General features: G+C 44.6%; 2 protein-coding genes and 2 non-coding genes across 4 annotated transcripts; all 4 read left to right on the top strand.

Annotated features, from left to right (window-relative positions):
- The first annotated feature begins 29,354 nt into the window (after nucleotides 1-29,354).
- LOC123118061 (small nucleolar RNA R71) lies at nucleotides 29,355-29,461 on the top strand. The gene has a single exon (XR_006457687.1). It is a non-coding gene; the product is annotated as a small nucleolar RNA R71 (small nucleolar RNA).
- Nucleotides 29,462-40,218: 10,757 nt separating this feature from the next.
- On the top strand, nucleotides 40,219-40,321 carry LOC123118274 (small nucleolar RNA snoR99). Its single transcript, XR_006457825.1, has one exon. It is a non-coding gene; the product is annotated as a small nucleolar RNA snoR99 (small nucleolar RNA).
- A 1,771-nt stretch (nucleotides 40,322-42,092) lies between these two features.
- On the top strand, nucleotides 42,093-43,527 carry LOC123113212 (transcription termination factor MTEF18, mitochondrial). Its single transcript, XM_044534395.1, has one exon. The coding sequence runs from the start codon at nucleotides 42,198-42,200 to the stop codon at nucleotides 43,371-43,373; it is 1,176 nt and encodes a 391-aa protein (XP_044390330.1). The 5' UTR covers nucleotides 42,093-42,197; the 3' UTR covers nucleotides 43,374-43,527.
- A 284-nt stretch (nucleotides 43,528-43,811) lies between these two features.
- Nucleotides 43,812-56,237, top strand: LOC123113213 (uncharacterized mitochondrial protein AtMg00810). Its single transcript, XM_044534396.1, has 4 exons — nucleotides 43,812-48,339; nucleotides 49,201-51,821; nucleotides 51,917-55,164; nucleotides 55,619-56,237. Exon 2 carries the CDS (start codon nucleotides 50,245-50,247, stop codon nucleotides 51,250-51,252), a length of 1,008 nt encoding a protein of 335 aa, XP_044390331.1. The 5' UTR covers nucleotides 43,812-48,339; nucleotides 49,201-50,244; the 3' UTR covers nucleotides 51,253-51,821; nucleotides 51,917-55,164; nucleotides 55,619-56,237.
- The last annotated feature ends 15,852 nt before the right edge of the window (nucleotides 56,238-72,089 follow it).

Below are 72,089 nucleotides of genomic sequence, written 5' to 3'. Positions count from 1 at the left end.
AGCTTGCCTTCCACGCCAAGGAAAGTCCCATTCGAACACGGGACGAAGTCTTCAATCTTGTATCTTCATAGTCTTGGAGTCTGGCCGACGATGATAGTTCGGCTATCCGGACACCCCCTAGTCCGGGACTCCCTCAGTTGGCTTATCCATCTCCGTGAACTCGAGCTCTAGCGCCCAAGCGCCGCAATCAATGGCGCGGTTGGGTTACCCACGTCCGTATTGATGGGAATCCCGGAATAAGGGGAACACGATCTCTGCTTCGACAAGACGTGCCAAGGAAACTGCCTCGCTAAACGCGCTGAGATGGAACAATAAAAACAATTTGAAGGCTTGGTAGTGGTGTGATGTTACGCCACAAAATACGTCAGCAGATTGAACTTGTGTAATATTATTCTCTCTACGGTTATATGTGGAATTTATTTTGCAGAGCCGTACACTATCCTGGTGTTCACAATCTTCTATAAATTATTCGAAGGAGGAACCCACCTTGCAATGCCGAAGACAATATGTGCGCCGGACTCGTCGTCATTGAAGCCTGGTTCAGGGGCTACTGAGGGAGTCCCGGACTAGGGGGTGTCCGGATAGCCGAACTTGTTGGAAATATGCCCTAGAGGCAATAATAAAAGTATTATTATTATATTTCCTTGTTCATGATAATTGTCTTTTATTCATGCTATAACTGTATTATCCGGAAATCGTAATACACGTGTGAATACATAGACCACAATATGTCCCTAGTGATCCTCTAGTTGACTAGCTCGTTGTGATCAACAGATAGTCATGGTTTCCTGGCTATGGACATTGGATGTCGTTGATAACGGGATCACATCATTAGGAGAATGATGTGATGGACAAGACCCAATCCTAAGACTAGCACAAAAGATCGTGTAGTTCATTTGCTAGAGCTTTGCCAATGTCAAGTATCTCTTCCTTCGACCATGAGAGCATGTAACTCCTGGATACCGTAGGAGTGCTTTGGGTGTATCAAACGTCACAACGTAACTGGGTGACTATAAAGGTGCACTACAGGTATCTCCGAAAGTATCTATTGTTTTATGCGGATCGAGACTGGGATTTGTCACTCCGTGTAAACGGAGAGGTATCTCTGGGCCCACTCGGTAGGACATCATCATATGCGCAATGTGACCAAGGAGTTGATCACGGGATGATGTGTTACGGAACGAGTAAAGTGACTTGCCGGTAACGAGATTGAACAAGGTATTGGATACCGACGATCGAATCTCGGGCAAGTAACATACCGATAGACAAAGGGAATTGAATACGGGATTGATTAAGTCCTTGACATCGTGGTTCATCCGATGAGATCATCGTGGAACATGTGGGAGCCATCATGGGTATCCAGATCCCTCTGTTGGTTATTGACCGGAGAACGTCTCGGTCATGTCTACATGTCTCCCGAACCCGTAGGGTCTACACACTTAAGGTTCGATGACGCTAGGGTTATAAAGGAAGTTTGTATGTGGTTACCGAATGTTGTTCGGAGTCCCGGATGAGATCCCGGACGTCACGAGGAGTTCCGGAATGGTCCGGAGGTAAAGATTTATATATGGGAAGTCCTATTTTGGCCACCGGAAAATGTTCGGGATTTTTCGGTATTGTATCGGGAAGGTTCTAGAAGGTTCCAGAGTGGGGCCCACCTGCATGGGGGGACCCACATGGACGTGGGTAGTGGGGGCAAGGCCCCACACCCCTGGTCAAGGCGCACCAAGATCCCCCCTTAGAAGGAATAAGATCATATCCCGAAGGGATAAGATCAAGATCCCTAAAAAGGGGGGATAACAATCGGTGGGGAAGGAAATAATGAGATTTCTTTCCTCCCACCTTGGCCAACGCCCCAATGGACTTGGGGGGCAAGAAACCAGCCCCTCCACCCCTATATATAGTGGGGAGGCGCATGGGAGCTATACACGAAGTTCTGGCGCAGCCCTCCCCCTCTCACAAGTACTCCTCCTCTCCCGCGGTGCTTGGCGAAGCCCTGCAGGATTGCCACGCTCCTCCACCACCACCACGCCGTTGTGCTGCTGCTGGATGGAGTCTTCCTCAACCTCTCCCTCTCTCCTTGCTGGATCAAGGCTTGGGAGACGTCACCGGGCTGTATGTGTGTTGAACGCGGAGGTGCCGTGCGTTCGGCACTTGATCATCGGTGATTTGAATCACGACGAGTACGACTCCATCAACCCTGTTCACTTAAACGCTTCCGCTTAGCGATCTACAAGGGTATGTAGATGCACTCTCTTTCTACTCGTTGCTGGTCTCTCCATAGATAGATCTTGGTGACACGTAGGAAATTTTTGAATTTCTGCTACGTTCCCCAACAGTGGTATCAGAGCCAGGTTTATTGCGTAGATTCTTTGCACGAGTAGAACACAAAGTAGTTGTGGGCGTTGATGTTGTTCAATATGCTTACCGTTACTAGTCCAATCTTGTTTCGACGGTATTGTGGGATGAAGCGGCCCGGACCGACCTTACACGTACTCTTACGTGAGACAGGTTCCACCGATTGACATGCACTTGGTGCATAAGGTGGCTAGCGGGTGCCAGTCTCTCCCACTTTAGTCGGAACGGATTCGATGAAAAGGGTCCTTATGAAGGGTAAATAGCAATTGGCATATCACGTTGTGGTCTTGCGTAGGTAAGAAACGTTCTTGCTAGAAACCCATAGCAGCCACGTAAAACATGCAACAACAATTAGAGGACGTCTAACTTGTTTTTGCAGGGTATGCTATGTGATGTGATATGGCCAAGAAGAATGTGATGAATGATATGTGATGTATGAGATTGATCATGTTCTTGTAATAGGATTCACGACTTGCATGCCGATGAGTATGACAACCGGCAGGAGCCATAGGAGTTGTCTTTATTTATTGTATGACCTGCGTGTCATTGAAGAACGCCATGTAAACTACTTTACTTTATTGCTAAACGCGTTAGTCATAGAAGTAGAAGTAGTCGTTGGCGTGACAACTTCATGAAGACACGATGATGGAGATCATGATGATGGAGATCATGGTGTCGTGCCGGTGACGATGATGATCATGGAGCCCCGAAGATGAAGATCAAAAGGAGCAAAATGATATTGGCCATATCATGTCACTATTTGATTGCATGTGATGTTTATCATGTTTATGCATCTTGTTTGCTTAGGACGACGGTAGTAAATAAGATGATCCCTTACAAAATTTCAAGAAGTGTTCTCCCCTAACTGTGCACCGTTGCTACAGTTCGTCGCTTCTAAGCACCACGTGATGATCGGGTGTGATGGATTCTTACGTTCACATACAACGGGTGTAAGACAGTTTTACACAGCGAAAACACTTAGGGTTAACTTGACGATCCTAGCATGTGCAGACATGGCCTCGGAACACGGAGACCGAAAGGTCGAGCATGAGTCGTATGGTAGATACGATCAACATGAAGATGTTCACCGATGATGACTAGTCCGTCTCACGTGATGATCGGACACGGCCTAGTTGACTCGGATCATGTGATCACTTAGATGACCAGAGGGATGTCTATCTAAGTGGGAGTTCATAAGATGAACTTAATTATCCTGAACATAGTCAAAAGACCTTTTGCAAATTATGTCGTAAGCTCGCGCTTTAGTTCCACTGTTTAGATATGTTCCTAGAGAAAATATAGTTGAAAGTTGATAGTAGCGATTATGCGATCAGTAGACAGCTTATGTCCTTAATGCACCGCTCAGTGTGCTGAACCCCAACGTCGTTTGTCGATGTTGCGAACATCGGACATACACGTTTTGATAACTACGTGATAGTTCAATTAAATGGTTTAAGTAGAGGCACCAAAGACGTTTTCGAAACGTCGCGGAACATATGAGATGTTTCGAGGGCTGAAATTGGGGTTTCAGGCTCGTGCCCACGTCAAGAGGTATAAGACCTCCGACGATTTTCTTAGCCTGCAAACTAAGGGAGAAAAGCTCAATCGTTGAGCTTGTGCTCAGATTGTCTGAGCACAACAATCACTTGAATTGAGTGGGAGTTGATCCTCCAGATGAGATAGTGATGTTTCCCCAAAGTCATTGCCACCAAGCTGCTAGAGCTTCGTGATTAACTATAACATATCAGGGATAGATATGATGATCCTTGAAATATTCATGATGTTTGACACCGCGAAAGTAGAAATCAAGAAGGAGCATCAATTGTTGATGGTTGGTGAAACCACTAGTTTCAAGAAGGGCAAGGGAACAAAGGGATACTTCATGAAACGGCAATTCAGCTGCTGCTCTAGTGAAGAAACCCAAGGTTGAACCCAAACCCGAGACTAAGTGCTTCTGTAATAAGGGGAACAACCACTGGAGCAGCATTACCCTAGATACTTGGTAGATGAGAAGGCTAGCAAGGTCGATAGAAGTATATTGGATATACATTATGTTAATGTGTACTTTACTAGTACTCCTAGTAGCACCAGGGTATTGGATACCGGTTCGGTTGCTAAGTGTTAGTAACTCGAAATAAAAGCTACGGAATAAACGGAGACTAGCTAAAGGTGAGATGACGATATATGTTGGAAGTGTTTCCAAGGTTGATATGATCAAGCATCGCACGCTCCCTCTACCACCGAGATTGGTGTTTGCGTTGAGCATAGACATGATTGGATTATGTCTATCGCAATACGGTTATTCATTTAAGGAGAATAATGGTTACTCTATTTTTGAATAATACCTTCAATGGTCTTGCACCTAAAGGAATGGTTTATTGAATCTCGGTCGTAGTGATACACATTTTCATGCCAAAAGATATAAGATAGTAATGATAGTACCACTTACTTGTGGCACTGCCATGTAAGTCATAATGGTATAAAACGCATGAAGAAGCTCCATGTTGATGGATCTTTGGACTCACTCGTTTTTGAAAAGTTTGAGACATGCGAACCATGTCTATTGGTGTATATGCATGAAGAAACTCCATGCAAATGGATCGTTCAGACTCACTTGATTTTGAATCACTTGAGATATGCAAATCATACCACATGGCCAAGATGACTGAAAAGCCTCATTTTCAGTAAGATGGAACAAGATAGCAACTTGTTGGAAGTAACACATTTTGATGTGTGCAGTCGAATGAGTGCTGAGGCATGCAGTGAATATCATTATGTTCTTACTTCACAGATGATTCGAGTAAATGTTGAGTATATTTACTTGATGAAACACAAGTCTGAATTATTGAATGGTTCAAGTAATTTCAGAGTGAAGTAGCAGATCATTGTGACAAGAGGATAAAATGTCTATGATATGATCATAGAGATGAATATCTGAGTTACGAGTTTTGGCACACAATTAAGACATTGTGGAAATTGTTTCGCAATTAATACCGCCTGGAACACCATAATGTGATGGTGTGTCCGAACATCATAGTTGCACCCTATTGGATATGGTGCGTACCATGATGTCTCTTATCGAATTACCGCTATCGTTCATGGGTTAGGCATTAGAGACAACCACATTCACTTTAAATAGGGCACCACGTAATTCCGATGAGATGACACCGTATGAATTATGGTTTAGAGAAACCTAAGTTGTCGTTTCTTAAAAGTTTGGGGCTGCAACGCTTATATGAAAAAGTTTCAGGTTGATAAGCTCGAACCCAAAGCGGATAAAATGCATCTTCATAGGAAACCCAAAACAGTTGGGTATACCTCCTAATTCAGATCCGAAAGCAATATGGATTGTTTCTAGAATCGGGTCCTTTCTCGAGGAAAAGTTTCTCTCGAAAGAATTGAGTGGGAGGATGGTGGAGACTTGATGAGGTTATTGAACCGTCTCTTCAACTAGTGTGTGACAGGGCACAGGGAGTTGTTCCTGTGGCACCTACACCAATTGAAGTGGAAGCTTATGATATTGATCATGAAACTTCGGATCAAGTCACTCCCAAACCTCGTAGGATGACAAGGATGCGTACTACTTCAGAGTGGTACATAATCCTGTCTTGAAGGTCATGTTGCTAGACAACAATGAACCTACGAGCTATGGAGAAGCGATGGTGGGCCCGGATTCTGATAAATGGCTTGAGGCCATAAAATCCGAGAGAGGATCCATGTATGAAAACAAAGTGTAGACTTTGGCAGAACGGCTCGATGGTCGTAAGGCTAATGAGTACAGATGGATTTCAAAAGGAAGACGGACAATGATGGTAAATGTCACCATTAAGAAAGCTCGACTTGTCGTTAAGATGTTTTCCGACAAGTTCAAGGAGTTAACTACGATGAGATTTTCTCACTCGTAGCGATGCTAAGAGTCTGTTGGAATTATATTAGCGATTACTGCATTATTTATGAAATCTTGCAGATAGGATGTCAAAACATTGTTTCCTCGACGATTTTAATGAGGAAAGGTTGTATGTGATACAATCGGAAGGTTTTGTCAATCCCGAAAGATGCTAATAAGTATGCAAAGCTCCAGCAATCCTTCTAAGGACTGGAGTGAGCATCTCGGAGTTGGAATGTATGCTTTGATGATGATCAAAAAATTTTGGGTTTGTACAAAGTTTATGAGAAACTTGTATTTCCAAAGAAGTGAGTGGGAGCACTATAGAATTTCTGATGAGTATATGTTGTTGACATATTGTTGATCAGAAATGACGTAGAATTTCTGGAAAGCATATAGGGTTATTTTGAAAGTGTTTTTCAATGGAAAGCCTGGATTAAGCTACTTGAACATTGAGCATCAAGATCTATAAGGATGGATCAAAATGCTTAATAATACTTTCAAATGAGCACATACCTTGACATGATCTTGAAGGTGTTCAAGATGGACCAGTCAAAGAAGGAGTTCTTGCCTGAGTTGTAAGGTACGAAGTTAAGACTTAAAGCTCGACCACGGCAGAATAGAGAGAAAGGACGAAGGTCGTCCCCTATGCTTAAGACGTAGGCTCTTCAGTATGCTATGCTGTGTACCGCACCTAAAGTGTGCCTTGCCATGAGTCAGTCAAGGGGTACAAGAGTGATCCAAGAATGGCTCACAGGACAGCGGTCAAAGTTATCCTTAGTAACTAGTGGACTAAGGAATTTTCTCGATTATGGAGGTGGTAAAAGAGTTCGTCGTAAAGGTTACGACGATGCAAGATTGACACCTATCCGGATAGCTCTGAGTAGAGAGACCGGATACATATAATGGAGCAATAATTTAGAATAGCTCCAAGTAGAACAGTTGTTTGGAATAGCTCCAAATAGAGCGTGGTAGCTGCATCTAGGAGATGACATAGAGATTTGTAAAGCACACACGGATCTGAAAGGTTCAGACCCGTTGACTAAAACCTCTCTCACAAGCAACATGATCAAACATAAAACTCATTGAGTGTTAATCACATAGTGATGTGAACTAGACTACTGACTCTAGTAAACTCTTGGGTATTAGTCACACGGCGATGTGACCTGTGAGTGTTAATCACATGGTGATGTGAACTAGATTATTGACTCTAGTGCAAGTGGGAGACTGTTGGAAATATGCCCTAGAGGCAATAATAAAAGTATTATTATTATATTTCCTTGTTCATGATAATTGTCTTTTATTCATGCTATAACTGTATTATCCGGAAATCGTAATACACGTGTGAATACATAGACCACAATATGTCCCTAGTGAGCCTCTAGTTGACTAGCTCGTTGTGATCAACAGATAGTCATGGTTTCCTGGCTATGGACATTGGATGTCGTTGATAACGGGATCACATCATTAGGAGAATGATGTGATGGACAAGACCCAATCCTAAGACTAGCACAAAAGATCGTGTAGTTCATTTGCTAGAGCTTTGCCAATGTCAAGTATCTCTTCCTTTGACCATGAGATCGTGTAATTCCTGGATACCGTAGGAGTGCTTTGGGTGTATCAAACGTCACAACGTAACTGGGTGACTATAAAGGTGCACTACAGGTATCTCCGAAAGTATCTATTGTTTTATGCGGATCGAGACTGGGATTTGTCACTCCGTGTAAACGGAGAGGTATCTCTGGGCCCACTCGGTAGGACATCATCATATGCGCAATGTGACCAAGGAGTTGATCACGGGATGATGTGTTACGGAACGAGTAAAGTGACTTGCCGGTAACGAGATTGAACAAGGTATTGGATACCGACGATCGAATCTCGGGCAAGTAACATACCGATAGACAAAGGGAATTGAATACGGGATTGATTAAGTCCTTGACATCGTGGTTCATCCGATGAGATCATCGTGGAACATGTGGGAGCCATCATGGGTATCCAGATCCCTCTGTTGGTTATTGACCGGAGAACGTCTCGGTCATGTCTACATGTCTCCCGAACCCGTAGGGTCTACACACTTAAGGTTCGATGACGCTAGGGTTATAAAGGAAGTTTGTATGTGGTTACCGAATGTTGTTCGGAGTCCCGGATGAGATCCCGGACGTCACGAGGAGTTCCGGAATGGTCCGGAGGTAAAGATTTATATATGGGAAGTCCTATTTTGGCCACCGGAAAATGTTCGGGATTTTTCGGTATTGTACCGGGAAGGTTCTAGAAGGTTCCGGAGTGGGGCCCACCTGCATGGGGGGACCCACATGGACGTGGGTAGTGGGGGCAAGGCCCCACACCCCTGGTCAAGGCACACCAAGATCCCCCCTTAGAAGGAATAAGATCATATCCCGAAGGGATAAGATCAAGATCCCTAAAAAGGGAGGATAACAATCGGTGGGGAAGGAAATAATGAGATTTCTTTCCTCCCACCTTGGCCAACGCCCCAATGGACTTGGGGGGCAAGAAACCAGCCCCTCCACCCCTATATATAGTGGGGAGGCGCATGGGAGCTATACACGAAGTTCTGGCGCAGCCCTCCCCCTCTCACAAGTACTCCTCCTCTCCCGCGGTGCTTGGCGAAGCCCTGCAGGATTGCCACGCTCCTCCACCACCACCATGCCGTTGTGCTGCTGCTGGATGGAGTCTTCCTCAACCTCTCCCTCTCTCCTTGCTGGATCAAGGCTTGGGAGACGTCACCGGGCTGTATGTGTGTTGAACGCGGAGGTGCCGTGCGTTCGGCACTTGATCATCGGTGATTTGAATCACGACGAGTACGACTCCATCAACCCCGTTCGCTTGAACGCTTCCGCTTAGCGATCTACAAGGGTATGTAGATGCACTCTCTTTCTACTCGTTGCTGGTCTCTCCATAGATAGATCTTGGTGACACGTAGGAAAATTTTGAATTTCTGCTACGTTCCCCAACAGAACTATCATCATCGGCCGGACTCCAAGACTATGAAGATACAAGATTGAAGACTTCGTCCCGTGTCCGGATGGGACTTTCCTTGGCGTGGAAGGCAAGCTTGGCGATACGGATATGTAGACCTCCTACCATTGTAACCGACTCTGTGTAACCCTAGCCCTCTCCGGTGCCTATATAAACCGGATGGCTTTAGTCCATAGGACGAACAACAATCATACCATAGGCTAGCTTCTAGGGTTTAGCCTCCTTGATCTCGTGGTAGATCTACTCTTGTAACCCACATCATCAATATTAATCAAGCAGGACGTAGGGTTTTACCCCCATCAAGAGGGCCCGAACCTGGGTAAAAACATTGTGTCCCTCGTCTCCTGTTACCATCCGCCTAGACGCACAGTTCGGGACCCCCTACCCAAGATCCGCCGGTTTTGACACCGACAGAGAGAAAGGCCTCAAGGGTGGTCGCGCCCCTTTCCCATGGACTGGTCCAAATTGGACTAGGGAAGGGGGCCGGCCCCTTCCTTCCTTCTCCTTCTCCCTTCCCCTTTTCCTATTCCATGTGGGAGGTGGAATCCTACTAGGACTAAGGAGTCCTAGTAGGACTCCACACTTTGGGCGCACCCTATGAGGGCCGGCCTCCTCCTCCCTTCCTCCTTTATATACGTGGCCAAGGGGCACCCCAATAGCACAACATACAACACAAGTTGATCATTGATCTCTTAGCCGTGTGCGGTGCCCCCCTCCACCATAATCCACCTCGGTCATATCTTCGTAGTGCTTAGGCGAAGCCTTGTGCCGGTAGCTTCATCACCACCGTCATCACGCCGTCGTGCTAACGAAGCTCTCCCTCGACACTCTGCTGGATCGTGAGTTTGTGGAGCGTCACCGAGCCGAACGTGTGCAGATCGCGGAGGTGTCATACGTTCGGTACTAGGATCGGTCGATCGTGAAGACGTATGACTACATCAACCGCGTTGTCATAATGCTTCCGCTTACAGTCTACTAGGGTACGTGGACAACACTCTCCCCTCTCGTTGCTATGCATCACCACGATCTTGTGTATGCGTAGGATTTTTTTTGAAATTACTATGTTCCCCAACAGTGGCATCCGAGCCAGGTCTGTGTAGATGTTATATGCACGAGTAGAACACAAGTGAGTTGTGGGCGGTAATAGTCATACTGCTTACCAGCATGTCATACTTTGATTCCACGGTATTGTTGGATGAAGTAGCCTAGACTGACATTACGTGTACGCATTCTACCGACGTGCTTCGCACACAGGTTGCTGGCGGGTGTCAGTTTCTCCAACTTTAGTTGAATCGAGTGTGGCTACGCCCGGTCCTTGTTGAAGGTTAAAACATCACATACTTGACAAAAAATCATTGTGGTTTTGATGCGTAGGTAAGAACGGTTCTTCCTCAGCCCGTAGCAGCCACGTAAAACTTGCAACAACAAAGTAGAGGATGTCTAACTTGTTTTTGCAGGGCATGTTATGATGTGATATGGTCAAGACGTGATGAGATATAAATTGTTGTATGAGATGATCATGTTTTATTCAAGTTATCGACAACTGACAGGAGCATTATGGTTGTCTCTTTATTGCATAAGATGCAAGCGCCATATGATTGCTTTACTTTATCGCTATGCGATAGCAATAGTTGCAAAAGCAATAGTTGGCGAGACGACCATGTGACGATGCATTGATAAAGATTAAGATGATGGAGATTATGGTGTCATGCCGGTGACAATGGAGATCGTAACGGTACTTTGCAGATGGAGATCAAAGGCACAAGATGATGATGGCCATATCATGTCACATATTTTGATTGCATGTGATGTTTATGTTTTATACATCTTATTTTGCTTAGTTTGGTTGTAGCTTTATAAGATGATCCCTTACTAAAATTTGAAGGTATAAGTGTTCTCCCTGAGTATGCACCATTGCGACAGTTCTTCATGCTGAGGCACCACGTGATGATCGGGTGTGATAAGCTCTACGTTCACATACAACGGGTGCAAGCCAGTTTTGCACACGCAGAATAATCGGGTTAAACTGGACGAGCCTAGCATATGCAGATATGGCCTCAGAACAGTGGAGACCGAAAGGTCGAGCGTGAATCATATAGTATATATGATCTAGTGAAGTTCACCATTGAAAACTACTCCATCTCGCGTGATGATCGGACATGGTTTAGTTGATTTGGATCACGTGATCACTTAGATGATTAGAGGGATGTCTATCTAAGTGGGATTTCTTAAGTAATATTTTTAATTGAACTTTAATTTATCATGAACTTAGTCCTGATAGTATTTTGCAAATTATGTTGTAGATCAATAGCTCGCGTTATAGCTTCCTTATGTTTTTTATATGTTCCTAGAGAAAACTAAGTTGAAAGATGATAGTAGAAATGATGCAGACTTGGTCTGTGATATGAGGTTTATCCTCATTGCTGCACAGAAGAATTATGTCCTTGATGAACCGCTAGGTGACAGACCTATTGCAGGAGCAGATGCAGACGTTATGAACATTTGGCTAGGTCAATATGATGACTAGTTGATAGTTTAGTGCACCATGCTTTATGGCTTAGAACCGGGACTTCAAAAACGTTTTTGAAATGTCACGGAGCATATGAGATGTTCCAAGAGCTGAAATTGGCATTTCAGATTCATGCACGTGTCAAGAGGTATGAGACCTCTGACAAATACTTTGCCTAAAAGATGGAGGAGAATTGCTCAACTAGTGAGCAAGTGCTTAGATTGTCTGGGTACTACAATCGCTTGAATCAAGTGGGAGTTAATCTTCCAGATAAGATAGCGATTGACGGAGTTCTCTAGTCACCATCACCAAGTTACTGGAACTTCGTGATGAACAATAGTATACAAGGGATGAAGAAAACGATTCCCGAGCTCTTCGTGATGCTGAAATCGACGAAGTTAGAAATCAAGAAAGAACATCAAGTGTTGATGATTGACAAGACCACTAATTTCAAGAAAAATGGCAAAGGGAAAGAAAGGGAACTTCAAGTAGAATTCCAAGCAAGTTGTCACTCTCACGAAGAAGCCCAAAGCTAGACCAAAGCCTGAAACTAAGTGTTTCTACTTCAAAAGGAAATGGTCACTAGAAGTGAAACTGCCCCAAATATTTGGCAGATAAGTAGGATGGTAAAGTGAACAAAGGTATATTGGATATACAGATTATTGATGTGTACTTTACTAGTGTTCATAGCAACCCCTGGGTATTTGATACCAGTTCAGTTGCTAAAAATTAGTAACTCGAAACGAGAGTTGCAGAATGAACAAAGTCTAGTTAAGGGTGAAGTGACGATGTGTGTTGGAAGTGGTTCCAAGATTGATATGATCATCATCACACACTCCCTATACTTTCGGGATTAGTGTTGAACCTAAATAAATGTTATTTGGCGTTTGCGTTGAGCATGAATATGATTTGATAATGTTTATTGCAATATGGTTATTCATTTAAAAATCAGAGAATAATTGTTGTTCTGTTTATATGAATAAAACCTTTGATGGTCATACACCCAACGAAAATAGTTTGTTGGATCTCGATCATGGTAATACACATATTCATAATATTGATGCCAAAAGATGCAAAGTTGATAATGATAGTGCAACTTATTTGAGGCACTCTTGTTTGGGTCATATCGGTGTAAAGCGCATGAAGAAAATCCATAAAGATGGACTTTTGGAATCACTTGATTATGAATAATTTGATGCTTGCGAACCATGCCTTATGGGCAAGATGAGTAAAACTCCGTTCTCCAGAACAATGGAACGAGCTAGTGACTTATTGGAAATAATACATACTGATGTATGCGGTCCAATGAGTGTTGATGCTCGTGGCGGGTATTGTTATTTTCTGACCTTCACAAATGATTTGAGCAGATATGGGTATATCTTCTTAATGAAACACAAGTCTGAAACATTTGAAAAGTTCAAAGATATTCAGAGTGAATTGGAGAATCATTGTAACAAGAAAATAAAGTTTCTACGATCTGATTATAGAGGAGAATATTTGAGTTACGAGTTTGGCCTTCATTTAAAACAATGTGGAATAGTTTGACAGCTCACGCCACATGGAACACCACAGTGTAATGGTGTGTCCGAATGTCGTAACCGCACTTTATTGGATATGGTGCGATCTATGATGTATCTTATGGATTTACCACTATTGTTTTGGGGTTATGCATTAGAGACAACTGCATTCATGTTAAATAGGGCACCATCAAAATCCGTTGAGACGACGCCTTATGAACTGTTGTTTGGCAAGAAACCAAAGTTGTCGTTTCTTAAAATTTGGGGCTGCGATGCTTATGTGAAAAAGCTTCAACCTGATAAGCTCGAACCCAAATCAGAGAAGTGCGTCTTCATAGGATACCCAAGGAAACTGTTGGGTACACCTTCTATCACAGATCCAAAGGCAAAATCTTTGTTGCTAAAATGGATCCTTTCTAGAGGAGTTTCTCTCGAAAGAAGTGAGTGGGAGGAAAGTAGAGCTTGATGAGGTAATTGTACCTTCTCCCGAATTGGAAAGAGGTTCATCACAGAAATCAGTTCCAGTGATTCCTACACCAATCAGTGAGGAAGCTAATGATGATGATCATGAAACTTCAGATCAAGTTACTACCAAACCTCGTAGGTTAACCAAAGTACGATCCACGCCAGAGTGGTACGGTAAACATGTTCTGGAAGTCATGTTGCTAGACCATGATGAACCTATGAACTATGAGGAAGCAATGATGAGCCCAAATTCCGTGAAATGGCTTGAGGCCATGAAATCTGAGATGGTATCCATGTATGAGAACAAAGTGTGGACTTTGGTGGAATTGCCCAATGATCGGCAAGCCATAGAATATAAATGGATCTTCAAGAGTAAGACGGACGCTGATAGTAGTGTTACTATCTACAAAGCTCGACTTGTTGCGAAAGGTTTTCGATAAGTTCAAGGAGTTGACTACGATGAGACTTTCTCACCCGTAGCGATGCTTAAGTGTGTCTGAATCATGTTAGCAATTGCTGCATTTTATGATTATAAAATTTGGCTAATGCGTATCAAAACTGCATTCCTGAATTGATTTCTGGAAGAAGAGTTGTATATGATACAACCAGAAGGTTTTGTCGATCCAAAGGGTGCTAACAAAGTGTGCAAGCTCCAGCGATCCATTTATGGACTGGTGCAAGCCTCTCGGAGTTGGAATAAACGTTTTGCTAGTGTGATCAAAACATTATTGTTTTATACAGACTTTTGGAGAAGCCTGTATATACAGACTTCTCTAGCATTTCTAAAATTATATGTGGATGATATATTGTTGATTGGAAATGATATAGAATTTTTGGATAGCATAAAGGGATACTTGAATAAGAGTTTTTCAAAGAAAGACCTCGGTGAAGCTGCTTACATATTGAGCATTAAGATCTATAGAGATAGATCAAGACGCTTGATAAGATTTTTCAATGAGTACATACCTTGACAAGATTTTGAAAGAGTTCAAAATGGATCAGTCAAAGAAGGAGTTCTTGCCTGTATTACAAGGTGTAAAGTTGAGTAAGACTCAAAGCCCGACCACGACAGAATATAGAAAGAGAATGAAAGTCAATCCCTATGCCTCAGTCATAGGTTCTATAAAGTATGCTATGCTGTCTACCAGACCTATTGTGTACCTTGCTAGTTGCCACGGTTTTGGCAAAGAGGTACAATAGTGATCTAGGAGTAGATTAATGGCAAACGGTCAAAACTATCCTTAGTGAGGACTAAGGAAATGTTTATCGATTATGGAGGTGATAAAAGAGCTCCTAGTAAAGAGTTACGTCGATGCAAGCTTTGACACTGATCTGGATGACTCTAAGTCTCGATCTAGATACATATTGAAAGTGGGATCTATTAGCTAGAGTAGCTCCGTGCAGAGCATCGCAGACATAGAAATTTGCAAAATACACATAAGGATCTGAATGTGGCAGACCCGTTGACTGAACTACTCTCACAAGCAAAACATGATCACACCTTAGTACTCTTTGGGTTTTAATCACATGGCGATGTGAACTAGATTACTGACTCTAGTAAAAACTTTGAGTGTTGGTCACATGGCGATGTGAACTACGAGTGTTAATCACATGGTGATGTGAACTATTGGTGTTAAATCACATAGCGATGTGAACTAGATTATTGACTCTAGTGCAAGTGGGAGATTATGCCCTAAAGGCAATAATAAAGTTATTATTTATTCCTTATTTCATGATAAATGTTTATTATTCATGCTAGAATTGTATTAACGGGAAATTTAGTACATGTGTGAATACATAAACAAACAGAGTGTCACTAGTATGCCTCTACTTGACTAGCTCGTTGAATCAAAGATGGTTAAGTTTCCTAGCCATAGACATGAGTTGTCATTTGATTAACGGAATCACATCATTAGATAATAATGTGATTGACTTGATCCATTCTGTTAGCTTAGCACTTGATCGTTTAGTATGTTGCTATTGCTTTCTTCATGACTTATACATGTTCCTATGACTATGAGATTATGCAACTCCCGAATACCGGAGGAACACCTTGTGTGCGACCAAACATCACAACGTAATTGGGTGATTATAAAGGTGCTCTACGGGTGTCTCCGATGGTGTTTGTTGAGTTGGCATAGATTGAGATTAGGATTTGTCACTCTGATTGTCGGAGAGGTATCTCTGGGCCATCTCAGTAACATCACTATAAGCCTTGCAAGCAATGTGATTAATGAGTTAGTTACGGGATGATGCATTACGAAACGAGTAAAGAGACTTGCCGGTAACGAGATTGAACTAGGTATTGAGATACCAACGATCGAATCTCGGGCAAGTAACATACCAATGACAAAGGGAACAACGTATGTTGTTATGAGGTTTGACCGATAAAGATCTTCGTAGAATATTTAGGAGACAGTATGAGCACCGAGGTTTTGCTATTGGTTATTGACCGGAGATGAGTCTCGGTCATGTCTACACAGTTCTCGAACCCATAGGTTCCGCACACTTAACGTTCTGTGACGATTTGTATTACGAGTTATGTGATTTGATGTACCAAAGGTAGTTCGGAGTCCCGAATGAGATCATGGACATGACGAGGAGTCTCGAAATGGCCGAGACGTAAAGATCGATATATTGGAAGGCTATATTCGAACATCGGAAAGGTTCTGAGTGATTCGGGTATTTTTCGGAGTACCAGAGAGTTATAAGAATTCGTATTGGGCCTTAATGGGCCATATGGGGAAGGAGAGAAATGCCTCAAGGGTGGTTGCTCCCCTTCCCCAAGGACTGGTCCGAATTGGACTAGGGAAGGGGGACGACCCCTTCCTTCCTTCTCCTTCTTCCTTCCCCTTTTCCTATTCCATGTGGGAGGTGGAATCCTACTAGGACTACGGAGTCCTAGTAGGACTCCACACTTTGGGCGCGCCGAGCCGGCCTCCTCCTCCCTCCCTCCTTTCTATACGTGGCCAAGGGGCACCCCAATAGCACAATAGACAACACAAGTTGATCATTGATCTCTTAGCCGTGTGCGGTGCCCCCCTCCACCATGATCCACCTCGATCATATCATCGTAGTGCTTAGGCGAAGTCCCGCGCCGGTAGCTTCATCATCACCGTCATCATGCCGTCATGCTGACGAAGCTCTCCATCGACACTCTGCTGGATCGTGAGTTTGTGGGACGTCATCAAGCTGAACATGTGCATATCGCGGAGGTGCCGTACATTCGGTACTAGGATCGGTCGATCGTGAAGATGTACGACTACATCAACCACGTTGTCATAACGCTTCCGCTTACGGTCTACGAGGGAACATGGACAACACTCTCCCCTCTCGTTTCTATGCATCACCATGATCTTGCATGTGGGTAGTTTTTTTTGAAATTACTACGTTCCCCAACAGACTCGCCCCTCCCTTGGTGCGCCCCATGTAGCCGGCCTCCTCCCCTCCTCCTTTATATATGAGGGCAGGGGGCACCCCAAAGCACACCAATTGTTTAGCCGTGTGCGGTGCCCCCCTCCACCGTTTACTCCTTCGGTCATATTGTTGTAGTGCTTAGGCGAAGCCCTGCGCGGATCACTTCACCAACACCGTCATCACACTATTGTGCCGACGGAACTCAATGACTCCTTCATGCCTCTACTAGATCAAGAGTTCGAGGGACGTCATCGAGCTGAACGTGTGCAGAACTCGGAGGTGCCGTACGTTTGGTACTTGGTCGGTTGATTTGAGAAGACGTTCGACTACATCAACCGCGTTAAGTTAACTCTTCCGCTTTTGGTCTACGAGGGTACGTGGACACACTCTTTCCCTCTCGTTGCTATACATCTCCTAGATAGATATTGCGTGAGGCGTAGGAATTTCTTTGAAATTGCATGCTATGTTTCCCGATAGTGATATCAGAGCCAGGTCTGTGCATTGATGATATGCATGAGTAGAACAAAAATAATTGTGGGCGGTGATCGTCATACTGCTTACCACTAACGTCTTATTTTGATTCGGCGGTATTGTTGGATGAAGCGGCCCAGACCAACCTTACATGACCGCGTTCACGAGACCGGTTCCACCGACAGAAATGCAACTAGTTTTGCATAAAGGTGGCTGGCGGGTGTCTATTTCTCCAACTTTAGTTGAATCAAATTTGACTGCGGCTGGTCCTTGTGAAGGTTAAAACAACAAACTTGATAAATCACCGTTGTGGTTTTTGTGCCGTAGGTAAGTACAGTTCATGGTAGAAGCCCGTAGCAGCCACGTAAAACTTGCAACAAACAAAGTAGAGGACATCTAACTTGCTTTTGCAGGGCATGTTGTGATGTGATATGGTCAAGACATGATGTGATATAAAGATTGTTGTAGTATGAGATGATCATGTTTTGTAAAAGTTACCGGCAACTAGCAGGAGCCATATGGTTGTCGCTTTATTGTATGAAATACACGTGTTATGTAATTGCTTTACTTTATCACTAAGCGGTAGCGATAGTCGTAGAAGCAATGGTTGGCGAGAGGACCACGACGCTACGATGGAGATCAAGGTGTCAAGCCGGTGACGATGGAGATCATGACGTTTTGCTTCGGTGATGGAGATCATGAGCACAAGATGATGATGGCCATATCATGTCACATATTTTGATTGCATGTGATGTTTATCTTTTATGCATCTTATTTTGCTTAGTACGGGGGTAGCATTATAAGATGATCCCTACTAAACTTCAAGGTATAAGTGTTCTCCCCGAGTATGCATCGTTGCAAAAGTTCTTCGTGCTGAGACGCCACGTGATGATCGGGTGTGATAAGCTCTACGTTCAAATACAACGGGTGCAAGCTAGATTTGCACACGCGAAATACTCGGGTTAAACTTGACGAGCCTAGCATATATAGATATGGCCTCGGAATAGTGGAGACTGAAAGGTTGAACGTGAATCATATAGTGGATATGATCAACATAGATATGTTCACCATTGATGACTACTCCATCTCACGTGATGATCGGACATAGTTTAGTTGATTTGTATCACGTATCATTTAGATGACTTGAGGGATGTCTATCTAAGTAGGAGTTCTTAAGTAATATGATTAATTGAACTTAATTTATCATGAACTTAGTCCTGATAGTATTTGCAAATTAAGTTGTAGATCAATAGCTCGCATTGTAGCTCCGCTATGTTTTTTGATATTTTTCTAGACAAAACTAAGTCGAAAGAAGATAGTAGCAATGATGTGGACTGGGTCCGTGATCTAAGGTTTATCCTCATTGCCACACAGAAGAATTATGTCCTGGATGCACCGCTAGGTGACAGACCTATTGCAAGAGCAGATGCAGACGTTATGAATGTTTGGCTAGCTCAATATGATGACTACATGATAGTTTAGTGCACCATGCTTTACGACTTAGAACCGGGACTTCAAAACCGTTTTGAACGCCACAGAGCATATGAGATGTTCCAAGAGTTGAAATTGGTATTTCAGACTCATGCCCTTGTCGAGAGGTATGAGACCTCTGACAAGTACTTCACCTAAAAGATGGAGGAGAATAGCTCAGCTAGTGAGCATGTGCTCAGAATGTCTGGGTACTACAATCGCTTGAATCAAGTGGGAGTTAATCTTCCAGATAAGATAGTGATTGACGGAGTTCTCTAGTCACCATCACCAAGTTACTGGAACTCGTGATGAACTATAATATACAAGGGATGACAAAAGCGATTCCCGAGCTCTTCGTGATGCTGAAATCGACGAAGGTAGAAATCAAGAAAAAGCATCAAGTGTTGATGATTAAACAAGACCACCAGTTTTAAGGAAAGGGCAAAAGGGAAAGAAAGGGAACTTCAAGAAGAATGGCAAGCAAGTTGTCACTCCCGTGAAGAATCCCAAAGCTGGACCTAAGCTTGAAACTGAGTGCTTCTACTGCAAAGGAAATGGTCACTTGAAGTGGAACTACCCCAAATGTTTGGCGGATAAGAAGGATGGCAAAGTGAACAAAGGTATATATGATATACATGTTATTGATGTGTACCTTACTAGTGTTCGTAGTAGCCCCTGGGTATTTGATACTTGTTCGGTTGCTAAGATTATTAACTCGAAACAGGAGTTGCAGAATAAATAGAGACTAGTTGAGGATGAAGTGACGATATGTGTTGGAAGTGGTTCCAAGATTGATATGATCATCATCGCACACTCCCTATACTTTCAGGATTAGTGTTGAACCTAAATAAATGGTATTTGGTGTTTGCGCTGAGCATGAATATGATTAGATCATGTTTATTGCAATATAGTTATTCATTTAAGACAAAGAGTAATTGTTATTCTGTTTACATGAATAAAACCTGCTATGGTCATACACCCAATGTTAATGGTTTACTGAATCTCGATTGTAGTGATACACATATTCATAATGTTGATGCCAAAAGATGCAAAGTTGATAATGATAGTGCAACATACTTGTGGCACTGCCGTTTAGGTCATATTGGTATAAAGCGCATGAAGAAACTCCATGCTGATGAGCTTTTGGGATCACTTGATTATAAATCATTTGATACTTGTGAACCATGCCTCATGGTCAAGATGACTAAGACTCCGTTCTCCGGAATAATGGAACGAGCTAATGACTTACTGAAAATAATACATACCGATGTATGTGGTCCGATGAGTGTTGAGGCTCGTGGCAGGTATCATTATTTTCTGACCTTCACAGATGATTTGAGCAGATATGGGTATATCTACTTAATGAAACACAAGTCTTAAACATTTGAAAAGTTCAAAGAATTTCACAGTGAAGTGGAGAATCATCGTAAAAAGAAAAATAAAGTTTCTACGTAATCATGGAGGAGAATATTTGAGTTACGAGTTTGGCCTTCATTTAAAACAATGTGGAATAGTTTCATAGCTCACGTCACCTAGAACACCACAGTGTAATGGTGTGTCTGTACGTCGTAATCGTACTTTATTAGATATGGTGCGATCTATGATGTCTCTTACCAATTTACCACTATCGTTTTGGGGCTATGCATTAGAGACAGCTGCATTCACTTTATACAGGGCACCATCAAAATCCGTTGAGACGACACCGTATGAACTATGGTTTGGCAACAAACCTAAGTTGTTGTTTCTTAAAGTTTGGGGATGCGATGCTTATGTCAAAAGGCCCCAATAAGCTTGAAACCAAATTGTACAAATGTGTCTTCATAGGATACCCTAAGGAAACAATTGGGTACACCTTCTACCACAAGTCCAAAGGCAAGATTTTTGTTGCTAAGAACGGAACCTTTCTAGAGAAGAAGTTTCTCTCGAAAGAAGTGAGTGGAAGGAAAGTAGAACTTGATGAGGTAATTGTACCTACTCTCAATTTGGAAAGTAGCTCATCCGACAAATCTGTTCCCATGATACCTACACCAACTGGAGAGGAAGCTAATGATAAAGATCATGAAACTTCAGATCAAGTTTCTACAGAACCTTGTAGGTCAACCAGAGCACGATCCGCACCAGAGTGGTATGGTAATCCTATTCTGGAAGTCATGTTACTTGACCATGACAACCTATGAACTATGAAGAAGCTATGATGAGCCCAAATTCCGATAAATGGCTTGAGGCCATGAAACCTGAGATAGGATCCATGTATGAGAACAAAGTATGGACTTTGGTGGATTTGCCCGATGATCGGCGAGCCATAGAAAATAAATGGATCTTCAAGAGGAAGACATACATTGATGGTAGTGTTACTATCTACAACTCTCGAATTGTCGCAAAAGGCTTTCGACAAGTTCAAGGTGTTGACTACGATGAGATTTTCTCACTCGTATCGATGCTTAAGTCCGTCCGAATCATGTTAGCAATTGCCATATTTTATGAAATCTGGCAAACGGATGTAAAAAAATGCATTCCTTAATGGATTTATTAAAGAAGTGTTGTATATGATGCAACCAGAAGGTTTTGTCAATCCTAAAGGTGCTAACAAAGTGTGCGAGCTCCAGCGATCCGTCTATGGACTGGTGCAAGCATCTCAGGGTTGGAATATACACTTTGATGAGTTGATCAAAGCATATAGTTTTATACAGACTTCTTCGGTGATCATTTGTAATATAGGAGGGTTTTTACGCCCAAACTACGGATGTCGTGTTCTCCACAGGGATCTAGAACTTCAAAGCACACACTCGAAACATTCAGAATAACCGGACAGATGAATCAAACAGTAGTGACAACAAGCAATTACTAGAGCAAGGTAAAACAAAAATAATATGCAGCAAAGGTAAATGGTTCAGACATCACACACAACTCAAGCAACCAATAAAAGAGACACCAGCTCACATGGGTATAACAACTAACTTAATATCCAGCAAGTGCAACAACAATTCAGCAAGAACAAACACATATGGGATCTCACACATACAGTAGCAGAATACTAACTAACACATGACAAGTACGAACTGAACATATTATCAGTAGCATAGAGTAGATGATGGAACTATCTCAAACATCAAGCAGCAGAACAATATTACAAGTTGAACCACCTAGTTTTCTCACGAACACATCAATAGTTAACTGAGATTCAGATTACAAGCTGTAGAATATTCAGAGCAAAAATTCAGAAAACTACATTAAGAGAAGAGAGATTCATAGTTGTCTCCTGCGCTGTAGATGTTGTGGGCGAAGGAGAGCAGCAGGGACAAAGACGATCAGCGAAGCCAAGTTGGAGAGGATCAGCAAGGGGTCGTTGGAGAGGATCCACAGCTCCGTTTCTTGAGGTTGAAGACGAGGAAGTGCAGCAGGTTGGCATCGTCGTTGGAGAGAGGCGGTGGATCGGGCGCCTCCACCAATCTCCCGGCGCCCTCTTCTCCCTTTCTCTCCTTCGATCTGGTTCTTCTCCTCGTTCCCCTCAATCCCCTGCTTCGATCTGGTGGTGGTTGAGTGGTGGAAGGCAGCGAGGAGTTGGAGAGCAGCAGGTCGGCGATCAGGGGCGGCAGCAAGGTGGAATGGCCTCTGATCTCCTCTTCTTCTTCCTTCCCTCGATCACCCTTTTCTTGCCTGATTCGATCTGGTGGTAGGTGAGTCGTGGAAGGCAGCAAGGAGTTGGGGAGAAAAAGGCAGTCGGTTTGATGATTTTCTTTCCTTCGACCCCCTCAACTCCTCTTCTTTCTCGTGGCCTCACGCGTGGGATCAGATATGCCTCTCGCTGGTCGCGCCAGACCAGCCCCTTCTCACGCGCCCAAGCAGACATCTGCTCTTCTTTGTCTGACTAGGCGCGTAGGTTCTTTTCAGCTCGCCCCTTCTAGTTCTAACTTTTCACACAAGATGATCCCCAGCTTGAAGGTTATAAACACTTTCGATGAAGTTTAGGTGCCTAAACGCACCAGTCCTGCAAGATATGAATAAGTGTTGTAAAAATATCATAATAAGAATATTTCAATAAGAATGAATACTTTATAAGTAAAAATTGTGGTCCAAGGTTTGATTTGTTATGCAAAAAGGCTTGAAATACAATATGAATGAAAGTGCTATCAATTTCGCCCACACCTAGATCTTTGCTTGTCCTCAAGTAAAGAAAAATGATGCTGACACTACCCACACTGCCTAGTAAAGATGCACTTTTGGATAGATAGTAATTCCGACAATACTAGAACTAGGCAACTATACTCTACTCATGCTAAATTGTGATAAGCAATAATTTATAACACACTGTAAATGTTCCATGTCAATGACCTTGAGTGAAAGTGAATCCGAATAATCAAGAGTTGGCTGTGTCTTCAGTCCTAAGATAAGCTGGGACCCCAAAATCAATTTATAAGACAAGTTACTTATGGAATTTAAGGCACAAGTGATGATATTATATCAATCTCACCAAAGGAACATACCACCGATCCCGAGAACATGGTATACACCTGGCTCGACCAAATTATTAGTATTTTTTTATTGTCTCCCCAAAGGAACATACCACCGATCCCGAGAACATGGTATACACCTGGTTCGACAAATTATTAGTATATTTTTTTTGTTATTATCTCCTCAAAGGAACATACCACCAATCCAGAGAACATGGTATACACCTGGTTCGACAATAATAGCATTTTTTTATATAAATTCTTTTTTTACAGTCCAATCTACCAAATTCACAAGCCACCGATCCAGGGAACATGACATGCTACTGTAGGTCGATCGGACTTAAATTATTATAATTATTTTATTTAGTTATATGAAAATTACGTAGCTTAAGTAAAACAGGAATAATTGAAAGAGGAATCCATAGCTAATGGCACTGTTTTTCACAGACTACAGATCCAGAGATCATAGCTACTACTTAAGTGCCACCAGTTACTTAGCTTAACTTGGGACAGTCAGACACATCACATCAATTCATTAGTAGGTTTCACTTAGACTCAAGGCATTCCCATTGAACATTTACATGGAGGTATAAAGTATTCATAATCACAAATTACCATGAGAAGAATACAGCTGCATAGTTTTAGTATTAAGAGAATCAACAATCTTCTAGGAGTGAATCCTACTTTGCAGTGAAGAGTAAGGTGTCACAATGCAAAAAGAGTTTCAATGCAATTAAATGCCAGTTCTCGTACTAAATTTTCTAAAGGTTGCTTCAAGTGGAACAGAATCACCTGGTATTTGTATACTCTTCTCTCCTACTTTCTTCTCTCCACTCTTCTCTGTTTGTGTTCCCTGTTTGTGCTCCCCTCGCCTTTATTTGCTGAAAAAGAAAGACATAAACACAAAAACTTTTCTATGAAAACTAAATAAGGAAAATAACTTATTAAAGATTCAGGTTGCCTCCTGAAAAGCGCTTGTTTTAGGTCTTTAGCTCGACCATGTCTCGTCAGTGAGGTCAGGGTCCTGCAGGGATTGACACCTCTTGGGTCCCCTTGCCTTCTTGAATTTCCTCCTCTGGGTCTTGATCTTCGCTTGCATTTCATCTTCAGAAATAAGAAGTGGATCTCCAGGGATGTAGGGCTTCAATCTTTGACCATTTACAAGGAAGAGACCTCCAGAAGTACTTTGCACTTGAATAGCACCACTTTGCAGAATCTTCTTCACCTTGCAAGGGCCATACCATCTTGACTCGAATTTACCAGGAAATAAATGAAACCTAGTATCATAGACCAGTACCAACTGTCCAAGATGAAATTGTTTCCTCAATATATGCTTGTCATGCCAGATCTTGGTCTTTTCTTTGTAAATTCTTGCACTCTCGTAAGAGTCAACTCTCAGTTCTTCCATTTCACAGAGTTGAAGTTTTCTGTATTTTCCTGCTGCATCAAGGTCCATATTGAGTTTCCTTAGTGCCCATTGAGCTTTGTGTTCAAGTTCAACGGGTAGATGGCATGCTTTTCCATATATTAACCTGAATGGTGACATTCCTATTGGTGTTTTATAGGCTGTCCTATATGCCCATAGTGTGTCTGGTAATTTCAGTACCCAGTCAGACCTTGACTTTGATACTACCTTCTCGAGAATGGCCTTTATTTCTCTATTAGACAACTCCACTTGTCCATTTGCTTGCGGGTGATATGGAGTTGTAATTCTGTGATTATGAACTCCATATTTTGCTAAGAGAGATTCTAGTTGGGAGTTGTTGAAATGTGTTCCTCCATCACTGATAACAATCTGTGGCACACCAAATCTTGGAAAGATCACTTGCTTGAACAAATTGCAAACTGACTTGGAATTAGCATTGACGGTTGGTACAGCCTCAACCCATTTTGACACATAGTCCACTGCCACCAATATGTATTTGTACCCTTTTGATGATGGCAAGGGTCCAACATAATCAATTCCCCATACATCAAAGAGCTCTACTTCAAGAATTCCTTTTTGAGGCATCTCTTGCCTTTTTGAAATCTTTCCAGTTCTCTGACAAGGATCACAAGCTTCAATATAGGAATGTACATCCTTGAATAAAGTTGGCCAGTAAAATCCCGCTTGCAATTTTTTTGCTTGAGTCTTCCTAGTACTTGCATGACCTCCATAAAGGGATGAATGGCAATGATAGATCACACCTTTAGCTTCACCTTTCGGCAAGCATCTTCGAACAATACCATCAGCACAATGTTTGAATAAGTAAGGTTCATCCCAAAAGAAGTGCTTCATATCTGATAAGAATTTCTTCTTCTTTTGATACCCAAAATCTGTAGGGACTTTGTTACAGACCAGATAATTAACTATATCTGCATACCATGGTGTATAGTTTTGTATACTAGTCACTTGCATAAGATTGCTCCCTAGTAACACATCATTGATAGGTAAGGAGTCTACTGCATTGTTTTGCAACCTCGACAAGTGATCTGCCACAACATTTTCAGCTCCTTTCTTGTCCTTGATTTCCACATCAAATTCTTGAAGCAAGAGTATCCATCTAATTAACCTTGGCTTGGCTTCTTTCTTGCTGAGTAGATATCTAATTGCAGCGTGGTCTGTGTAAACTACACAATGAGACCCTACAAGATATTGCCTGAATTTGACAAAGGCATACACTACTGCCAACAACTCCTTTTCTGTGGTTGTGTAATTAGCTTGAGCACCATCAAGAGTTTTGCTAGCATAGTATATTACATGCAAATCTTTTCCTTTTCTTTGTCCCAGTACTGCACCCACAGCAAAGTCACTTGCATCACACATTATCTCAAATGGTAATTCCCAGTCAGGGGGTTGCACTACTGGAGCAGTGACCAATGCTTTCTTGAGCAAGTTGAAGGATTTTTCACATTCTGCATCAAAGTTGAACTTAACATCATTGTCTAGGAGATTAGTGAGGGGTTTGGCTATCTTGGAGAAATCCCTTATGAATCTTCTATAGAACCCAGCATGTCCCAAAAAGCTCCTTACTCCCTTCACATTTACAGGTGGTGGAAGTTTTGATATTACTTCAACTTTTGCTTAATCAACCTCAATTCCTCTTTCAGATACCAAATGTCCCAAAATAATTCCTTCCTTTACAAGAAACTGACACTTCTCCCAGTTTAAGACTAGATTGTGTTCTGAACACCTCTGAGGAACTGCTGCCAAATTATTCAAGCAATCCTCATAACTTTTTCCAACGACTGTAATATCATCTATGAACACCTCCACTTTGGTTCCTATCATATCAAAGAATATAGAGAGCATAAACCTTTGAAATGTTGGGGGTGCATTACAAAGTCCATAAGCTAGTCTTTTGTAAGCAAATGTTCCGTATGGGCAAGTGAAAGTTGTTTTATCTTGATCATCCGGATGAATTGGGATTTGCAAGAATCCTGAATACCCATCTAAGCAGCAGAAATATTCATGCCCAGCAAGCCTTTCCAGCATTTGGTCAATGAAAGGTAAAGGAAAATGGTCCTTCCTTGTTACTTCATTTAACTTTCTGAAATCATTGACCATTCTCCACCCTGTGACAGTCCTACTAGGAATCGTTTGCCCTTGTTCATTTTCAATGACAGTTATTCCTCCTTTCTTGGGAACCATGTGAATGGGACTCACCCACTCGCTGTCCGAAATTGGGTATATGATATCAGCAGAGAGCAATTTAAGAATCTCCTTTTTTACAACCTCTTGCAAATGGGGATTCAACCTTCTTTGACTTTCTCTAATTGGTACACTGCTTTCTTTCAAGTAAATCCTATGAGAGCAGACAGCAGGATTTATCCCTTTCATATCATCAATTGAATATCCAATAACATCCTTATACTTTTGCAAAACTGCTTGAAGCCCTTTTATTTGCCTTTCCATCAACTCCCTATTCATGATAATTGGCCACTGGTTGTCATTGTCTAAGAATGCATACTTCAAACTTTCTGGAAGTTGTTTCATTTCTATTTGCCTTGATTGCATCTTCTCTAGTGGCCTTGTACTGCTTTCCAATATGCTCACAGGTCTGATTTCTTCATATCTGATTTCACTATTGTCCTCCTCAACTACTTCACAACAATTACTTCCATACCTCTCTTCATAACCTTCTTCCACACATTTCTGTAGTGTATTAATTTTGTAGCAGTGCTTTTCTCCTTGCGGAACATGTGTTGCATGCTTCATGTCAAACTCCACCTTTTCATTTCCAAACCTCAGGCTCAATTTAGCTTCTTGAACATCAATAAGTGCACCAGCTATGGCCAAAAATGGCCTTCCAAGGATCACAGCCTCACTTTTGTCCTCTATATCTAGCACTACAAAGTCAACCGGATAAGCAAACTTCCCAACTTTGATTGGAACATCCTCAAGAATTCCAACAGGTTTCCTATATGTTCTGTTGGCTAACTGAAGAGTTATGGCTGTTGGATTTAATTCTCCCAAGATCATCCTTTTGCTAACTGAATGTGGTAACACACTAACACTTGAGACCAAGTCACACAGAGCACTATAAGTTTTGTTTCCAATCACACATGGTACACAAAAGCTTCCTGGATCATCCAATTTTTCATGCATGGAATTCTGAATTATTGCACTGCATTCCTTTGATAAAGTCACTACTTCTGGCTCAGACATGCTTCTTTTCCTTGTTAGCAGTTCCTTGAAATATTTGGCATACATTGGAACATGCAAGACAGCTTCAAGAATAGGAATAGTAATCTGAACTCCCTTCATAGTTTCCAAGAATTTGGCAAATTGCTTGTCATCTTTGGGTTTGTTGAACCGCTCAGAAAAAGGAATGTTGTTGGTTGTTATTGCTTCCTCTAGCAAAGGCTCAGCTCTTGTTTGAAAACCAGGAAATTCGACTTCAGTTTCAATTCGGTTATCAATTTCTTTCTCCTTTAGTTTCTCTGATGATGTTGAAGGTGGAGTTCCGGATGAACTTGGCCTCATAGCAGGAGGGACATATGTCTTCGGAGTAGGAAGTAATGGTCCTGACATAACTCCACTCCTTGTAGTCACTGCATTAATTGAAGATATTGCCCCACAGTGAGCTTTCGGGTTTGGAATTGGTTGCGCAGGCAGCCTTTTTTCATTTTCTCCCACCATACTATCCATTTTGCTCACAAGCATCTTAACAGTATCCTTTAATCCATTAACTTCATTTGTCATCTTGCTCATCAATTCCAACTGCATTTTCATGATTTCCTCCATTCCATTTGACTGAACATTTTGTTGTTCATTCTGCCTCGGCACTTGAAATTGACTTGGATGATTTGGTGGTCGATTTCCTTGTACTGTCGATCCACTTGCATATGACTGATTGTTCTTGTACGACAAGTTTGGATGGTTCCTCCAAGAAGGATTGTAGTTGTTTGAGAATGGACCTTGACTTTGGGCATAACTTACTTCTAAAACCGATGATCCAATTGCTGAATAGAAGGTACATTCTGTTGAAAGATGACCTGCTTGGCCACATACATCACACATTTGAGGCACACTTACTGAAGCTACAGATGTACCGATGCAATTTGACATGATACTGTCCATCTTCTTGTTTAAGATGTCAATCTGAGCCGCCATGCTATCATTTGCAGACACATTGTACACACCAGGATGGGGTGGTGCTATTGCTCTTTCGCTTGACCATTGGAAATGATGAGACGCCATACTTTCAATCAATGCAAATGCTTCATCAATGGTTTTGTTCATGATTCCTCCTCCAACAGCCGAATCGACAAAAGCTCTGGTCTGAGTGGACAGTCCTTTGTAAAAGGTTTGTAACACCAGCCATCTTTCTAAACCATGATGAGGACACATTCTAATTAAAGAGTTGAATCTTTGCCATGCGTCATACAAACTCTCTCCATCATATTGAGTAAACCTTGTTAACTTGTCCCTGTATTCAGCAGCTTTTGTTGGTGGAAAGTATCTCTCAAGAAATGTCTACAATAAAGTCTCCCAAGTATCCTTCAGATGTTCAGGCAATGAATGAAGCCATACTCTTGCTCCATCTCTCAAGGAAAATGGAAATAGTGATAGTCTGATAGCACTCGGTGAAACTCCATTTTGCTTGAGGGTGTTACAATACTCCAAGAAAGTCCTTATATGCTCATGTGGGTCTTCTAAAGCTGTTCCACCAAATCTGGACTGTTGTACCATGTTAATCAGAGCAGGCTTCAATTCAAAATTGTTCGCCTGAATAATTGGTTGCACCATTTCTCCTGGTATCCCATGATCTCTTGGGATCCACAAGTCCCTGAGCAAAGGTACTTGATCAGACATCTTTTCTTCTTCTTGATCTTGCAAAGATTCAGCAACTTCAAACCGTGTTTGATTCTCTCTTCTTCTTCTCAATAAAGTCCTTTCAATTTCTGGATCAAATGGCTCTAGTGAATATTTAGGATGAAGCATAAGACAATTTCCTGTAAAAGTTCCTGAAATTGACACATGCTAGTTTCTCTCAAAACTGCAGCCAATGTTAGGAAATTGTTAGTTGCCAGCAATACTACATAATCGACCTAAAATAAATTCTGATCTGCTTCTACTAATGTGCTAATGAAATTTAAATCCCCGACAACGGCGCCAAAATGATCATTTGTAATATAGGAGGCTTTTTACGCCCAAACTACGGATGTCGTCTTCTCCATAGGGATCTAGAACTTCGAAGCACACACTCGAAACATTCAGAACAACCGGACAGATGAATCAAACAGTAATGACAACAAGCAATTACTAGAGCAAGGTAAAAGAAAAATAATATGCAGCAACGGTAAATGGTTCAGACATCACACACAACTCAAGCAACCAATAAAAGAGACAGCAGCTCACAGGAGTATAACAACTAACTTAATATCCAGCAAGTGCAACAACAATTCAGCAAGAACAAACACACAAGGGATCTCACACATACAGTAGCAGAATACTAACTAACACATGACAAGTACGAACTGAACATATTATCAGTAGCATAGAGTAGATGATGGAACTATCTCAAACATCACAGGCAGCAGAACAATATTACAAGTTGAACCACCTAGTTTTCTCACAAACACATCAACAGTTAACTGAGATTCAGATTACAAGCTGCAGAATATTCAGAGCAAAAATTCAGAAAACTATAGTAAGAGAAGAGAGATTCAGAGTTGTCTCGTGGGCTGTAGATGTTGTGGGCGAAGGAGAGCAGTAGGGACGAAGACGATCAGCGAAGCCAAGTTGGAGAGGATCAGCAAGGGGTCGTTGGAGAGGATCCACAACTCCGTTTCTTGAGGTTGAAGACGAGGAAGTGCAGCAGGTTGGCGTCGTCGTTGGAGAGAAGCGGTGGATTGGGCGCCTCCACCAATCTCCCGGTGCCCCCTTGTCCCTTTCTCTCCTTCGATCTGGTTCTTCTGCTCATTCCCCTCAATCCCCTGCTTCGATCTGGTGGTGGTTGAGTGGTGGAAGGCAGCGAGGAGTTGGAGAGTAGCAGGTCAGCGATCAGGGGCGGCAGCAAGGTGGAACGGCCTCCGATCTCCTCCTCTTCTTCCTTCCCTCGATCCCCCTTTTCTTGCCTGATTCGATCTGGTGGTAGGTGAGTCGTGGAAGGCAGCGAGGAGTTGGGGAGAAAAAGGCAGTCGGTTTGATGAGTTTCTTTCCTTCGACCCCCTCAACTCCTCTTCTTTCTCGTGGCCTTGCGCGTGGGATCAGATATGCCTCTCGCTGGTCGTGCCAGACCAGCCCCTTCTCACGCCCCAAGCAGACATCTGCTCTTCTTTGTGTGACTAGGTGCGTAGGTTCTTTTCAGCTCACCCCTTCTAGTTCTAACTTTTCGCACAAGATGATCCCCAGCTTGAAGGTTATAAACACTTTCGATGAAGTTTAGGTGCCTAAACGCACCAGTCCTGCAAGATATGAATAAGTGTTGTAAAAATATCATAATAAGAATATTTCAATAAGAATGAATACTTTATAAGTAAAAACTGTGGTCCAAGGTTTGATTTGTTATGCAAAAAGGCTTGAAATACAATATGAATGGAAGTGCTATCATCCGGAAGTCTGTATTTACAAGAAAGTGAGTGGGAGCACTACGACATTTCTGATAAGTATATGTGGATGACATATTGTTGATCAGAAATGATGTAGAATTTTCTAGAAAGCATAAAGGAGTGTTTGAAAGGAGTTTTTCAAAGAAAGACCTCGGTGAAGGTGCTTACATATTGGGCATCAAGATCTATAGAGATAGATCAAAGCGCTTGATAAGATTTTTCAATGAGTACATACCTTGACAAGATTTTGAAAGAGTTCAAAATGGATCAGTCAAAGAAGGAGTTCTTGCTCTAATTACAAGGTGTAAAATTGAGTAAGACTCAAAACCCAACCACGGTAGAAGATAGAGAGAGAATGAAAGTCATTTCCTATGCCTCAATCATAGGTTCTATAAAGTATGCTATGCTGTGTACCAGACCTATTGTGTACCTTATCATCAGTTTGGCAAGGGGGTACAATAGTGATCTAGGAGTGGATCACTAGACAACGGACAGTGATCGAGACGCTGAGCCGCTACGTGTGTTCGGACGTCTTGCCACGACATTTCCACTTTCTCGTAGAACAACCCTGTTTTTTCAAGGACCTCCTTCATGATTATTTGGGAAAGTTCGTGCTGGATGCGATAGAACTCAGCTCGAAGCCGATGATCGTCGATATCTCCTACGATCCTTGCCCATTGCATAATATTGGCATCCCCGGCTGTAGGTGACATACAAAGGTTCTGCCGATCCCGTTTGTACTCCAGCATCTGGTGCATGACGTAGAATCCATCATTAAGACTATCACTCGGTTGCCGGATGCAGCATAAGTCGGTCTTATGGCCGAAGGCGGCCCTGCCATTCCTAGTCTTCTTGATCTTGACCTCTCCACCTCGTACACCATAGAAAAGATAGCACTGTCGAGAACAGACTTGATGTGGGTGTAATCCTTTTTGTTAATGTTCTCTAACGAGTCCAAGTAAAGAGCGTGGGAGTATCACGGGTAAAGGATGATGAGGACGGCGCACCCATTGCTGCACAAAATAAATACACCTCAAATTAATTAGCCTCCATCATGCAAATGAATGATTGAAATCGAAAGAAGGATATCCGCGAGGATGACTTACAGGGGATGATAAGGCACGAGAATTGTCTCTTTGTCCTTATTGGCGAGCATGAAATTGATGAGGTAGTCCCTCGCATATTCACGGTGCTCTACGCAGACTGCCAAGAAGCTCTCATGCATGAAGTACGGGTCAGCGACACAGATATAAGGTATATGCTCAATCCCGATGATGTAGTTCATGTATAGGGCATAAAGGCGGAAAACATAAAATCTAGCTTCTTCAAGTGAAACATGTCAAAGATGTAATCAAATCAAAGGAAGAACTTCTCTGCAGGGATTGTGTCGACGTACAACCTTTGCCGCAGCATGTTAACCACGTAGAGTGGGTTCCTGGATTTTCCGAGGCGATTAGGCTTTTCTCTCTCCGCAGCACATCGTCATGAAGTCTCGTTAGATCCCCGTGTATGGCCTGTACCGATGCCTTAAGTAGGACTGGTTCACCGACAATATGGTATTTCGCCGCACCGGGGACAGGTATACGGTCTTGAACCCGAGGTTGCGGAGGCATCTGGATCATAGCAGCAGCTTTATTGCTGCCTTTCCTCACTCTCTTCCGATGCTTCTTTGGTGGAAGGTCGTCTACATTATGTTCAGGCGCCGGAGGCAACAATTCAGGCACCGATTCATACTGCTGAGCCATCGATCCTCCATCATCAGTGGCGCCAGTATTGAGATACTGTTGAGTGTCATCCTCATCCTCATCCTCATCTATGGCGACGTCATCAGCGACTAATGGAGCCTCTTCCTCATCCAGTCCGCTATCACCCAGCACGACAGGCGACTCTAATTGGGTAGGTGGGGTGCTGATGTTCATACCTTGCGGAGGCTTTGTGGTCGTGGGTGTGCTAACTCCCGACCGCCTCCAGACGAAGTAGACTCTTTGGCCACAACAGGACCCATGTCTTGCAATTGCCAAGCCACCACGGGGTCTCGTCATCATCTCCCCCTAGTACCATAGGAACCAAATTCTCGTGGCCCGGTTTGACACTGACCACGGAAACCCTGAAGACGTCTGGGGCGATCGGCCGGCTGTGGAACAATTGTTCCTTCGGATTCATTATCGTCACCTTCCCTAGTCCACCTTCTGGTCGTTGATGTCATACAATATGGTGCACGGGGCGTCGGCCTGCAAAGAGATGTATGCGATGTGAGACATTCGAAATGCAACAGAAACGGGAGATTATATATTTATTGAATAGGGCCGGTGTGACAGGTATTGTGAGGGCGTCGAGCTCAGCCAAAGACAAAGCAGGTGCAGGAGCTGGTGCAGGAGCAGGTGCAGGTGCTGGTGCTGGTGCTGGTGCAACGCTAGTCGAGCTGCTCCCGAAGAAGTCGGCAAGGGGAAAGTCCGCTGCATCTGCATCTGTTTCTGGATTTCGCCTGCTCCAACCGACAATAGACGGAACCAAGACTGCCAACTCCCGTTTTACTGCAGCTACCGATGTTGCGACTGTCTTAGCTGAATTCTTCTCAACTGCAATCTCAACCTTCTTGTCGAGCTTTCTTCAGTTAACCTCCGTCTTTCCTTTCTCTCCTCCATGGTCTCAACGTAGTACTTCTTCCACGTGGCGCTGTCTCCAACACCATGCACGCGTCCATACAACAATCGAATGTCCAGCGGGAGTTGTTTCAATATGTTCAATGCCCGGTTGAATGGGGTGTCCCACTTGGGCCTCGCCAACGCCTCAGACGGGGAGTCGCTTTCGGCCGCAATCCTATGCTGCTCTCTCTGCAAAAGGAAGAAGGATCATTTACAAATATGACTAAACATGCAGTCGAATTGATCAGAAACTAAAATTACCAGCAGTCTCATGAACTCCGTTGTGACCAAGTCCATCTCGAAAACCTTCTTGACTGGGTCCCTACGGTACCGGGCCCTGAGGACGTCATACTCCTGCGGGACAGTGAACTCCGCCAAGGGGTTTGGGACGTTGATTCCTTCCCGGTGAGGCCCAGCAACAACAACCGTTGATTGTTGGCAAGGTTCAAATATTTGGGTGCCGCCAGGTAGATGCCGTCGCAATCACTAGAACCCTGCCCTTCATTGTTGCTAGCCATGTTTCCTACGATTAAATCTAGTCAATTAATTCTAGACCTAATAAAATGAATAATGACATAAGAAAGGCCTATGTTTTGCAGGAACGTTGATTCCTTCCGGATGAGGCAAATCCCGGGCACTCGATATGTCCTAGTTTGTAGCACAAGTCATCCTGAAATTCACGGAAAATTTCGGCATGACCTTTGCTAAAAAGTGGACAAATCGAGCACCTGAAATTTGCCGGAAGGGAAATGAATCAACATTCCGGCAAAACATAGGCCACTCGACATCATTTCCTGGAAACAACAAAAGGCCACTTGGGCACAATCGAACCACTTCGATGTTGCATATAACATGATCAAACACTATTGAGGAATTTGCATATAACATGGCCACTTCAATGAAAAGATATAATCAACAATAATGGAATATGCAAATGAACATCAATGACATATATCATATAACGACAATCTTGTTTTTTGTTTACACAACAACAATTACTTTAACCAAGTTTTTGTAAAGAAAAACAGTTCTGTTTTTTGTTTATAGCTAAATGCCATAGCTACAGTTTTTTATTTATAGCTAAATACTTTTGTTTTTTGTCTAAAGCTAAAAGTCTAGGAACTCCATTTTCTCTAACCCTTCTGACCTCACCAAAATTTCCACAACAACACCTTAGTACCTACACCTAATTTCTTCGAAAATATTCAGGTCCATAGTCCAAATAATTCAAGTTTCATTTGAATGAAATTTGGAACAGATTCAGGTCCATAGTCCAAATTTTTTTTATAGCTAACTGTTTTTTGTTTATAGCCTCTATTAATTTAAATCTAAATGCTACTATTATTTATATACCTCTATTAATTTAAAGCTAAATGGAATTACTGTTTAGGCATTTTCATAAAAAATTGCCCTAGCTAATTTCCTAAAAAAATTACTAATCAATTTTCCTAAATGCTAAAAAAATTCCTACTGCCCTAAACAAATCTAGGGTTCATATGAACACCTAGGGTTCATATGAACATCAACACAGCAACAACATATATATGAACTGCCCTAGCAGAGAGAGAGAGGGGATGGTAGGGGAGAGGAGAGGCAGAGCCTTACGGTCGGTGGAGAGGGCAGGCTCGGGCTCGGGCGGCGGAGGTCCTGGGCGGGCTCGGGCGGCGGCGATGAGGTCGAGGACGGCGGTGATGAGCTCGAGGGAGGCAACGGTGAGATCGACGACGGCCTCGGGCGGCGGCTATGAGGTCGAGAGCGGCCTTGGACGGCGGCGGTGTGGTCGAAGGCGGCAGGGCGATCGACGACGGCGATGGAGCAGTTGGGGGACAGGGGGAGTAGAGGGGGAAAAGGACTTAGCAAAATTTTGAGCCCGTGCGGTCGGGGGTTAAGTCAAACTAGCAGTAGCATGTTTTGGCGAAACGCGTTATAGCTAAGTTAGCTATAGCGCTTTTCCACAAAACGCGCTACATCTATTCCTTTATGTTTTCTTTTTCCTTTTCTTTTGTTTACTTTACATTTTTTTTCATTTCTCCCTTTTCTATTTCTTTCATTTTCATTTACTTTTCTACTTATTTTTCTATTTATTTTCTTTTTCATAGAAATGGCACTCTACAACAGAAACGCGTTGCTACAAAGTTTTTAGCAATAGCGTGCTTCTGGAAGAACCGCTACTACTATTCCTAGCCTACCGACACCAGTGTGGGAATTATAGTAGTAGCACTTTTCTGTGCAGACACACTACTGCTGCAACAATAGTTGTAGCGTGCTTTTGCAACAAGCGCTACTACTAAGTAGCAATAGCGCCGAGTTTTGACCAACGCTACTCTTATACCTCTGTGTATAAGGTTTTTCCTAGTAGTGCGCCCGCTCCCGCGTCGCCATGTCCGGGAAGTTCATGTGCCGCAGCGTCGTACACGCGGGCGCCCTCGTCGGCGGTGTCGAAGGTGCCGAGGATGGCGTGTTGCACGTCGGCAGACCAAATCTCGACAGAGTAAGTGCCTGACGGGTGCATGTGAACGCCGCGGTATCCTGAAGCTCCCCAGCAGCGCGACGGCATGGTGGCACGGTGGTGGCACATTGGCGGCGAGGCAAGAAAGCGATAGAGGGAGTGAGGAGAGAGTGGCAAAGGGCGCGTGGCGGGCGCTGCATTTTATAGGCGCGCCGGAAGCGGAGCGCCAAATATAGCGCGTGACCGCCCGCTTTTCCCCGCGCGCGCTAAAATCTCCTTTTACCCGGCGCGCGCGTTTTTTGCAGCCACTGTTGGAGATCCTCTTTTTATCTTGTGTTTACTCTTGCTAGCACTTGTTACTTGTTAAGCTTGTCATATAGGTTGTTCACCTAATTGTATATTTAGACATATTTGTTGTTTTGTTGAGCCTAAAATTTGCAAAAGAAGTTAAAATTTTGTTACATCGTCTAATCACCCCACTTTAATCGACTATACTGATCATTCAACTACATTCATGAAAAACTTTGTGCCAAAGTAAACAACAGTTACGACACGCCTTACCGTAAGGGAGGGGGGAGAAGCAAGACGTATGCGCTAGCAAAACCGAGATGCATTCCGGGATTCATGGACATGCTCAATGCTCGTTTATTGTAGCGTATCATTGAGGATATCTTGCAGTCACCCAGAAGACAATCAAGTATTCGTTTGAAGGTGTGACACACTTTTTGTTGAACTCAAATGACAATTACATCAGGAACTGTAGATGAAAATTTGGGGATCACCGTCCCAACCAAATGAACATAGTTTGAATCGTAGTAAGAACTAGCTTAACCCGCGCGGCGGCACGCCGCGCCCGTCTATACGCCATGATAGAATCATGAACAATTATTATAACCTAAGGAAATATACGTGGTGGCTTCACGTGTGTTATATGCTGTTACATGATCAAAAGCACATTGGTACATACATAAAGATGGTGATTTAAGACCTCAAGGTAGAAAAGAATTACATTTATTACAACCAATGCATGATGCATATTGACAAACAAAATGAGACACGCCTTGATACACTTCTAATAAAAGCTACATATTAGAACCATGTACAGTCCGCTCTACACATGCCTGTGCAGTCGCACGCCGCACCTGCTGATACGTCATGTAAGAAATTCTATGTATGGTGGTATTAAACTTTATATGATAATTATCTAATTTACTACTCACTTGTTGCCTAATCACTTTTTTACATTGTGGTGTATGCACAACCATTGTATTGGTATGGAGGTTGAAATCTTTCATAAAGAAACACACATTATCTAGACGCCACATAGAAGTTCTGTATGCATGGACAGAAAGAGCCCTGTGTTGATTATTTGGCTAATTGGTTGGTTGTTTATGTTAGTTGTTGTGTTCTCCAAGAGTTTTTCAGGTTTGTGTAAGTTTAATTGTATGTTTTTTCTCACAATGTTCTTGGTTTTCATCTTCATATGTAGTTTCATGTGCTTGGTTTTAACTCTTGTCTTTTTATTTTATTTTGTTTGGTTTGATATTTGGTTTTGTTAATTTCATGTGAGATAGATGATGTGTGTGTCTTTATAATGAAGATACAACAATCGGTTATGCATCAATAATGCCATGTATTTTAGGACCCTCAACTACTAGAAAAGTTGACCTAAAGTACCTAGCAAAAATTTCTACTTTCCATCCAAAATGGAGAGTAGCATTCTCTTTGTTTTCCAAAGAAAGCACATCCTAAGCTCTTCTCTTCTTCCACTGATTTTGAAGATAACAAATAAAACAAGATAGGCCTTAATTTGAGAGCCAAGAGGTGCATGTTGAATCAAATTTTAGGTGTATAGTACATAAAAATATACATAGAGACCCTTGTTCAAATATTGACCTAAAACAAAAAGAAACTTGAGACTATCTTCTCTGATGGCAATTTCTGCTTGCACTGAGTTTTCATATGTTTGTATAGGGAACAGTTCTGGAAAAAAACCATACACCATTAGTAAAAACAAATATATAGTGATGAACCATCTATTTTGCGAAACAAGTATGTGTGGCTTTGAGAACTAACTAACCTCCTTCAGAGTACCCGAATGTACTACATACATCATACTTCCAAGTCACAAATCATAGGCAAAGAGTGTTCCTATTAAGATCAAGAAGCATTGTCAAGTGCCCTACTATTCCAACATGCATGCACGCTACTTGACCGAACAAATGATAAGACATATGCATGTACACCTGCTGGTACCAACCTTCTAGTTGTATAGTACTGTAGTACATTATAATGAACCTATGGGCTCAATTGGATAAACCAATGGGTTGATAAAAACATAGTACCTGATGGCTACCTCTATAGATATGACAATTCAAATTACTATTACATCTATCAAATTGTAGCAAAAAAATTGTATGTACAATCAATTAGCAAGTACTATCATTAGCAAAAACAGAAACATGTATGCTAGCAACCCGTGTGTCCGGTACACATGCATCTCATCCATCGTGTGGGTGGCCTATCGTAGGATTCTGAGTTCCCTTCGGCAGCAGGACACGGTTGAAAATCATGGGTGCATGATCTTTCTCGTCACCGGCAATAACTGCCAAACTGTAGTTGTCCACTTCAGTTAGAACCCAATTTCTGAAAATAAGAAACTTTGCTAGGTGCATATATTTTAAAGCATGAACATTAATAATAATACCTCTCTGTATTCTCCTCCAAGTGGGTTGTTGCACCAGTGCTTGTCCATTCACAATATTCGGGTAGAAACTTAGACAATAAAACATTGCAAATCAGAAGGAATATTTCAAGGCAAACTCCTTATCAATAAAAAAACATAATATAAAGAGATCATGAAATCTGGAATCATAAAAGTAGCAAAGGAAAAAATAAGAAATATGAAGAGAACAGGAAATTTCGCTGGATGATGCTCGTTGATCCGTGCTGAAAATGAAGACATGGGAACTTAGAGCTTCATGGAGAAATTGCAGATCATGAGATTGTAGATCAGTGAGCACCAACAATCAGTTCATGTACAAAAAGGACACTATCCTGCAACGAAAAGTACTGGGGAAAAATCACATCAAAAGGAGCGGAGGACAACTTCTGAACTTTAATTATAGATGCAGCAAAGAGAGAGGAGGATATCTTCTATACCTATTGAGGAGGTGTTCATGCCCAAATTATATAGAAGCAGTTCATGTAAAAAATGCAAACCTCTAATCTATGCATACTATTTCATACCAGTCAGATCTAAACCGATTTAATTTAGAGTATAATTTCCAAATTTACAATGGAATTACAAAGAAACTGTGGCAACATGTGACCCCAAAACCTGCATTTAATTTATGACTCGTATGTATCGCTTCTGGCTTCATATACAATGCCTTATTCCATAAAAAGGTATGTTCTAGAGAACAAAAATATTATATAAGACATGAGTATCACACGAACCTCCAAATCAACAATAGTATTTCTTCCACCAAGATCTAAAAGCAACCTAAAAGTAATCTTGACTTGTCTAATATGAAAATAGTGAAACTGCATCTGGCGGTAAGCAGCCCCTTACACCTGATAACCATCCTCTTCACTTTTTCTGCTGAAACCTTCTGTTTTTAGCTGATCATCAACGGATGAGAAATTTATATAACCATCTTCTTCACTTTGTCTGCTATAAAATGAACAGTTTCTAGTTGATCATTAGCTAATGTGAAGATGTTTAGTTCTTGTAGACATATTAACAAACATATAGTGATCATGAAATAACCACATCAAGAATACTGTACGTGTGTATTTATATCAAGGTTCCTGTGCATTAAGCTTGACATATCACAGACATTTTATTACAATAAAAAAACCAGATTTCAAATTGATACACCAATTCAGCAAAAGAGAAGCTGTCGCTAAATTTGAGTGAGTGAGAGAGAGAGAGCAGGACCCACCGCTATGCGTACGGTCAGGGGAGAGATGGAGTTGCTGCAGCCATGGAGAGAGATAAAAGTAGAGCAGCAGCGACAGCTCCAATTTTTAGTACACGTAACTGGGAGAGAAGGATATAGTAGCAGAAGCACCGCGTGCAAGAGCAATGACCGCACGTACGTGTCCGTCGACGACAACCGTGGGCGGGAAGGCGGGTGAATGGGAGCCGACGCTATTTGGTAGCAGAGGAGCCCAGCGCTTGTTCCTATGATGGCGATTGGTGACTTACAGGCCGTTGACGGAGGCGGCACCTGGGTGTCCGTAGGTAGCTGCGCACGCACGAAAGGAGGTGCGGCGATGCATGCGGCATGGGTGGCGTGCGCGGGGAGACCATGTGGCGGCGTGGCGACGACGGCGCGAAGCAGCTCCCGGTGGCCGGCCTTACTCGATGGAGGAGCCAGAACAGCGCAGCCGCCTCCTCCATGGAGGCTGCCGCTCCTTTGCCGTAGATGCCCCACAGCGGCCTGGCACCACTCCAGATCGAGCAGCACGACAAATATGCGACGGCGGCGACAGCTTCGGTAGGGACAGCGGTGCAGTTCATGGCTCGGCAGAGCATCAGCGGCGGCTCGATGCAGCTCCTCCCCTGTACTGTCCCTGGGAAGAAGACCCGAGGCAATAATATGGCAAGGAACGCGACCTATTTATAACCCCACACCATAGCTCGATGCAGGGCAAAAGCAGTAGCGGTAAGCGGTGGAATTTCTAGAGCGAGGCACGACAGGACTTTGGAATAAACTGTAAAAGCGTCACCGATCAGAGACACCGAGAACATGTAGATAGGACGATCGAGGTGGCACCGTTGTCTCTCTTGTCGCAAGATCACGCACGGCAGCACATATATCGACAAAGGAACATGCGCAACCCATATAGCGATCGAAGCCCACAGAAGACGTAAGACGGAAGAAACCTCGGAAGGCGAGGTCAACGGGCCACGCTGGCCCACAGACATCCGAATTCGCTACACGCACCAACACGATCGGTACGCACGTTAAGAAATTTTTTAATGTCGATCTACGTTCACCAGGCAATTCTACACCGTGTGCTCCCAAAAAAAATACACGTGCCATGTACTCCCTCCGTTCCAAAATAGATGACTCAACTTTGTACTAAAGTTAGTATAAAGTTGAGTCATCTATTTTGGAACGGAGGGAGTAAGAGATTACCGGGGGTCGTTTTCACACAAGTGGATGAACCTCATCGCGGAAAAGCTCCCAGATATAGGGTTTTGGTGATTTATAATTAAAAGTGTGTGCCGCTTTGTTTGCCTCCCTTGGGCAAATGTGAAAACATTACTACTCCATTGCTGCAAAAGGGATCGCTCACATTGACATTACTCCTATATGGCAGCATGAGGCTGACGGGCGGGGCCCACTTGGGCAGCCTGGGTTGAACAACACTGGACTGGACCGTTCCCCGCCAAGCAGAAGCAGAAGCAGAGCAGCCATCCCCGTTCCCCATTCCCTCGCCGCCCGCCGCCGCCAAATCTCCCCGGCCTCTCCGCCGCCGCCAAATCTCCCCGGCCTCTCCGCCGCGGCGCCATGCTCCGCCTCAGGTGCTCCCTCCTCACCCAGCTTCTCTCATCTCCCTCCGCGTCCCCCGCCTCCCACCTCCACCGCCTCTTGTCCGCCGCCGCGCCCGCCGTTTCCCCCAACCCTAGTAGCTTCGCCGTGGAGGAGTACCTCGTCTCCACCTGCGGCCTCACCCGAGCCCAGGCCCTCAAGGCCTCCGCCAAGCTCTCCCACCTCAAGTCCCCTTCCAAGCCCGACGCCGTGCTCGCCTTCCTCGCCGACCTCGGCCTCTCCGGCACCGACGTCGCCACCCTCGTTGCCAAGGACCCCAAGTTCCTCTGCGCCAAAGTGGACAAGACCCTGGCCCCCATCGTCGCCGGGCTCACTGGCCTCGGCCTCTCGCGCTCCAACATCGCGCGCCTCGTCTTGCTCTCCGGTAACAACTTCCGCTATAGATCCATCGTCTCCAAGCTGCACTACTACATGCCTCTCTTTGGGTCCTCTGAGAACCTCCTCCGGGCCCTCATGAGGAACCCCTACCTTCTCTCGTTTGACCTCGACGGCATCGTCAAGCCCCATGTCGCTTATCTGCACGAGTGCGGGCTAGGTGCTTGTGACATTGCCAAGCTATGCATCTATCAACCGCGCATGCTCACCACTAAACCAGAGCGCATCCAGGGAATGGTGGCACGCGCTCAAAACATACGTGTGCCCCGTGGCTCTGTGATGTTCAGGCACGCGCTGCATGCTATTGCATTCCATAGCGAGGAGGAGGTCGCAGCTAGAGTAGACTACTTGAACAGCACATTCAGGTGGTCGGATGCTGAGGTGGGCATTGCTGTGTCTAAAGCTCCATCAATGCTGACGAGGGCCAAGGAATCGCTGCAGCGCAGGTCCGAGTTCCTCATCTCTGAGGTGGGCTTGGAACCGGCTTACATTGCTCAACAGCCAACAATTGTCTGCTACAGCCTAGAGGGCCGGCTCAGGCCCTGGTACTATGCTGTAAAGTTTCTCAACAAAAATGGATTGCTCAAGCGCAACCCGAGCTACAGCACTGTTTTCACGGAGACCGAAAAGGCATTCAGGGAGAAGTTCATATGCCCTCATAAGGAAGCTGCACCACACCTCCAAGAAGACTATGATGCTACTTGTAAAGGGCAACTGCCGACTAATTTCAGATTCACACGAGCCAAGAACAGACTATGATGCAATTGACTGCTGTTGTATGACTGTTAGATGCTGGGTTGGTCGTTGCTACCGTGTGATGGAATTGATAATTTGATCCCTGAAGACTGGTATGTAATGCTATCACTCAGTAGAGAAGAAACCATGGATTGGTTATGAACCTTTTTCGTCCTCATTCATGTTTTAGACACACGTAATGGAACTAACTCAACTAAGTAAGTGTGAGGTCAGGCCATTCTGCAATGCATTTAAAATTTCAGTTTTTGAGTTAGTTGCTGTTGCATTGAGATAATGAGCCACAGTATGGAATCCTTCATGTGGATAATTGGAGCATCAATCTGATGCCAGTCACAAATTTAGGTAAGTACCTACTCCGTCCCAAAACAAGTACTTTGACATCAAATATGGTATTCTTTCAATTGAATATTTACATTGAATTGTTTCCTATTGAGTGGACATAGACGGGTAAAAAATCATGAATGGGCACACAATCAAGGAAATTTTGCTCAAAGTTTTGAGACTATTTATATTCGATTGGATTTCAATCAAGAAAAATTGCTCCCTGTTGCAGCCAGCGACAAGCAGTGATTGCGTGGGGTAGCCGGATAGGTGGCCGTCGGAGCTCGCAAGGGGATGGCCGTCGCAGCTCGCAAGGGGATGGCCGCCGCCTCATCAGATCAGGTCGCCGCCGCCTCATCAGATCAGGACGTCAAGTCGCCGCCGCCTCCTAGCAGATCAGGACGTCGCCGCCCTGTTGTGGATCCGCTGCCCTGGTCACCGCGCCCAGCTGTGGATCCGATGGCTTGGTCGCCGCTGCTCATCCATCGGGCTTGGAGAGAGGAGCGCGGAGGAGCAATAGGAGACGAGAGGGGTTGGGGGAGACGGAGAGTGCGTCGGTAGGGGAGGTGGAGTGGGCGAGAGGCCGTTCCGCGTCGTTCCACCAAATTGGAGAAACGAGCGCGTTTCGGATATTGGTGGAATATTCTCTTTCGGGGAACGAGTGGAGTGGGTTCTAGTCCGTTCCTGATCTAAACGTGAGAACCTGGCCCTGGGACGGGTCGGACCCGTGCCATTCCGTTCGATGACTGAAACTTAGTGTTTGCTTTTCCAGTAATATATGCAACATTAATTTTATTTTGAAAGCATTTTATTTAAGTATCAAAACAACATTTTTTTCATCACCTACTGTTTGTATTTTGCTTCACAATCATGCCAAATAAAATGACATCAATAATCTATACACAATCTATTTACAAACAAACACGGAAAGGATTCTCAATAAATGGTGGGGTATGCACAAATTGCAAAGGCGTGAACAAGCACAAATCGCAAGAGGGAGCAGGAGCACGATGGAGCAGAGTCTGATTCAGTTTGGCGTAGCCGCCGCATGCCAATTCCTCTGTAGTACAAGATGTGTGTACGCCGCTGCTGCAGGTGAGGCCACCACTCGGCCAGCCACGAGCCACGGCCACAGCCCAGGTCGTTGCGGCTCCTTCCACTGCCGCCGCCCACCAGAACTGGTCGCTACTGCACTCCTCCTTAGCCGCTGCCGCTGCGCAGATGTGCCTGCTACAGGATGGCCGCTGCTCCACTCCTCCTTAGCCGCCGCCGCCGCCGCCGCACAGCAAGCAGCTTCTGCCACTCAGATGTGCCTGCGACGGGACGACCGCTCCTCCTTCCTTTGCCTGAATGTGTCCGCGGCAAGATGGCCTCTCCTCCTTCTAGCGCTGGTAGAGATGAAGATGGCCGGCTGTGCGGGGGAAAGACGAGCAGGAGGCGAGACGACGGGGACGAGACGGACAGCCGACGCCGGAGAGGGAGAGAGGTGGGAGTCGGGGCCGGGGGAGTGGCGGCGTTGAGAGTTGAAGGGTGTGTGCGAGTCAGGGGAGGAGAAAGAGACGCCCTTTCCGCGTGGTCCGGCCGATTTGGAGGTATCGCTCGGTTCCGGATTTACAAGGTATATCCGTTCGATGGGAACGAGTGGGTTCCATTCCATCTGTATACCAAACGCTGGAACAAGGTCTAGGAACGGGTCCGACCCATACCGTTCCACTCCGTGACTGAAACTAAACACACCCTTAGTTCAACTAAAGCCATGACACTTATTTTGGGACGGAGGGAGTAGTCTTTTTGGAAGCAGCTGTAGGAGATGTTGGCTCTTGGTGTTAGTGCTTCCTATTGAGGGCCCAGGGTCAAGTCACCTGGCTTTAGCTTAATCTATTTTTTGATTATGGTTTGTTATAAGAATAATTTTGGTTTGCTCATATGCAGACTCATAGTGATCCATTTTTTTTGCTTTAACTAACTAATATAGATGTATTCACTCAACTATGAAAAATGTCCGGAAGTGGATTCTCCTTTAGTTGAATAAGAGGTAATGATTTGGAGCCATTGGTCATATTGGAAATACCTACTGGACTGCAGGATGAAATGCGCAGGGCTCACATCCGTACAGGTTATCTGCTAAGGAGAGATGCCCACTTTACTAAACGTCGAACTCCCACATGGAGGAGGGTTGGCATCATTTAAATTTAAGTAAGTAAACTTAGGTGCATCCATTCATTTTTATGCTAGTAATTTTATTGAGACAATGGAGAAGCACTTGCTGCTAGTGATGTTATGGAGACAAAGAAGCCCTAGTTTTGTACCGTGTGTATTTTGGATTTTCATGCTTTGCACCATGGCCATAAATTATGTGTTTGCTGTGGATGGCAGCTTAAATTTCTTAGTTCATTGTTGCATTTTGGTCCTGTGGGTAATTCTTTGTGCCAAGCACCACCAGGAGGTTTACTAGCAGCTAGTTGGTGTTTCTTCCTTCTGTAACTGAGCTGCCTCTTCTTTAGTTTGGCTAAAACGGAGTGTTTATTACTCCCTCCGTTCCTAAATATAATTCTTTTTATAGATTTCAATATGGATTAGCTACAGTTGGATACATGGTCTGAATCTTAGCAGAATGAGTGAATCTACACTCTAAAATATGTCTATATATATCTGTATATAGTCCATATCGAAATTTCTGAAAGGACATATATTTAGAAACAGAGGGAGTACTTTGGCTATTGTGATTGTGAATGTAGGAACCAAACAGTTGGATACATGGTCTGAATCTTAGCAGAGACTGCAGGTTCTTAATTACTCCCCCCTAGTATTCTTGTTTGTTCAAAATGCTGCACATAATCTGCTAGCCTTTTGGGGCAGATTACTTCCAACTGACCACATAATCTATACTTGATTATTGGGTGTTCATCTGGAGAAGGATATCATTGAAGTTTAGTGACGGATAGTGTTGTTAGGCCTTTGATGGAGGGTATAGTTTAGATATTGGAGTGTCAAGAGGGTGTTACTTGTAAGAGTGTGCTGCTGTAAAATATCTGTACAGAGAAAGGAAAGGGTGAATTTCCAGAGAAATCTCCTGTCCATTCCTCTCGCGAGTTACTGTAGCTCAGGCAATCCTCCAGTGAAAACAACATGGCATCGGAGCAGGTTGGCGTTCCGGCGGCGGCGGCTGGGCCTGGCGGGGTCAGGAGAGAGAGGAGGCTGCTTGTGCGCGTGCGGCGGCGAGGCGGCAGTTCTGAGCGCGGGCTGCTGGAGAGGGGAGCAGCTGCGAGCGCGCGGCTGCGGGGACGAAGAGGAGGCGTGGTAGCGCGCGGCTGCACCAGGGGACTCACGCAGCGGAGCTGGAGAAGAAGGCTGTGGGCAGGTTGTGTTCTGCTGCGGGCTAGGTGCTGCTGGACTGCTGTTTCTGCTGTCTGAAGGAGTGTGTTTTGCTGTTGCTGCTGAGAAGTGCTCTGCTATTCTGCTGCTACTGCTACTGCTGTGCTGCTGGAACTGCTGTCTGAAGGAGCGATTTCTTGCTGGATTGAGTAGGTGTTGTGTTACTTGTCTGTTTGCCTGTGCGGAGAAGAGAAGATACGTGTGTAGTATTGCAGGGTGGAGTATTTGTGTGGTCCTTGCAGCAAGGGGGAGCTCATCAGGTGATTCAGAGTGATGGGTGAAAAATCAAGTGCCTCTACTATGTTGTGTGTTGGTGAACTTGCAGCACTGCTACAAGATAAAAATTATAAGATTCTGGATAAAATGATGGGCAAGCAAGGGAAGAGGTCAAGGTCAGTGAACACAGAAGAGAAAATTTGTTTCTGGTGTGGACAGTCAGGACATGTGAGGGCATCTTGTCCTGAACTGATCCGAGAAGGTTGTGGAGATGGACATAACAGGTATAACAGAGGTCGTGGTCATGGTTTCGGTATGTGTGATGGTGTTGCAAAATCTTGGCAGAGAAATGGGGATTGGCTGTGTCCAAATGCAAACTGTGGAAATGTAAATTTTGCTTTCCGCAGAATCTGTAATCTTTGTCGAGTTACACGACTAACTGGTGATAGTGGAACCACATAGCTTGTGAGCGTGAGGATGACTGCAGGAGATATGGTGAAGTGGCAGTGGTTTAAAAAGATGAGTTCAAGTGAAAACTCTTCAAAAGAAGCACCTGTTTCTGCTGTTTCTGCTGGTCCCTGGACTAATACTTCTAAAGCGGTAAGTTGTGATCGACCATGGTTAATTGATTCTGGTGCATCAAGACATATGGTGGGATCCTATGAGGACTTCTTAAAATATGCACCTAATGTGATGGGGCAGGATGTGAAGTTGGCAGATGGCTCTTCCCAAGCTATTATGGGATCAGGGACTGTCATATGTGGACCTAATATGTCTCTGTCATCTGTTTTACATGTTTCCTCATTCCCAATTAACCTATTATCTATCAGTTGTATTACAAAGTAACTTAATTGTGCTGCAGTTTTCTTCCCAACTTGGTGTTTGTTTCTGCAACTTGGGACTTGGAAAATCCTTGGGACAGGAATTATGCGAGATGGTCTATACTACTTGGATGATGATATGACACCTATGGCTACTGCTGTGCTGTCTCGGCCACCATTGGAAGAATTTCTTCTTCATCATCGCAGGCTGGGACACATGTCCTTTAACACCCTGGGTCAGTTGTATCCTAACCTCTATAATAATATTTGCAAAGAAAGCCTAGTATGTGATGCCTGTCAGTATGGGAAGCTAACTCGTAGTATATATGCTTCATCTGATCACAGAAGTACGGTGCCATTTCAAACTATCCACTCAGATGTGTGGGGTCCTAGTGGAGTGTGGTCACTTTATGGGTACAAATCTTTTGTTATATTTATTGACTGTTGCACTAGGACTACTTGGGTTTATGTACTGAGAAATAAAAGTGACGTGTTTGAATGCTTTAAGGATTTCCACAACTTAATCAAAAATCAATATGATGCACGGGTGAAAATATTTCGAACTGACAATGGTACAGAATATGTAAATAACCAATTTAATGAGTATTTGTCAAGCTTTGGAATTATCCATCAAACTAGTTGCCCAGGTACTTCCCAGCAGAATGGGTTGGCTGAAAGGAAGAACAGACATCTCTTAGAAATCACCCGGTGTATCATGTTAGCTATGAATGTTCCTAAATATTTATGGGCTGAAGCTGTGATGACAGCGGCTTATTTGATGAATAGAATGCCATCCCGGGTGCTCAATAATAAGACACCGATTGAGTGTCTAACTGGTGAAACTACATATGTTGTGCCACCAAAGGTATTTAGGTGTGTATGTTTTGTGAGGGATCATAGACCATCGGTTGGCAAGCTTGATCCTAGAGTGGTGAAATGTGTATTTGTGGGATACTCTGGAAAACAAAAGGGTTATAAATGTTGGTGCCCATCAGAAAAACGGATGTTTATGAGCATGGATGTAGTATTTAGGGAACATGAACCATATTATGGGGAACCAGTAGATTTAACCGATGTCTTTCCTGATGATGTTACAGGCCTGGACAACGAGACAGGGGGAGATGACAGCAGAGAAGACAATGATGTAGCACCAGATAAGATGATAGTTGGGGTTATACCTATTGAAGATGTGCAAGACAATGCAGTGCGAGAACATGAACAGAGGGAACAACAAAGTGACTCTAATGGATCATTGCAATGGCCAAAACTGAATGAGGAACGAGAAGTTCAAGTGTTTACATGGAGGAATAGATGGCCAAAACCGAATGAGGAACGAAAAGTTCAAGTGTTTACAAGGAGGCATAGAATTGAGAAGGAGCAAGTGCAGAGGCAAGAACCTAACCCACTGGAGTGTGGTACAGAAACTCAAGAGCTTACTGATATACATGATTTAGATGATGGTACGCTTCCTCATTCTCTTCCACATGAGGATTTAGATGCTCCTATTGCTCTTAGGAAGCAGCCGCACTACTGCTAGAAAATTACCATCAAAGCTATCTCCATATGATGTCTCAAATTATGTGTCATATGCATCCTTGGGTTCCAAGTATAAGTCATTCGTTGCAGCTTTAGATTCTATAGATCCTATACCACATGACTGGCGAGTAGCAATAAAGGACCCAAGATGGAGAATGGCAATGTTTGAAGAGATGGAAGCACTTGACAAAAATAATACTTGGATTCTCACCACTCTTCCTATAGGGAAAAAGACTGTGGGTTGTAAATGGGTATTCACAGTAAAACAAACTCCAAAAGGTAAAGTGGAGAGGTATAAGGCCAGGTTAGTAGCAAAGGGATATAGCCAAACCTATGGAGTAGATTATGATGAAACGTTTGCCCCAGTAGCAAAAATGAACACCATCAGAACAATAATCTCAATTGCAGCAAACCGTAATTGGAAATTGTTTCAGATGGATGTTAAAAATGCGTTCCTCCATGGAGACTTGCAGGAAGAGGTGTATATGGAGATTCCTCCAGGATTCAATAGCCGTGAGACTGAAGGCAAGGTTTGTAAACTAAAAAAATCCCTCTATGGTCTAAAACAATCACCTCAAGCATGGTTTGGAAGGTTTAGATAAGGAATGTGCTCCTTGGGATATCAACAGAGCAATGCTGATCACACTCTCTTCTTTAAACATCATCATGATAAGATTACTATACTGACTGTATATGTTGATGATATAGTAATCACAGGGGATGATGTTGAGGAGATATCATACTTGAAGAAGATGATGGCTAAAATATTTGAAGTTAAAGACTTGGGCTATCTTCATTATTTTCTGGGGATTGAAGTTGTTTATGGGGCACAAGGTATTTACCTCTCTCAAAGGAAGTATGTACTTGATCTTCTTAATGAAACAGGTATGTTAGGATGCAAACCAGCGGCCACACCTATTGAGCCCGTAGACAAATACCAATATCAGAGGTTAGTTGGCCGTTTAATCTATTTATCGCACTCAAGGCCAGATATTGCATATGCAGTTAGTGTTGTAAGCCGTTATATGCATGATCCTCGTTCAGGCCATCTAGAAGTGGTAAATCGAATTTTGAGATATCTAAAAGGCTGTCCAGGGAAGGGAATCTTATTTTCTAATCATGGACATTTGAAGGTAGAGGGATATGCTGATGCAGATTGGGTTGGATGTCTAGATGATAGACGATCTACATCAGGTTATTGTGTGTTTGTTGGGGATAATCTAGTTTGTTGGAGAAGTAAAAAGCAAAATGTGGTGGCACGATCTACTGCTGAGGCAAAATTCAGGTCTATGGCTTCTGGTTTATGTGAACTGATGTGGTTGAGGATATTACTATCTGAGCTCGGTCTATTTGATGGAGGACCACTACAACTCTATTGTGATAACCAAGCTACAATCAATATAGTGCACAATCCAGTTCAGCATGATAGAACTAAGCATGTTGAAATTGATAGACATTTCATTAGAGAGAAGTTAGATGAGGGGAGCCTTCGTGTTACTTTTGTTAGATCTGATAGTCAATTGGCAGATGTACTTACAAAAGGTGTTAGTGTTGTGTCTTTTGAGAAAGTATGTAGCAAGATGGGGCTAATAGACTTATTTGCCCCATCTTGAGGGGGAGTGTTGTTAGGCCTTTGATGGAGGGTATAGTTTAGATATTGGAGTGTCAAGAGGGTGTTACTTGTAAGAGTGTGCTACTGTAAAATATATGTACAGAGAAAGGAAAGGGTGAACTTCCAGAGAAATCTCCTGTCCATTCCTCTCGCGAGTTACTGTAGCTTAGGCAATCCTCCAGTGAAAACAACAGATAGTGTACCTATGATTTTCGTAAGGGAAAATTTAAGTCGTAACAGGAAAAGGAAAACAACCAGATGGGATGCCATGTAGTATTGAATCTTGCAAAAGTTCAAACATAGGAATATTATGTACCTCAGTTTACGAGCCAACCTGTGCGAGGATGGTGCACATTTGTTTGTTCATGACTTGAGGCTGTAGAAGTTGGAAGATCTCAGTTGTGTGCTTGCAGTAAGGCAAAGGATAAGTCCATGCTATACTGGCCAAGAGATGTGATTTAAAGATCAGCTATGTGTCCCTTTCTCTGGTGCTTGTTGAAATTATAGAAACAATATGAATGAAATGCAGGCGAGGGGAACATGTTGATCAGTAAAGCGGCTTACCACCAGGTGAGAAGATGTGGAGTTTTTCGTCAAGCAAAAAGTGGGTGGGTAATAGGAGCATACTGATTTACTGAATGGGGATGGTGCTTTCTTTCTTCCAGGTGAAGATGTGTGGAAACTGGATGTCGATGGTGCTTTTTTCTTCTTCCAGGAAACGAGATGAAACATGTAGGCAATGGCTTTGCTGTATTATACATGATTCCAAAGGCTCTGTTAGTTGATGATGCCCTGAAGCTTCAGTGACAAGTATGGCCTGATGATGGCATGAGTTTTATTCAGGGAAGCTCCTACTTTTCTCTTTTCTGAATTTTGCAAGGTAAGTAATCCTTCTAGTATTGTACTGCTATTGATGTGAATAAACTAGCATCTGGTGCTTTAATCATTTTTTGCATTTTGTTGGATCTTCACTTGGATGCAAGCAGTTTGTAAGTGTCACACATGCATGTAAACAGTATGCATTATGCAAATTTTGTACACTGAACTCTGAATTTGAATCAGGAGCTGAACGTTAACTCTGAATCTTTCAGACTCCATGTGTGAACTCTGAAACTTATTCATACCCAATTCAAGTCTGAAGCTATAGTAAGCAGTTAAAAATCTTTCAGGAGCCAAGTTAGCTCGAATTACAGCAGGAAATTAACAGCAATGCGGCCAGAAGCTAATAGGCTAAACTTTTAGTACGATTCACTTCAACATTTATACTCAGAAGAGTATCAACATTTTCCATTATCATAGCAGCATCTGTATGACAAGAGTTCTTATGTTTCAGAACATTGGTACTGGGCTTCGCTAGTTATGATGAGAAATCACCTTCTTATATCTTAAATACATCAGTGAAATGCATATTTTCATAGAGGTTCACCAAAAGCAAAATGTCATTTTTATAGTGTGATAAATCCGTTTTACCTTACAGTGCGAAGCGTATGTTTAGTATCTAAAAAATGTATTGAAGGCATGTGATGAATTCCAAGTGCAAAGGCTAGCTGATTTGCATCATTCTTATTTCTGGAATGAACTTAACTAATGAGCTTACTACATGAAGGCAATGTGCTTACTGCATGAAGATAAATAAACTTAACTAGTGAACTTACTGCATGAAGGCAATGTGCTGACAGTTGATGATTACAGCCCCTGAATCAATCCCAAAATTTATAACAATTATCTGTTCAGGAGCAGAGATGGAAAAAACTCACGGAAGAGGCCATGATGAGCATGATGAGACCACCCCGACTGTGAGGACGACCAGGATAGCAGCATCAGATGAGGGATTGTGTAGTACTGCCTTTGTTTTGAGAGCAAACTCAGCAAGGTTGTATAACAACTGAACTTTACACAAAAAGGAGAGCCTTATAATCAGAGATTCATTCAAGAAATGGACATGACTATAAATTGATGAGTCTAATAAACAGGGGCTGGGTTTGAATTGAACATAGACAGGTAAGACAGGTATGGTTCCCGTACGGGGATTCAGTTCAACTAAATAATTAGAGAGAAGCCCTTCAAAAAAATTAGAGAGAAGAGCGGCAGAAGATAGTCCCAACTACAAATGCATCAAAGTGCTCGTTCGTTCCTTTGGTCGTTGCTAGGTTTTGAACTTTCATTCCTTGCTGACACAGTTTTGAACCTTTTTCATCCTCATGTCATGTTGATACCGGATGTTGGGACGGAGAAATTGTGAGATCAGGCAATTCTTCGATGCATTAAAAATTATTATTTTCAGTTTAGTAGGTGGTTCCTTGCAAGAAAATGTTAGTATTTTCACTAGCAGATGATGAAGTTGTTATTTCTCAGCTGTCCCTGCAAATGATAAAAGTGGCATAGCTTTCCTCGTCAATATCAGGAAATCAGTAGACAAATGTGTCCTGTCTAGTTATCAGCCTCTAACTTGGAATCATTTCTGTTTGCGCACGAACCCATGTTATAGTTGAATAGATAATTAGAGGCAACTTGGTATGGTTGCTCCTTGTCTGGTACTTGATCACCGTGCAGAAGGAAAAATGCATCACACCTGTGGTACATCACATATCAGTAGAATTCCAGAGGGATGGTTCATAGCTTTCTTCATAATTACCAAGTTTTTCTTCTTCTTTATATTAGAGCAAGCATGGCATCAACTTGGCTACCATGATTCACGGGGCATAGCCATTCGGTGTGGTAACTAGAGAAACTGGCACCTATATCTACAGATTGCCTGGTTACCCCTGTTTCTTTTTATGGTGTTGAGCTTGTTTAGAGGGCTGGCTTTTCTTCCCTGAAAGGCAGAAAAGCCAGACATGGCAGGGATGTCTAATCCATCGCGACGTGGTGCTTTCTTTTTCCAGGAGGTAAAGGTGGGCTGAAACTGGATGCAGACGCATGGTGTGCTTTCTTCTCCCTGAAGACGAAGCATGGTACGTACCGGCTTAGGTGATTCTGAAGGAGGATCAACAGATTTTGAGCTGCGAAGATGGTCTAGTTTCTCATGGAAAGGATGATCTGGATGGTGGTTTTGTCACTGATTCAGTTGGTGCTTCGCTGTTGCCGCGTCTTGCTTGACACCAGGTTAGAGCTTGCACTCATGTATCGTGTGTAAACAATAACCTGAAATACATTCTGGAACTTGCAAGACCCTATCCACGGTGGTTGGTGTCAAGACCTTGTCTGAAACTTGTGAAGAAAAGCAAGAGTTCTCAACTGAACAACCGGACACTTTTACTGTCATGTACCTTGAGCTTCATCCTCTTTGTACCCTAGAGCCATACTCCCTCGTTCGAGTTATTTACCTAAAATCACCACACTTGGGCTAGGGTAACTGGTCCGTACCAGATTTGCGCCAAGTCACAAAAAACCACCAACTGTGAGCCTAATCGGTAACGCGGAGCATTGACGGGCCATTTTGGCCACGAAAACAGCAAAACCGACAGGTGAAACCCACCTGTCGGGCCAACGTGGCGCGGGCTGACGGACGCCGTTAGACGGAGGGGGACGGCCGTTTCCATGCCCGCTTATTAGGTCACTCACCCGTTGTTTCCCTGTCCAATCCCCGATTCAGTTTCCTCCCGCGCGTTCCTCCCGCTCTACTCATGGCGACCAGCTCTGGCGGTGGCGATGACGGAGAAGGAATCGACGGCTCCGGCGTCGGTGGCCATTCTAACAGTGGCCGCCGCCCGCAATGCGACCCCGATGGCAAGTGGGTCCCCAACCCCAATGGCGATTTGGACTCGACGGCGGCTTGGGGTAAAGTTGTCCTGCTGTCGCCGTCCCAATATGTGGAGGAGGCAGAGAAGGCAACTGCGGAGGCAGAGAAGGCGGCGGCGGCGGCTGATTCGTTGAGGGAGGAAGTACTCCCCTTGCATCCTTCTGAATCCAGGTAAATCTCAGTGCAAAATACCTAGGGTTAGGGTCTAGCAATACTGGTTAGTTAGGATACCTAGTGTTAGTTCTAGCTGTACCTAGGGTTAGGCCTAGTTGATTGCAGCAATATTGTGCTGAATATGTAATAGTTTTTATTGTGCTACTGAATGAGGAACTGCATTTTATTATCTGAATGAGGACCTGCATTTTATTATCTAAATATTATACATAGATCTTAATTGTATTTTATTATCCTCATACATATATCTTAGTGAATGAGGAACTGCTTATTAATGACATGTTGTTCAGTGTTGTTTGTACTGAATATTGCTGTTATTCAGTGTTGTTTGTACTGAATATTGCTGTTACTCAGTGTTGTTTGTATTGAATATTGCTGTTATTCAGTGCTGTTTGTACTTGAATATTTTAATTGTACTGAAAATGTTGTTATTTTGTTTTGTATTGTGTAGGCCTGAGGAGCCATGGTCATTATATTTTCAATTTCCTTCTAAAGATGCTGCCAGAAAGTATGCCCTTGTGAAGATGTATGAGAGAGACATCACTTATGGTAGTTTGCTTAATGTGATGGTCAGAAATGGATATGGAAGTGAGGACAGTATTTGCTACCCGAGGAAGGATGGCATAGGGATGCAAGGGATATCTGTCATCACAAACAACACTGAAGTGGATGATATGATAAATCAATTTAAAACCAGTCAGACATTGTGTTTGTATGTTAAAGAGGGGAACTTAAATAGGAAGCAAGCACCAGTAGAACCTAAAGAAGTGGACCCAGCTGAAACACTTGTAGATTTGACAGTGGACCAACTTGTTGTTTTTGCTGTTATTGAGTCAGGTGTTGTGCACAAAACAACAGATCATTATGGTGGCTCATCATATGTTCTTGCTACACAAGAAAGTGTGAACTATATGCCAATAAAAACAATTCCTCCACCTGCCAGCTTAACTATGGCAAGACTAAATTTGAACTTATGTAATGCTATGTTGAACCTATGTGTGGCACTAAGAACTACTGCTGTGTAATGCCATGTTGAACCTATGTATGGATGTTGGTTTTATGCTATGAGGAACTGCTATCTATAATTCTTGTGTACTGCTATGTTGGCTTGCTTCAACCATCATGTATCTATCTATAATTCTATGCTTGCACTGGTATATTTACTCTGTACTGCTATGTTGTTTGGAGTTGTTTGCACTCCCTGATCATCACATTCTGTGCATCAAAATAATGCCAGAAAGTTCCTGGTATACTCATGCCATAAGTTACTAGTATTTCAAATTTTCTGTGCATAATAATTTGACTGTCACACCAGGTTTACCTGGAGTGAGGTAAATATAATAGAGTACTCAATATAATACAAGAGATAGTACTGCAAATTAAGTTCAAATTCATGCCATAATTTCAAATTCTAGACTTGCAACAGATAAACTGCATAATTCAATATAAATTTAACCATTACAACAGTACAGTGCACTTCTAGTTAGGTCTGGTTATTCGGTGCAACAAAGCACAACTACACCAGTACAATACCATTACATAATTAAAAATCATCACAGATCTCCTTCAACTTCTTGACCTTGTCCTTGTAGCCATGCTTCTGTTTCAGCAAATCAGAGATGATGTACTCTAGCTTTTTCTTCTCTTCCTTTAGTTGGTCTCTCTGAAAGTGAAACTATCCCTAGGTGGTTTTGGTAATTCCTAACAACATATAGCTCATTGGGCGAATACTATTCCAAGACAAATATTTCAGGAAAAGCTCAATGAATGGCATGGCATGGATGAGGAAAGTGGATCCCTCATAATACTAAGGATAAAAGGATTGGCTCAAGCTCAAAAGCTCAAGACTCTACATTTTATATTTTAGTGATCCAAGATCACATTGAGTCTATAGGAAAAGCCAATACTATCAAGGAGGGATTAGGTGTTGCTTAATGAGTTTCTTTCTCCACAGTGCTTAGTGATATGCTCCAAAAACCCTCAACTATTTTCTCATATCCACATATGACCCAAACCAAAAGTCAAACTCGGCCCCACCGATTCTTTCTACCCAGAGCCACCAAGTTCAGATGTCATAGCCACTGCCACAAACCCTAGGCAAATCGGTCTCACCGATAGGGATCTCGGTCTCACCGAGATGAGATTGTAATCTCTCTGTTTCCCTTTGTAACGTTTCGGTCTAACCGAAGTGAGCGATCTGTCCCACCGAGATTGCAATGTAAACTCTCTGTTTCCTTTTTGTAACATTTTGGTCCCACCGAAATGAGCGAACCGGTCCCACCGAGTTTACTTGACCAACTCTCTGGTTAGCTTATTAACAAAATCGGTCTCACCAAGTTTGTGTAATTGGTCTCACCGAGATTGTGTTATGCCCTAACCCTAACCATATTGGTCCTACCGAGTTGCAAGTCGGTCCCACCGAAAACTCTAACGGTCACTAGGTTTACTAAATCGGCCTGACCGAGTTTGTTGATTCGCTCCCACCGAGATTGGTAAATTGTGTGTAACGGTTAGATTTTGTGTGGAGGCTATATATACCCCTCCACCTCCTCTTCATTCGTGGAGAGAGCCATCAGAACAAACTTACACTTCCAAATTACCATTTCTGAGAGAGAACCACCTACTCATGTGTTGAGGGCAAGATATTCCATTCCTACCATATGAATCTTGATCTCTAGCCTTCCCCAAGTTGCTTTCCACTCAAATCTTCTTTCCACCAAACCAAATCCTGTGAGAGAGAGTTGAGTGTTGGGGAGATTATCATTTGAAGCTGTCGGATTTCGGGTTCCGGCAGACCCTTGAGGTTCGAACACTGGGGTGCGCACGGAGATTACGCCCTCTGTCTACCTGCTCCTCACCGAATCGCTAGGACCTAAACTACGAAAAGATCAACACAAGAGACACAGGGTTTATACAGGTTCGGGCCACCATTGTGGTGTAATACCCTACTCCAGTGTGTGGTGTGGTGGATTGCCTCTTGGGATGATGATGAACAATACAAGGAAGAATAGCCTCGCGAGGGTTTGTTCTTGACTGGTGCGATGAACTGCTAGGAGGAGTTCAGTCGCCCGTATCTCTCTCTCTTTCTATTCTAGATGTATGCCCGATAGCAGATGATGCCTCTACCCTGGGGGTGGCTAGTCCTATTTATAGGCAAAGGCCATAGGCCTCTTCCCAAATATTGAGCGGGAAGGGCGCCAACAATTGGCCATTTTGAAGGGGAACAGCGGGTACACTTATCCTGACTAAAGTTGGTCCTTGCCTGTCAAAGGCTCTGGTGGTGACGCCGGCTTGGGCTCCACGGTGACCTCCATCCTGCCGTTGGACTGGTCTTGGTCTTGTTGCATCGAAATGGATGCCTTTGCTTGATGCTCTCGCCTGCGCTTGCTCCCCTTGCACCAAAGAGGAAAGGAGGACATTGTGCGGGCTGGCGCCTGACTAGCGCCCTTGGTCGTCATGGCTTGCGTCATGGGCACCTCGTGAGGTACCCCGCCTTGAACTCTCCGCCTCCTCGTGAGCCAGCCTGATAAGGCCGTGCCTGAGGAAGCTCCTTGCCGTCTGCCCCGCGAGGCTTGGCCCCTCGCGAGGGTCTTGAGCCTGTGTTGATGAAGATGGGCTGTGCTGGGCCCCCTTTGAGCCACACCGTAGGTCGCAGGTAGGCAAGTCTGGGGACCCCCGTTCCCAGAACACCGACAGTAGCCCCCGGGCCCAAGGCACGCCCGGACTTGGCCGAGCAGTGAGGCGAAAGGGCAAGTGCGAAGCGCCGCGGGCCCTAACAGCCTGCGGCCTTGGGTGCCGCGTGGCGGTTGATTGGACGCGGGCGTCTCCACTTCCCCATGACGCCTCGGCGACTGCACGAATTGACAAGTCCCTGCATGCGAAGCGAGTCATGATTACCTGTGGTCGTGGGGGCCGACGATTGGCCTCCTCTGTCCTTAAGTACGACACGCCGCGTGCCCTTCCAGTTCATCCCCTCTTGCATCCCCTTCTTCCTTATGGCTCCGTCAAGGAAGTTCTCTGTCGCAGAGAAGGGAAAGGCCCACCAGGCTGCGCCTGCCTCTCCCTTGCCCAAGCGCGGTCGAGGCCGCCCTCGCAAACACCCTGTGGCCTCCGCGGCGGCTCTCCGTGGCCGCGGAGGTGACTTCCCGGGTGGCGACGGGCGGCCAGCCGCGGCCGGGGTGTGTGTTTCGGCCGTGCGACCCCCGAGGCCGCGCTCCCACGCTGCGGAGGTGCTGCCAAAGTTTGTTGTGTGGGCGGCAAAGCCGACCAACGCCCGGCTTTAGCTCCCTCGCTTCTTCCTAGGTGACCTCCCAGCTGGCGCCTTGGGCGGCCTCTAGCTCCAGGCAGATGGCTGCTGCAGCCGGGCCTCGTGGGCTTTGCTGGAGGTCTCCGCCGCCGGGAGCCTGGCCTTGACCCGCGGTTGGCAGACATTTGTCCGCGCGCGTGGCTTGAGCCGCCGGTGCACTCTACACTTCAAGTTCGACGGCGATGCCACCCTTTACGTGAGGGTGTTTGGGGAAGATGGTCACCGTGCAGGGTGCTGCCCTGAAGACGACGACCGCGGCCGAGGACTCAGCCCCGGTGAGGACGGAGAGGACAGCGCGCGCGTGGTTGGCGGTGCCCAGGGTTCCTCAAGCTTCACTGGCTCCTCTTCGGGCAGCGACTCTTCTAGCAGCGGCCGCGGTCAGCCTCCACGCTGTCGTGCCTGCTTGGAGGGTGGTAGCGGGTCTGCCCGCCGTCGCGCCCTGGTGAAGCGCGAGAGGGAGTCCTCTTGAGCTCCGGAGGCAGCTCGAGTCCTCCCTGAGGACCGGCGCCTGGCGAGCTTCGCCTGATTTGTTCTTCCATTTCCTTTTTCCTGCGCAAAAAGACAGCAATGTGGGGCCCCGTGGGGGTGTGTTTGGGTTACCGTTGTTAATCGTCGTACTGTTTCCGTTATTTTGGTGTTGTTCCTCCCTGCCGTACGCCCGTGCGTAGGTAATCCCCAGCCTTAGCCGTGGGGCGACCGACCCAGGTCCTGTATTCGTGTCGCGGTGCCCGTGAGGCACGGACTGGAGGGGTGCTCCTGTAGTGGACCCGGGTTGTGAGGCCTTGACCGAAAGGACCGAAACACTGGCGAGGGCGCTCGGCCGTCCCCTCGCGAGACCTTGCGCAAGAGAAATCGAGGCCGGAGGGCGAAAGTCGAAGAGCCATAAGTCAAAAGACCGCGATAGTTTCCATAAAACTTCAAATGAGAATGAACTAGCCAACTGCAGAAAGCAAATGAAAAAGCCGTGTCCGGCACCTAGTCTAGTATTCGACGTCTTCTCACCAGCGTGGAGCTAAGTGCTGCCACTGGGCGTGGGAGGGAGCCCCAGGGCCTGAGGCCGGCGCTCCTGAGACTCCGGGGCGTGTACAGCCCGAACTCATTATTACGTGAGAGTGTCACGGGCGGCGAGCTTCACAGGCATTGGCCTTCTTCACAGGCTCCGGGCCTTTTGAAGGAAATATGCCCTAGAGGCAATAATAAAGTTGTTATTTATTTCCTTATAATCATGATAAATGTTTATTATTCATGCTAGAATTGTATTTACCGGAAACATAATACATGTGTGAATACATAGACAAACAGAGTGTCACTAGTATGCCTCTACTTGACTAGCTCGTTAATCAAAGATGGTTATGTTTCCTAACCATGAACAATGAGTTGTTATTTGATTAACGAGGTCACATCATTAGTAGAATGATCTGATTGACATGACCCATTCCATTAGCTTAGCACCCGATCGTTTAGTATGTTGCTATTGCTTTCTTCATGACTTATACATGTTCCTATGACTATGAGATTATGCAACTCCCGTTTACCGGAGGAACACTTTGGGTACTACCAAACGTCACAACGTAACTGGGTGATTATAAAGGAGTACTACAGGTGTCTCCAATGGTCGATGTTGGGTTGGCGTATTTCGATATTAGGATTTGTCACTCCGATTGATGGAGAGGTATCTCTGGGCCCTCTCGGTAATACACATCACATAAGCCTTGCAAGCATTGCAACTAATATGTTAGTTGTGAGATGATGTATTACGGAACGAGTAAAGAGACTTGCCGATAACGAGATTGAACTAGGTATTGGATACCGACGATCGAATCTCGGGCAAGTAACATACCGATGACAAAGGGAACAACGTATGTTGTTATGCGGTCTGACCGATAAAGATCTTCGTAGAATATGTAGGAGCCAATATGGGCATCCAGGTCCCGCTATTGGTTATTGACCAGAGACGTGTCTCGGTCATGTCTACATTGTTCTCGAACCCGTAGGGTCCGCACGCTTAAGGTTACGATGACAGTTATATTATGAGTTTATGCATTTTGATGTACCGAAGGTTGTTCGGAGTCCCGGATGTGATCACGGACATGACGAGGAGTCTCGAAATGGTCGAGACGTAAAGATTGATATATTGGAAGCCTATGTTTGGACATCGGAAGTGTTCCGGGTGAAATCAGGATTTTACCGGGTTACCGGGAGGTTACCGGAACCCCCCGGGAGCCATATGGGCCATCATGGGCCTTAGTGGAAAGGAGAAAGGGGCAGCCCAAGGGGGCTGCGCGCCTCCCCCCTTCCCCTAGTCCTATTAGGACTAGGAGAGGTGGCCGGCCACCCCTCTCCCTCTTTCCCCCTTGGGAATCCTAGTTGGAATAGGATTGGGGGGGGGGGGAGTCCTACTCCCGATAGGAGTAGGACTCCTCCTGCGCCTCTCCCTCTTGGCCGGCGCACCCTCCCCCCTTGGCTCCTTTATATACGGAGGCAGGGGCACCTCTAAACACACAAGTTGACACAAGTTGATCCACGTGATCGATTCCTTAGCCGTGTGCGGTGCCCCCTGCCACCATATTCCTCGATAATACTGTAGCGGAGTTTAGGCGAAGCCCTGCTGCTGTAGTTCATCAAGATCGTCACCACGCCGTCGTGCTGACGGAATTCTTCCCCGACACTTTGCTGGATCGGAGTCCGGGGATCGTCATCGAGCTGAACGTGTGCTCGAACTCAAAGGTGCCGTAGTTTCGGTGCTTGATCGGTTGGATCGTGAAGACGTACGACTACTTCCTCTACGTCGTGTCATCGCTTCCGCAGTCGGTCTGCGTAGGGTACGTAGACAATACTCTTTCCCTCGTTGCTATGCATCACATGATCCTGCGTGTGCGTAGGAAATTTTTTGAAATTACTACGAAACCCAACAGTGGCATCCGAGCCTAGGTTATTGATGTTGATGTTATATGCACGAGTAGAACACAAGTAAGTTGTGGACGATACAAGTCATACTGCCTACCAGCATGTCATACTTTGGTTCGGCGGTATTGTTGGACGAGACGACCCGGACCAACCTTACGCGTTCGCTTACGCGAGACCGGTTCCCTCGACGTGCTTTGCACAGAGATGGCTTGCGGGCGACTGCCTCTCCAACTTTAGTTGAACCAAGTATGGCTACGCCCGGTCCTTGCGAAGGTTAAAACGGAGTCTATTTGACAAACTATCGTTGTGGTTTTGATGCGTAGGTGAGATTGGTTCTTACTTAAGCCTGTAGCAGCCACGTAAAACAAGCAACAACAAAGTAGAGGACGTCTAACTTGTTTTTGCAGGGCATGTTGTGATGTGATATGGTCAAAACATGATGCTGAATTTTATTGTATGAGATGATCATGTTTTGTAACCGAGTTATCGGCAACTGGCAGGAGCCATATGGTTATCGCTTTATTGTATGCAATGCAATCGCGATGTAATGCTTTACTTTATTACTAAACGGTAGTGATAGTCGTGGAAGCATAAGATTGGCGAGACGACAACGATGCTACGATGGAGATCAAGGTGTCGCGCCGGTGACGATGGTGATCATGACGGTGCTTCGGAGATGGAGATCACAAGCACAAGATGATGATGACCATATCATATCACTTATATTGATTGCATGTGATGTTTATCTTTTTATGCATCTTATCTTGCTTTGATTGTCGGTAGCATTATAAGATGATCTCTCACTAAATTATCAAGAAGTGTTCTCCCTGAGTATGCACCGTTGCGAAAGTTCTTCGTGCTGAGACACCACGTGATGATCGGGTGTGATAGGCTCTACGTTCAAATACAACGGGTGCAAAACAGTTGCGCACGCAGAATACTCAGGTTAAACTTGACGAGCCTAGCATATGCAGATATGGCCTCGGAACACGGAGACCGAAAGGTCGAGCGTGAATCATATAGTAGATATGATCAACATAATGATGTTCACCGATGAAACTACTCCATCTCACGTGATGATCGGACATGGTTTAGTTGATTTGGATCACGTGATCACTTAGAGGATTAGAGGGATGTCTATCTAAGTGGGAGTTCTTTAGTAATATGATTAATTGAACTTAAAATTTATCATGAACTTAGTCCCTTAAAGTATCTTGCTTGTTTATGTTGATTGTAGATAGATGGCTCGTGCTGTTGTTCCGTTGAATTTTAATGCGTTCCTTGAGAAAGCAAAGTTGAAAGATGATGGTAGCAATTACACGGACTGGGTCCGTAACTTGAGGATTATCCTCATTGCTGCACAGAAGAATTACGTCCTGGAAGCACCGCTGGGTGCCAGGCCTGCTGCTGGAGCAACACCAGATGTTATGAACGTCTGGAAGAGCAAAGCTGATGACTACTCGATAGTTCAGTGTGCCATGCTTTACGGCTTAGAATCGGGACTTCAACGACGTTTTGAACGTCATGGAGCATATGAGATGTTCCAGGAGTTGAAGTTAATATTTCAAGCAAATGCCCGAATTGAGAGATATGAAGTCTCCAATAAGTTCTATAGCTGCAAGATGGAGGAGAACAGTTCTGTCAGTGAGCATATACTCAAAATGTCTGGGTATAATAATCATTTGATTCAATTGGGAGTTAATCTTCCGGATGATTGCGTCATTGACAGAATTCTCCAATCACTGCCACCAAGCTACAAGAGCTTCGTGATGAACTATAATATGCAAGGGATGAACAAGACTATTCCCGAGCTCTTCGCAATGCTGAAAGCTGCGGAGGTAGAAATCAAAAAGGAGCATCAAGTGTTGATGGTTAACAAAACCACTAGTTTCAAGAAAAAGGGCAAAGGAAAGAAGAAAGGGAACTTCAAGAAGAACAACAAGCCAGTTGCTGCTCAAGAGAAGAAACCCAAGTCTAGACCTAAGCCTGAAACTGAGTGCTTCTACTGCAAGCAGACTGGTCACTGGAAGCGGAACTGCCCCAAGTATTTGGCGGATAAGAAGGATGGCAAGGTGAACAAAGGTATATGTGATATACATGTTATTGATGTGTACCTTACCAATGCTCGCAGTAGCACCTGGGTATTTGATACTGGTTCTGTTGCTAATATTTGCAACTCGAAACAAGGGCTACGGATTAAGCGAAGATTGGCTAAGGACGAGGTGACGATGCGCGTGGGAAACGGTTCCAAAGTCGATGTAATCGCGGTCGGCACGCTACCTCTACATCTACCTTCGGGATTAATATTAGACCTAAATAATTGTTATTTGGTGCCAGCGTTGAGCATGAACATTATATCTGGATCTTGTTTAATGCGAGACGGTTATTCATTTAAATCAGAGAATAATGGTTGTTCTATTTATATGAGTAATATCTTTTATGGTCATGCACCCTTGAAGAGTGGTCTATTCTTACTAAATCTCGATAGTAGTAATACACATATTCATAATGTTGAAACCAAAAGATGCAGAGTTGATAATGAAAGTGCAACTTATTTGTGGCACTGTCGTTTAGGTCATATCGGTGTAAAACGCATGAAGAAACTCCATACTGATGGACTTTTGGAACCACTTGATTATGAATCACTTGGTACTTGCGAACCGTGCCTCATGGGCAAGATGACTAAAACACCGTTCTCCGGTACTATGGAGAGAGCAACAGATTTGTTGGAAATCATACATACCGATGTATGTGGTCCGATGAATATTGAGGCTCGTGGCGGATATCGTTATTTTCTCACCTTCACAGATGATTTGAGCAGATATGGATATATCTACTTAATGAAGCATAAGTCTGAAACATTTGAAAAGTTCAAAGAATTTCAGAGTGAAGTTGAAAATCATTGTAACAAGAAAATAAAGTTTCTACGATCTGATCGTGGAGGAGAATATTTGAGTTACGAGTTTGGTGTACATTTGAAAAACTGTGGAATAGTTTCACAACTCACGCCACCCGGAACACCACAGCGCAATGGTGTGTCCGAACGTCGTAATCGTACTTTACTAGATATGGTGCGATCTATGATGTCTCTTACAGATTTACCGCTATCATTTTGGGGTTATGCTTTAGAGACGGCCGCATTCACGTTAAATAGGGCACCATCAAAATCCGTTGAGACGACGCCTTATGAACTGTGGTTTGGCAAGAAACCAAAGTTGTCGTTTCTTAAAATTTGGGGCTGCGATGCTTATGTGAAAAAGCTTCAACCTGATAAGCTCGAACCCAAATCGGAGAAATGTGTCTTCATAGGATACCCAAAGGAAACTGTTGGGTACACCTTCTATCACAGATCCGAAGGCAAGACATTCGTTGCTAAGAATGGATCATTTCTAGAGAAGGAGTTTCTCTCGAAAGAAGTGAGTGGGAGGAAAGTAGAACTTGACGAGGTAACTGTACCTGCTCCCTTACTGGAAAGTAGTTCATCACAGAAAACTGTTTCAGTGACACCTACACCAGTTAGTGAGGAAGCCAATGATAATGATCATGAAACTTCAGATCAAGATACTACTGAACCTCGTAGATCAACCAGAGTAAGATCCGCACCAGAGTGGTACGGTAATCCTGTTCTGGAGGTCATGCTACTAGATCATGATGAACCTAGGAACTATGAAGAAGCGATGGTGAGCCCAGATTCCGCAAAGTGGCTTGAAGCCATGAAATCTGAGATGGGATCCATGTATGAGAACAAAGTATGGACTTTGGTTGACTTGCCCGATGATCGGCAAGCAATTGAGAATAAATGGATTTTTAAGAAGAAGACTGACGCTGATGGTAATGTTACTGTCTACAAAGCTCGACTTGTCGCAAAAGGTTTTCGGCAAGTTCAAGGGATTGACTACGATGAGACCTTCTCACCCGTAGCGATGCTTAAGTCCGTCCGAATCATGTTAGCAATTGCCGCATTTTATGATTATGAAATTTGGCAGATGGATGTCAAAACTGCATTCCTGAATGGATTTCTGGAAGAAGAGTTGTATATGATGCAACCAGAAGGTTTTGTCGATCCAAAGGGAGCTAACAAAGTGTGCAAGCTCCAGCGATCCATTTATGGACTGGTGCAAGCCTCTCGGAGTTGGAATAAACATTTTGATAGTGTGATCAAAGCATTTGGTTTTATACAGACTTTCGGAGAAGCCTGTATTTACAAGAAAGTGAGTGGGAGCTCTGTAGCATTTCTGATATTATATGTGGATGACATATTACTGATTGGAAATGATATAGAATTTCTGGATAGCATAAAGGGATACTTGAATAAAAGTTTTTCAATGAAAGACCTCGGTGAAGCTGCTTACATATTAGGCATTAAGATCTATAGAGATAGATCAAGACGCTTAATTGGACTTTCACAAAGCACATACCTTGACAAAATTTTGAAGAAACTCAAAATGGATCAAGCGAAGAAAGGGTTCTTGCCTGTGTTACAAGGTGTGAAATTGAGTAAGACTCAATGCCCGACCACTGCAGAAGATAGAGAGAATATGAAAGATGTTCCCTATGCATCTGCCATAGGCTCTATCATGTATGCAATGCTGTGTACCAGACCTGATGTGTGCCTTGCTATAAGTTTAGCAGGGAGGTACCAAAGTAATCCAGGAATGGATCACTGGACAGCGGTCAAGAACATCCTGAAATACCTGAAAAGGACTAAGGATATGTTTCTCGTATATGGAAGTGACAAAGAGCTCATCGTAAAAGGTTACGTTGATGCAAGCTTTGACACTGATCCGGACGATTCTAAATCGCAAACCGGATACGTGTTTACATTAAACGGTGGAGCTGTCAGTTGGTGCAGTTCTAAACAAAGCGTCGTAGCGGGATCTACATGTGAAGCGGAATACATAGTTGCTTCGGAAGCAGCAAATGAAGGAGTCTGGATGAAGGAGTTCATATCCGATCTAGGTGTCATACCTAGTGCATCGGGTCCAATGAAAATCTTTTGTGACAATACTGGTGCAATTGCCTTGGCAAAGGAATCCAGATTTCACAAAAGGACCAAACACATCAAGAGACGCTTCAACTCCATCCGGGATCTAGTCCAGGTGGGAGACATAGAGATTTGCAAGATACATACGGATCTGAATGTTGCAGACCCGTTGACTAAGCCTCTTCCACGAGCAAAACATGATCAGCACCAAGACTCCATGGGTGTTAGAATCATTACAGTGTAATCTAGATTATTGACTCTAGTGCAAGTGGGAGACTGAAGGAAATATGCCCTAGAGGCAATAATAAAGTTGTTATTTATTTCCTTATAATCATGATAAATGTTTATTATTCACGCTAGAATTGTATTTACCGGAAACATAATACATGTGTGAATACATAGACAAACAGAGTGTCACTAGTATGCCTCTACTTGACTAGCTCGTTAATCAAAGATGGTTATGTTTCCTAACCATGAACAATGAGTTGTTATTTGATTAACGAGGTCACATCATTAGTAGAATAATCTGATTGACATGACCCATTCCATTAGCTTAGCACCCGATCGTTTAGTATGTTGCTATTGCTTTCTTCATGACTTATACATGTTCCTATGACTATGAGATTATGCAACTCCCGTTTACCGGAGGAACACTTTGGGTACTACCAAACGTCACAACGTAACTGGGTGATTATAAAGGAGTACTACAGGTGTCTCCAATGGTCGATGTTGGGTTGGCGTATTTCGAGATTAGGATTTGTCACTCCGATTGATGGAGAGGTATCTCTGGGCCCTCTCGGTAATACACATCACATAAGCCTTGCAAGCATTGCAACTAATATGTTAGTTGTGAGATGATGTATTACGGAACGAGTAAAGAGACTTGCCTATAACGAGATTGAACTAGGTATTGGATACCGACGATCGAATCTCGGGCAAGTAACATACCGATGACAAAGGGAACAACGTATGTTGTTATGCGGTCTGACCGATAAAGATCTTCGTAGAATATGTAGGAGCCAATATGGGCATCCAGGTCCCGCTATTGGTTATTGACCAGAGACGTGTCTCGGTCATGTCTACATTGTTCTCGAACCCGTAGGGTCCGCACGCTTAAGGTTACGATGACAGTTATATTATGAGTTTATGCATTTTGATGTACCGAAGGTTGTTCGGAGTCCCGGATGTGATCACGGACATGACGAGGAGTCTCGAAATGGTCGAGACATAAAGATTGATATATTGGAAGCCTATGTTTGGACATCGGAAGTGTTCCGGGTGAAATCAGGATTTTACCGGGTTACCGGGAGGTTACCGGAACCCCCCGGGAGCCATATGGGCCATCATGGGCCTTAGTGGAAAGGAGAAAGGGGCAGCCCAAGGGGGCTGCGCGCCTCCCCCCTTCCCCTAGTCCTATTAGGACTAGGAGAGGTGGCCGGCCACCCCTCTCCCTCTTTCCCCCTTGGGAATCTTAGTTGGAATAGGATTGGGGGGGGAGTCCTACTCCCGGTAGGAGTAGGACTCCTCCTGCGCCTCTCCCTCTTGGCCGGTGCACCCTCCCCCCTTGGCTCCTTTATATACGGAGGCAGGGGCACCTCTAAACACACAAGTTGACACAAGTTGATCCACGTGATCGATTCCTTAGCCGTGTGCGGTGCCCCCTGCCACCATATTCCTCGATAATACTGTAGCGGAGTTTAGGCGAAGCCCTGCTGCTGTAGTTCATCAAGATCGTCACCACGCCGTCGTGCTGACGGAACTCTTCCCCGACACTTTGCTGGATCGGAGTCCGGGGATCGTCATCGAGCTGAACGTGTGCTCGAACTCGGAGGTGCCGTAGTTTCGGTGCTTGATCGGTTGGATCGTGAAGACGTACGACTACTTCCTCTACGTCGTGTCATCGCTTCCGCAGTCGGTCTGCGTAGGGTACGTAGACAATACTCTTCCCCTCGTTGCTATGCATCACATGATCCTGCGTGTGCGTAGGAAATTTTTTGAAATTACTACGAAACCCAACACCTTTCTTCGGGGAAGCAAGCTTCACGGGCATTGGCCCTCTTCACAGGCTCCGGGCCTTTTCCAAAATGTGACAGCTTCACAGGCATTCACCTTCTTCACAGGCTCTGGGCCTTTTCCAAAAAGATGATCTTCACAGGCATTCGCCTTCTTCACAGGCTCTGGGCCTTTTTCAAAAAGATGATCTTCACAGGCATTCGCCTTCTTCACAGGCTCTGGGCCTTTTCCAAAAAGATGATCTTCACAGGCATTCGCCTTCTTCACAGGTCTGGGCCTTTTCCAAAAAGATGATCTTCACAGGTATTCGCCTTCTTCACAGGCTCTGGGCCTTTTCCAAAAAGATGATCTTCACAGGCATTCGCCTTCTTCACAGGCTCTGGGCCTTTTCCAAAAAGATGATCTTCACAGGCATTCGCCTTCGTCACAGGCTCTGGGCCTTTTCTAAAAAGATGATCTTCATAGGCATTCGCCTTCTTCACAGGCTCTGGGCCTTTTTTAGGGGTAAAACCTTCGGAGGTGCTGGGTGTTCCACGCATTCCAGACTGGCACCCCCTCCTGAGTCTCCAAGCGTGCGGAGCTAGGCCTGGAAACATGAACAACCTTGAACGGGCCCTCCCACATGGGAGAGAGCTTATGCAGTCCCTCCCTGGAGAGAACCCGCCTGAGCACGAGGTCCCCTACCTCAAGAGTCCTGGGGCGGATGTTGCGGCAGTGGTATCGCCGCAGCGCTTGTTGATATCTCGCCGCTCGCAACGCGGCTTCTCGGCGACGCTCCTCCCCCAGCACGAGGTCCATCCCCCGCATGGCGTCCTGCTGCGCTTCATCGAACGCCAGGACCCGTGCGGAATGACGTCTGACCCCGTGAGGGAGGACCGCCTTGGCTCCATAGACCAAGAAGAACGTGGTCTCTCCAGTCGGCTTGGTTGCGGTCGTGCGGATGGACCAGAACACGGACTGAAGCTCATCGTGCCAGCCTTTGCCACAGGCTTCCAGCTTCTACTTGAATGTTCTGGTCTTGAGGCCCCTCAGGACCTCCGCGTTGGCCCGCTCGGCCTGGCCGTTGCTTCGGGGGTGCACCACTGAAGTGTAGCATATCTGCGTTCCAAGGTTAGCACAGTATGTTTTGAAGAGGTTACTGGTGAACTGCGAACCGTTGTCGGTGATGATGCGGTTCGGCACCCCGAACCGGCTCACGATGCCCTTGATGAACTTGACCACTGAACCCGCAGGGATGGTGCGGACGGCTTCAACTTCGGCCCACTTGGTGAACTTGTCCACGGCGACGTAGAGGTAGCGATAGCCCCCTGGCGCCCGAGGAAACGGGCCCAAGATATCAAGCCCCCAGACTGCGAATGGCCACGTGAGGGGTATGGTCTGCAGACCTCCCGCCGGCTGATGGATCTGTTTTGCATGGAATTGACAGGCTTCGCAAGCCTTTACCAATTCGACGGCGTCACTGAGCGCAGTAGGCCAATAGAAGCCGCTGCGGAATGCCTTTCCCACGAGGGTTCGTGATGATGAGTGGTGCCCACAGTTTCCACCGTGTATATCCGCCAGCAGCTCTTTCCCTTGCTCCCTGGAGATGCAGCATAGGGACACATCATTTGGTCGCTTCCGGTAGAGTTCCCCATCCCTGATGCAATATGCTGTGGCTTGCCGCGCCACACACTCTGCTTCTTCTTCCTTCTCCGGCAGGGTCCCTTGCGTTAAGTAACTCTGGAGCTCTGTGATCCAGCACCCCTCTTGAGGCTCCATTGCCAGGAGTAGGCGCGCTCCTGAGGCTGGGCCACAGGCCGGGGCTCCCGAGGCAGGTGGCTGGGGGAGCTCCTCCCGAGGCTGCGCCGCGTTTGATAGCGATGGCATGGCCGAGGGCTTGAAGAGCCGCTCCTCGAAGACGCCAGGCTCCTGAGGTAGCCGCCTGGATGCTCGTTTGGCGATGTCGTCGGCCTCTTGGTTAGTGCCGCGGGGCACGTGCTGTAGCTCCAACCCCCATAACTGCTTTTCCATCCTGCGGACCTCCGCAAGATAGGCCTCCATATGCTCATCTCGTGGCTCGTATACCTTGTTGGAGAAGTTGACGAGGAGCTGCGAATCGCCCTTGATGGTAAGGAGCTTCACCCCCACGGCTGCGGCGGCCTTCAACCCCGCTATCAGTCCCTCGTATTCCGCTATATTGTTGGAGACCTTTTTGCCCTGCTGGAAGCAGAGCTGCACGGCGTAGTACAGCTTGTCCCGAGCGGGAGATATGAGCACTGCCCCAGCCCCAGTGCCATGCCTAGAGAACGCCCCGTCGAAGTACATGACCCAGCCTTCTGGCGCCTCGCTCCCCGGGGAGAGGGATCGGTCCTCGTCGGTCTTGAGGTCCGGTGCTTCCGTCCATTCAACCATAAAATCTGCTAGCACGGCACCCTTGATGACCCTGGTCGTGCTGAATTCGAGCTGAAACGCTTGCAGTTCAATGTTCCACTCGGCGACCCTTCCGGACGAGTTAGGGCTCCTGAGCACCCTTTCCAAGGGGTATGCTGAGACAACCTTGATTGGGTGACCCTGGAAGTAGTGCCGCAGCTTGCGCGAGGCCACCAGCAGCGCGAGGAGGAGCTTCTGTGGCATGGGGTACCGTGCCCTCGCATCCCGCAACACCGTGCTGATGAAGTACACCGGGTGCTCGACGAGGCTTGGAGCGTCGGCGCTGGTGGCGCCCTCCGGAGG

This window comes from Triticum aestivum, chromosome 5B (genome assembly GCF_018294505.1).
Source record: "Triticum aestivum cultivar Chinese Spring chromosome 5B, IWGSC CS RefSeq v2.1, whole genome shotgun sequence".
NCBI classification, from domain to species: domain Eukaryota; kingdom Viridiplantae; phylum Streptophyta; class Magnoliopsida; order Poales; family Poaceae; genus Triticum; species Triticum aestivum.
The sequence above is the reverse complement of the archived record's forward strand: the minus strand, read 5'-3'. Positions and strand labels throughout refer to the sequence as shown.

What these genes read in the sequence shown, in the direction of transcription:
- LOC123113212 (XM_044534395.1), top strand. Translation starts at nt 42,198, where the DNA reads ATGCTCCGCCTCAGGTGCTCCCTCCTCACCCAGCTTCTCTCATCTCCC.
- LOC123113213 (XM_044534396.1), top strand. Translation starts at nt 50,245, where the DNA reads ATGTGCTCCTTGGGATATCAACAGAGCAATGCTGATCACACTCTCTTC.